This window comes from Gossypium arboreum, chromosome 12, assembly GCF_025698485.1.
Source record: "Gossypium arboreum isolate Shixiya-1 chromosome 12, ASM2569848v2, whole genome shotgun sequence".
Lineage (NCBI taxonomy): Eukaryota > Viridiplantae > Streptophyta > Magnoliopsida > Malvales > Malvaceae > Gossypium > Gossypium arboreum.
The window spans coordinates 1,077,573-1,149,661 of record NC_069081.1 but is presented as its reverse complement, the minus strand read 5'-3'; the positions used below and the strand labels follow the sequence as shown (position 1 = coordinate 1,149,661).

The following is a 72,089-nucleotide window of genomic DNA, read 5'->3' as shown; positions in this document are numbered from 1 at the left end:
GAAGTATAATATGTTGCAAGATCAAGATGATGAAATGTTTTGTTGAATCGAGAAGATTGAGCTAATTGTCTATTGTGATATTGAACATGCCAACATAGATATATCTTAGGAAAGGGGTCATGGTATTTACCTTGTTTATGTATTGAATATTAAAATATTTAAGTTAAGGTTTAAATCGGTGGCAATAGTGCAAGAGAATTCTAATGTGTTTCAGAAGAGTTACCCGAACTACTGTTGATTGAAGAAGTTGAATGTGCTATAGATTTTGTAACTGAAATGATAGTGAAAAAATATATTTAAAATCAGAGGTTTTCTAAAATTAGTCAGTTATTATAGTAAGATGTGGAATTGGAATGATCGATGAGCGTTAGCAAGATTCTGATTAGTTGAAAGCTCAGTTAACTGAAGCACTAGTTCTGGTTCAGTCTGAAATCCAATAAAGAAACTTGTGGTTTACAGGGATAGCAGTGTTTTGATGTAAAAAAGAAAAAAAGAAAAAAAAGAAAGTGAAGTAATGGTTTATGTTACGAAATGTTAGAATCACATGGGAAGAATTATTTGATACCTGATTCGGAAGTGGTAGTTATTGTTCTTGCATTAAAAGATCAAGATATGATAATTAATTATCATCCGAAAAGACAATGAATGTATGTATATTCAAGTTGAAAGCTTTGTTTTGTGTTATGAGCTATGAACATCTGACTGTTATCATTTGAAGATGGTTCAATTTTGGTAGAGATAAAAAAAAAAAATTAAACCGACTTCTTTACAGCAGATCTGCGAAGCTCAGAAATGTGGCAATGAGTTATCGATTAAATGGATATAGTATCTGATTTACGATTAAACATTTGATTGGATATGATGGTTGTTTGCTATTTAGAAATAAAAGTGAACAGAGAGATTCGAACTTATACGGAGAATTTGTATGAAATTATAGTAGTACTATGTCTATGCATTTTGGAAGAATAAGATGTACAAGTGATTTGAGGAAGATGTGTTGAAGATCGGAAAGAAAAGTAGTACTTTGAAATTGTATATAAATGTTTATATCGATCATGATATCTTGAACTATTACACTAGAAAGGATATCGAATGGAAGTGGGATATAATTTCTATGGGTTTGAATTGGAATTATCTCGATCTTTGAAAAAGAAAGAGGGTATTTGAGTAATCGTCGAAGGTATGGTGAAGCTTGTATATTCTATTCTAGTATGAATAAGTTTCTTACTCAATAATTGTTTGAAATCTAGGTTTCTGAGATTATCAGATTACATGGTATGGTGGTTTCTATTATTTCTGATTGAGATACGTGGTTTATACTCTGATTATAGAACAAGTACAAGAAGTTCTGGGTGCGTAATAATAGTTTTCAACACTGTATGAAGTTCTGAACAATGATTGATGTAAAACTGCATGGGATTTGATTAAATACAGTGAGAAAAAGAATATACAGAGTTGTTTAATTCGTGAAATTGAAGAAAAGTGAACGTAATTTTGACAGATAAGAATCATATGTGGACTTGAAACGTTGGGATATTGAGTATTTAATTAGTGATATGATATTTCTTAAAGATCCACCTTGGAAGAAAATTTTAAAGATCAGGTTGAAAAAGAAATTGAGTTCTTGTTCTGTTGGGCTATGTGAAGTTGTAGAAAAGTCAAATTGGTAAAATATTGCTTGGTTTTGCTTCTAAAGTTACAGAAAGTTTATGATAATTTTTCATGATTTGAAGCTCAGAAGATTATAGAGATCAAATCTCTTGCATGTTATACCGACAAAGGATATTGAGATTTGATGTAATCTATAGTATGAAAAAGAGCCGGTTGAGATACTAGCCCGAGCGGTAATGTCATAATATTGAAGAAGCAATATGGGAACCGAGAGGAACAGCGAGATCTTTGTACTTATACCCCCACCTCTCTCAGGTAAATTTCGAGGACGAAATTATAAAAGGGGAGAATTGTAACGACCGAATTTTATCGTTCTTAGAAAAAGTGTATTTTCGGTCTCCGTTTCGAAAAATGGATTCGTAAATATTTATTAAAAATATTTACGAAGTCAATTGAGTGGTTAATTAGAGTTTAATTAAGTAAATTTAGTTTAATTAAGAGTAATTAGGAAAAATGACTAAATTGAATAAAGGATGAAAGTTGAATTGTAGATTAAAAGAAAATGAAGAGGACCAAAATGGCAATTATGCCATTTGTCCTAAGTGAGTGACATAAACATAAAAATCGAGATTTTTATGTGTTAAAATATATATTAAATTATTATTATATTATGGTATATTATATATTATATTATATAAATAAGTAAAGAAACAGAATGAAACAGAATGAAAGCAAACGAAACAGAGAAGAAACATGGGAGAAAGAAAGAAAGAAAAAGAAAAAGGAAAATTTGGGTTTCAAGGCTCAAAGTTTAATTTGGTAAGTCAATTAAGTCATTTATTCTTAAATTTTGATGTTTTAGAAGCTTTGGAACAAGACTTTGATGAAATTAAGTTGATATTTTGAGAGTTTATGGATTTTCAAGTATAGTTCATGTTGAATAAAATAGTGAATTAAGGGTTTAATTCAGTAAATTTCAAGCTAGAATTGATAATAGGATCAAATTGTAAGTAAGTTATAAGTTTTATGTTGTAGGGACTAAATTGATGAAATTTTGAAATTAGGAAAGTATGCTGGAAATTTAATATTTAAATGAGAGTATGGATGAAATTTGAATAAAAATAAAGTATGAATTAAGATAGAAAAGTAAGTGAATTTAGTTAGAATTAAATTGAAATTAAAGTAAATCAACATTTTGTACTAAGACTATTTTGGACAGCAGCAGTAGTCTAAGTTTGAAAAATCACCAAAATTTTAGAAATTGAATTAGAGGATGAATAAAATATGAAATTAAATATTATTGAGTCTAGTTTCTTAAAGAAGAAACGATATAAGCAATTGAATTGTAAATTATGAGATATAATGAATTTTGTGAGATAAGGTCAGAATGAATTCGGGTTCCCCTGTTCTGACTTTGGAAAATCACCAAAAATTGAATAAAAATAATTAGAGGCTTAATTTTATATTTTTAGAATCCTTAATGAGTCTATTTTCATTAGAAATCAACGAGAATGTTATCCGAGTTCTGTACTGTGAGATAATTAATTTTTAGTGAGGAAGGGACGAAACTATCAGACAGCAGAATAGAGGTGAATTTAAAGAATAAACTGTACTTAATGGCTAAACCAAAAATTCTGAAAATTTTATTGTAAGAAGATTTGTGAGTCTAGTTTCAGGAAAAATTAGCGGATCTTAATTTAGAATTCTATAAGTCAAGATATGAATTAGTAATGTATTAATGATTATGAATTGTATTAATTTCGTAGTCAATGTGGTACCGAAATCTCGCTAAGAAAGGACAAGACAAAGTCAACGGAGTTAGCTCGAAAATTACGGTTTGTATTTCTATAATCCGAACCTAATACTTAATTGTTGAATTTATTTCTTAATATGTATATTAAGTGTTTTGAAGTAAAATTATTGTGTTTTGCAAATGAAATGGATTGATATAGTATGTGATGAATTTATTGAATTTATATTGATTGAATTGGCGTATATATATATAGATATATATATTGAATATTGAATATATATTGATTATTTGAATTGAATTGAAATATAAATTGTTTGAAAATTTTAAATATGAGATTTGTGATATTTGGATATTTGTTATTGAAAAGTGAATTGAATTGTATTGAATTATGAATTTATGTGATTAATTAAAATGTGTATTGATTGAAAAAATTGAAAAGTGAATTGAATACCCTATTAACAGTATCGGGCTGAGTCGGATATAGTTGGCATGCCATAGGATTGGAAGTGTTCAGGGATTCTTCGACCTCGAGTCGATGAGACACTGGGTGTCACTATATTTCTTCGGATAGATTCGATGAGGTACTGGGTACCAACTTTACTTGACTAGGCCGATGAGACACTTGGGTGTCAAATATTGCTTGAACTATCCGATGAGGCTTTGGGTGCCATATTGGTGTGTTTGGTTGGATCCGTATCCGCCAAGGTCCGAGTCTTGTTAATAGGGGTAAATAAGTGAAAAGATAAGTCGAGTGAATTTGATTAATTGAGCTATTGGAATGAAATGAGAAATTGAATTGAGAATTGAAATTGAGATATGAGATTGAAAACATGAACCAAAAGGTTCATGAAATGAGTGAAGTTCAAATGGATGATGATTGATGTTAGAATGAATTAAAATGGTATATTGTTAAGAAGTAAAGTGTGAAAACAAGTGAATTGTGAATATATTGTATAGAATTTATACGGTAAGTAAATGAAAAGAATTGAACAAATATGTTATTGTGTTTGTTATATGACTTGTATAGAATTTATATGGTAAGTAATTGAAATTTTATCTATAAAACAAATAAATGAATACTTATAATTGTTATTGTGATTTTAAGTTTAATTGTTGTATACCATACTCATTGACGGTTTGTTTCGTGCATGCAGTTTAGTAAAGATAGAACGTTGAATCAACATCCCGATTCGATCCCGAATTCATTAAGGTAAAGTGTGTTAATTATTGGTAACGGCATGTACCTAGGATGTTTTATGAGAGTCATTTAGGTTGTAGATGTACTCATGAAATGAGTAAATTATGGTTGGCAAGCGGTATGTAGTATGAATTTTGAAATTTACTAAAATTCGTAGTGATTCTAAATTAGTCCCGAATTGAATTTATTGTTTATATTGGACCATGAGGGCCCATTAAAGGACGACATCTTAAAATTAGGATGTGTGTAAATATTTATTTTAATTAATGACCGAAATTGGACTGTACTGACTGGTAATGTCTCGTAACCCTGTTCCGATGACGGTATAGGGTTAGGGGGCGTTACACACACGACTGAGACACACGCTCGTGTCTCTGCCCATGTGCTCAATTCTGACCATTCTGTTTCTCATTTTTAAAATGCAGCGGACACGCAACTAAACCATACGCCCATGTGCCAGGTCGTCTGTCACACACGGTCAAGACACATGCCTGTGTGTCTATCCGTATGGATGAAATAAAGTCATTTCCTAGCTTTATATCTCACCCAAATTTGCCAATAACCTACACCAACACTTACAAATATATACCAACCAATCCAAGCATTATAACCAAATTAATTTTGACATCTAACATGGTATATCATTACATGCATACATATTTATAATTTTATCTTTAATAAGTATATTCTTTTAGCATAACTCAATCAATCCGTAACATATATACTCATGATATTGCCATAGAATGACTTTAATAGATATACCAAAACCTAACCATCACTAGCCATTCCAATGGCTAGGTTACAAACAACATTTATAAGCCAACAATGGCTAAGTTACCTATACATGCCATTATACCAAAATGACTTTACTCTTTATACCAAAACAAGTTAGAGGATAGTGTGATGATTGTTCAACCAATCTCCAACCTTCGCGAGCTTCCGAGCACTATAAAACAGAGAAAATAAAACCTAGTAAGCATTATATGCTTGTAAGTTCGTATAACATGAATTAAACTTATAATCCCATTTATTAAATTAAGCATACAATAATATGTTTTTCCATCAACTTGGCAATTTGGGTAAGACATACACTCAATCATATAAGTTAGTTACATAAGTCTCATGTATATCAAATAAGTATAGATGAGCTCATCATAAAACAATCCATTAGATTACTCAGAATTATTCAAAATATAATTTTACTTATCTCATCGCTTTCTCTTGTCAGGAGTTTTATCCGTTGAATTACTCAAATATCGATGAATACTTAAATAGTACACTCAAGGTGTATCTATAAATTGTCAATTCTTATTCAGAGAGCATACTTCCAAGCCATATGTCAAGATGCTCAAACGAGCCATGTAATCATGTAACAGGACACTTATCCAAACTAATTAGGAAACTCATAAGAGTTTTTACTCAGGAAGCTCATAGAGCCTTTCAGATATCTCCGAAGAGATAATATCAGAGAGCTTCAGATAAGGTAACAGAGAGTTCAAGCGAGCTTAACAGGACGCTCATGAAGAGTTACATTTGTGTCCGCATTATATGCAGGATCACAATCGATCGTATGTCAGGTCACTCACAAAGAGTAGCGGTAGTGCGCAACACATGCTAAATCACTACCGATCAGGATGCTCGCATGAACTATATAACAGAATGCTTGAGAGGCTATATTGGGATTACTCGTCCAAGCTAAATCCCTTTTGCAACATATGCAGAATCATATTCATATACGGGAAATCACATGTATCCATCGATTTTCATTATTCAAACGGAACTTAACATTTTAATAATCTTTTCTATCATGTGATCATTCATGTAATGGCGTAAATTCAATGTTATCAGAACAGTGGTTTCGTAACAACAAATTCGATTTAAAGAGAAATTTGTTTCAATATTTTTGCTTGAAAATTTATATGATAGGAAAATCGTATGAAAATATTGATAGGAAAATTTTATCACTTTAGTGATTAGTTAGAAAAAGAAATTATTGAAGAAATTGGGTAAAATAAGGTATCGGGACCTCTATCTCGTAAAACCGAGTCAAAAATAATTTTATAAATATTTATGAAATGTTATTAATGTGGTATTAAAATTTCATTAGGAAATTTTAATGTTTTGGGTAGTCAATTAAATGAAAAGGACTGAATTGTAATAGGTGTAAAAGTTGCTAGAGTGATTAAATAGCTTATTAGTCTAATGAGAAAGGATATAAAAGGCAATTAGACCCAAAAGTTATTTGGGCTGGACGGCAAGGGTATGAAATCGAAGAAAAATTGATAAATTAAGGGTAAAATTGGAATATTGCAAAATTAACTAAATAAAACTAGGACTAAATAGGAAATATCTAGATTTCTCTTCATTTCTCTTCAATTCCAGCAGCTAAAAACGCCATAGGAGGGTTCTCTAAGCTGGTATTTCATAATTTTGCACCAAATCCGGAAGATTCAAATCTGAAGCTAGATCGAGGAAAGGAAAAAGTTCGGGATTAATAGATTTTCTTGTTTACAAACAAGTATCAAGGTAAGTTCATGTAACTTGAATTATATTCTTAAATGCTTGAAATGCATGTTTTTATATGAATATGATTTGAATGTTCATTATATGGAAATTTATGAAACATTGATATATTTGATAAAATGGGAAGAAATCTGTTTGAATGAAAGAAAAATTCGATGGATCTCGAAAAGGAATTGACGGTAAAAGGATCTAGCAGGACGGGTGATCCTATCTGATATAGCCCTCCGAAGAATATATGTAAAATGGATTTAACCCGGACGGGTAATCCGAATTAGGGTTTGAATTTAGCTTTGATGGTAATTGAGATCCAAACACATTAGAGTAATTGTCGTTGCGAGGATTTAGCCCGGATGGTAATCCCGACAATACTCTATGAGTTTATATTGCGAGGATTTAGCTTTGGATTGGTAATCCCATTGCAAGGTTGAGGTTCATGAGTGTGCTCTCGAAATGGAAATGTGCGTACATGAATATGAATTGACGGACCCGGAATTGTACACTAAAAGTGTACCTCTGAAAATCCATCGAAATTTTGATAAATTTAACGGGATAAATATGGAAAAATAACAAGGAAATGGAAATCATGGTATTGACGAGCTCATCAATCATAGTATATATTATAGGTACATGGAAATTATTGTACTAACTTGAATGTTGAGTTTGTGCATATTAGGGTAATAATGCATTGAATGGATATATGAATGTTTATTATATTGTATTGAAAATATTAGGTAAGTATAATTCTTGTTACATGAGCTTACTAAGCACAAAGTGCTTACCCGCTTCCTTTTTCCTGTTTTGTAGTGTTAAGAGCTCGGAGGTCGGATTTGGTGGGAGACACATCACCTTCGTCAACCTCGGGATTTCGGTATATAAAGAAACTTTATTTTGGAAATCAATGGCATGTATAAGCTAACAAAGTAAATGTTAACGTGAAATGAATGTAAAGTTAGCCATTAGTATGGTTAACAAACCTGGTTATAGATATGTGATGACGTTATCTTATATAAATGCATGAATCTATCATGGAAATATGTTGAATTGAAAAAAAAATTTAATTCGTAAACTCCGGTAATGCCTCGTACCCTATTTCGGCAATGAATACGGGTAGGGGTATTACATTTATTAGTATCAGAGCTACGGTTTAGCTGGTTCTAGGACCGATGTAGCAAATACGGGATTAGCTATACATGCCATTTAAATTATTATTGATAGTGTGATATCTCCTGACCATTTAAAATGTGTTTTCTTATAGTAATGTCATCCAACCGAGCTCAATATGAGGAAGTGGGAGTCATGCTCAAAACAAAGACAAAAGAAGAAACTAGCGAGAGAAGGCACGAGACGGAAGGTCGAGGGAGGAGGCAAAACGACCTTCTTTCAAATAATGAATGAATGGTTTAATCAATACTTAAGAACTAACCCGTAGTGCAGCAAGTTCAAGCTCCCCTCCTACTTCTTCACGGTTCCGAGATCCCACAAGGTATAGTCTTGAATCATCGGAAAGGAAAGCTCCAGTAGATAAAATTGAAAATATGGGGTAGAAGAATTTGAGCGATTGATGATGATTCGAACGAATTTGAATTCGGTTAGAAAATACTACTCGGGTTCGGAAGAATTATCTTGTACACCGAAGAATGTCGAAATGTGCCGTCTCACCGCTAAAAGATACAACTTACCATTGGTGGAATACTAAAGCTTCAGGTTGTTAGAAAGAAGAAATTACATGGGAATTCTTTCGAATCGAGTTCGAAAAAAATATATCGACCAAAGGTTCCTTGACCGAAAAGAAAAGAATTTCTTGAGCTAAAAGCAGGCAATAGATCGATTATCGAATATGAAAAAGAATTTGTTCGATTGAGTAAATATGCTCGAGAATGGGTACAGTCAGAAGTTGAAATGTGCAAACGATTCGAAGAAGGGTTGAATGAAGATATTAAGTTACTGATCAGAATTCTTAAAATTCGAGAGTTTGCTACATTGGCAGAGAAAGCTTATAAAGCAGAAGAATTGAGCAAAGAAAAGAAACAGGCTGAGAGGGAAGCTCGAATTTTTAGTAAAAGACCGATGGAAAAATCACAGTTTTCTGCTTCAAAGAAATTGAAGAAATATCAGGATCGTTCTACTTCAGCCATTGGGTATTCGGGCAAAGAACGAGGTTCTCAACGCACTAATCCAAGGCCTTCTACTCCATCAGTGACCAGTGTTGGCAGTGTTGGCACTCCTAAATTGAGATGCCAGTACTGTAATAAAACTCATTTTGGTGAATGCCGATTTAAGAGTGAGGCTTGTTACCGATGTGGTTCTTTTGACCATTTCCTCAGAGATTGTCCAGAAAGGGTTGAAAAAGAAGTTGAACATATATCGGCCGAGTAATCTAGTTTTGAGGCGGACCACCTCGACCATCCGGTAATGTCGTGGTAGTCGAGGAGCTACAAAAGATACTATAGGTAGGCACGAGGTACGAGCACTGCTAGGACATATGCCATTCGTGCGAGAAGATGCTTCAAAGACCGATGTTATTCTTGGTACATTTTCTTTACTTGATCCGATATTCTGCATTGATTGATCCCGGTTCTACGCATTCATATATATGTGTTAAACTTGCAATTGTTAAAAATTTATCTGTTGAACCTACTGAATTTGTGGTTAAAGTCTCGAACCCCCTGGGTCAGTCTATGTTAGTGGATAAAATTTGTAAAAATTGTCCACTGATGGTAAGAGGTTATTGTTTCCCGGCTGATTTGATGTTACTGCCATTTGATGAATTTGACGTGATATTGGGTATGGATTGGTTAACCCAGCATGATGCGGTAGTAAATTGTAAACAAAAATATATTGTATTAAAATGTCAGAATGGTGAGTTGCTCTGGGTTAAATCTGATCAGACAGAGGGGTTATCTGATATGATTTCAGTAATGGCAGCATAGAGGTATGTCAAAAAGGGGTATGATGCTTACTTGGCTTATGTACTCGATACCAAGGTATTTGAGTCAAAGATACTGAGCGATTCGAGTGGTATGTGAATTTTCGATGTGTTTCGGAAGAATTACCGAGATTGCCACCCGAAGAGAAGTGGAATTTTCTATAGATTTGATTAGGAAACTACTCCGATCTCCATAGCTCCATCTGGGATGGCTCTATAGAATTAAAAGAGTTAAAGACACAATTGCAAGAGCTTGTTGATAGGGGTTTTGTTCGACCGAGTCATTCACCTTGGGGTGCTCCGGTTACTTTGTGAAAAAGAAAGATGGGTCTTTGAGATTGTGTATCGACTAACGCGACTTAATAAAGTAACCATAAAGAATAAGTACCGTTACCGGATTGATGATTTATTTGATCGGTGAAAGGTGCTACTATGTTTTCAAAGATTGATCTTCAATCGATTATTATCACTACTGGTAAAGGAGTCGGATGTGCCAAAAACAGCCTTTAGAACCAGTGCGGGCATTATGAGTTTCTAGTTATGCCGTTTGGGCTAACTAATGCACTGCGATATTCATGGATTTGATGAACCGGATATTTAGACCGTACTTAGACAGATTTGTAGTAGTATTCATTGATGATATTTTAGTTTATTCTCGGGATGAAGAAGAACATGCAGAACATTTGAGAATTGTGTTGCAAATTCTACGAGAGAAGCGGTTGTATGCTAAATTCAGTAAATGTGAATTTTGGCTTCGAGAAGTGAGTTTTCTTGGACACATTGTATCTGCAAGAAGGCATCGAGGTAGATCCAAGTAAAATCTCACTATTGTCAATTGGAGTCCACCAAAGAATGTATCCGAAGTTAGAAGTTTCTTGGGTTTATTTGGTTATTATCGAGATTTGTATAGGATTCTCTATGATAGCTTCTCCAATGACTCGATTATTGCAGAAAGATGTAAAGTTCGAGTGGACTGATGAATGTCAACAAAGTTTCAACCGATTGAAAGACCTATTAACGAAATCACCTGTATTAGTGCAGCCTGAACCGGGTAAGGAATTTGTTATTTACAGTGATGCCTCATTAAATGGTTTAGGTTGTGTTTTGATACAAGAAGGTAAAGTAATAGCCTATGCTTCAAGACAACTTAAACCACATGAAAGAAATTACCCAGTACATGATCTTGAATTAGCTGCTATTGTATTTGCGCTGAAGATATGGCGGCATTACTTGTACGGTGAGAAATGTCATATTTATACTGATCATAAAAGCTTGAAATATTTGATGACACAGAAAGATTTGAATTTGAGACGGTATGGTGGCTTGAATGGCGATAAAGGACTATGATTTGATTATTGATTACCATCCGGTAAGGCTAATGTTGTAGTGATGCTTTGGTAGGAAATCTCTGTTTTGCTTTACGAGCTATGAATACCGGTTATCATTGATGATGATGGTTCAATCCTAGCTGAATTGAGAGCTAAACCGACATTTTACAGCAAATATGTGAAGCTCGGAAGAATGATGAGAAGTTCTGAGTTAAGCGGACGCAGTGTGAGTCGGGTAATGATTCGAATTTGATTGGTTCGATGATTGTTTATTATTCAAAGGTAGGGTATGTGTACCTCGAATTGAGCTCATCTGAAGATTCTACGTGAGGCCCAAAGTAGTATTATGTCCGTACATCCGGGAGTAATAAAATGTATAATGATCTGAAAAAGATGTCTTGGTGGTCGGAATGAAACGTGATATCTCCGAGTTTGTATCAAGGTGTTTAATATGTCAACAAGTTAAAGTGAACATCGGTACCTTGAGGTTACTTGACCAATTACTATCTGGAATGGAAATGGGAAAGAATCACTATGGATTTTGTATCGGGCTACCTTTGTCTCAGGAAAAAGGATGCTATTTGGGTAATTGTAGACCGATTGACACGATCGACTCACTTTATTCAATGCGTATGGATTATTCTTTAGATAAACTAGCTGAACTATACATATCTGAGATTGTCAGGTTACATGGAGTGCCTGTCTCCATTATATCAGATAGAGATCCCCGATTTACGTCTCGTTTCTGGGACAAATTGCAAGAAGCCTTGGGTACTCAGTTGTATTTCAAAGACCTTGCATTTCTTCTTCGACGGATGGTCAATCGGCGTGTAATTCAAGTATTGGAAGATATGCTCCGATGTTGTATACTAGAGTTTGAAGGTAATTGGGAGAGGTATCTACCTTTGATTGAATTTGCTTACAATAACAGTTATCAGTCTAGTATTAAAATGGCTCCGTATGAAGCTTTGTATGGTAGAAAATGTAGAACACCGTTATTTTGGACAGAGCTCAGTGAAAGGAAGATACATGGGGTTGATTTGATCCGGGAAACAGAAGAAAAAGTAAAGGTTATTCGAGATAGTCTAAAAGCAGCTTCCGATCGTCAAAAATCATATGCCGACCTTAAGCGAAAAGAGATTAAATTTCAAGTCGGTGACAAGGTATTTCGAAAGTGTCTCCTTTGAAGAAAGTTCTTGATTCGATCGAAAGGGTAAATTGAGTCCAAGATTTATCGGCCCTATGAAATCATAGAAAGAATTGGACCGTCGCTTATCGATTGGCATTACCACCGAACTTGATAGAATCCATAATGTTTTCATGTATCTATGTTACGACGATATCGATCGGATCCTTCACATGTTATTTCTCCGATGAGTAGAGATTCAACCGGATATGACTTACAGTGAAGAACCGGTCAAGATATTGGCACGGGAGACAAAAGAGCTTAGAAATAAAAAGATAAATTTGGTGAAAGTATTGTGGCAAAAGCACGGGATTGAGGAAGCAACATGGGAACCGGAGGAGGCAATAAGGAAACAATACCCAAACCTCTTTACTGGTAAGATTTTCGAGGACGAAAATCCTTAAAAGGGGGGGAGAGTTGTAATGGCGTAAATTCAATGTTATCGGAACAGTGGTTTCATAACCACAAATCCGATTTAAAGAGAAATTTGTTTCAATATTTTTGCTTGAAAATTTATATGATAGGAAAATCGTATGAAAATATTGATAGGAAAATTTTATCAATTTAGTGATTAGTTAGAAAAAGAAATTATTGAAGAAATTGGGTAAAATAAGGTATCGGGACCTCTATCTCAGTAAAACCGAGTCAAAAATAATTTTATAAATATTTATGAAATGTTATTAATGTGGTATTAAAATTTAGTTAGGAAATTTTAATGTTTGGGTAATCAATTAAATGAAAAGGATTTGAATTGTAATAGGTGTAAAAGTTGCTAGAGTGATTAAATAGCTTATTAGTCTAATGAGAAAGGATATAAAAGGCAATTAGACCCAAAAGTTATTTGGGCTGGACGGCAAGGGTATGAAATCAAAAGAAAAATTGATAAATTAAGGGTAAAATTGGAATATTGCAAAATTAACTAAATAAAACTAGGACTAAATAGGAAATATCTAGATTTCTCTTCATTTCTCTTCAATTCCAGCAGCTAAAAACGCCATAGGAGGGTTCTCTAAGCTGGTATTTCATAATTTTTGCACCAAATCCAGAAGATTCAAATACGAAGCTAGATCGAGGAAAGGAAAAAGTTCGGGATTAATAGATTTTTACTGTTTACAAACAAGTATCAAGGTAAGTTCATGTAACTTGAATTATATTCTTAAATGCTTGAAATGCATGTTTTTGATATGAATATGATTTGAATGTTCATTATATGGAAATTTATGAAACATTGATATATTTGATAAAATGGGAAGAAATCTTGTTTGAATAAAAGAAAAATTCGATGGATCTCTGAAAAGGAATTGACGGTAAAAAGGATCTAGCCCGGACGGGTGATCCTATCCTGATATAGCCCTCCCGAAGAATATGTGTAAAATGGATTTAGCCCGGATGGGTAATCCGAATTAGGGTCTGAATTGCTTTGGATGGTAATTGAGATCCAAACACATTAGAGTAATTGTCGTTGCGAGGATTTAGCTTTGGTGGTAATCCCGACAATACTCTATGAGTTTATATTGCGAGGATTTAGCTGGACTGGTAATCCCATTGCAAGGTTGAGGTTCATGGAGTGTGCTCTCTGAAATGGAAATGTCGCACATGAATATGAATTGACGGACGGAATTGTACACTAAAAGTGTACCTCTGAAAATCCATCGAAATTCGATAAATTTAACAGGATAAATATGGAAAAATAACAAGGAAATGGAAATCATGGTATTGACGAGCTCATCAATCATAGTATATATTATTGGTACATGGAAATTATTGTACTAACTTGAATGTTGAGTTTGTGCATATTAGGGTAATAATGCATTGAATGGATATATGAATGTTTATTATATTGTATTGAAAATATTAGGTAAGTATAATTCTTGTTACATGAGCTTACTAAGCACAAAGTGCTTACCCCGTTTCCTTTTTCCCTGTTTTGTAGTGTTAAGAGCTCGGAGGTCGGATTTAGTCGGAGACACATCACCTTTATCAACCTCGGATTTGGTATATAAAGAAACTTTATTTTGGAAATCAATGGCATGTATAAGCTAACAAAGTAAATGTTAACGTGAAATGAATGTAAAGTTAGCCATTAGTATGGTTAACAAACCTGATTATAGATATGTGATGACGTTATCTTATATAAATGCATGAATCTATCATGAAAATATGTTGAATTGAAAAAAAAAAAATTAATTCGTAAACTCCAGTAATGCCTCGTACCCTATTTCGGCAATGAATACGGGTAGGGGTATTACAATTCATGTATTTTGTAACATTCATTTAGTCACATAAACATTTACTTCATTCAAATTAAATATAACATTCAATTCAAACATGTTAATATACATAAATAAGTTACATGAACTTACCTCGATAATAATTTGAACAAGAAAATCTATTAATCCGAAACTTTCTCTTTTCCTTGATCTAGCTTTGAATTTGTGTTATTCGGATCTATATAAATGAATTCAATCATCAATTTCTCACAATTCATATTCTATTGAACTCAATTTACATCCTAAGAAAAATTACCATTTTACCCCTAAACTTTTTATAAATTTGAATTTCATCCCTAGGCTCGGAAAATGAAATTCATGCAATTTACTCCTTATTCCAAGCCTCACCAAAATTTCAATATAAAATTTACAGCACTTGCATTCTATAAAATTCAGAATTTTTCTTCAATTTTCACAAATTTATAATTTAGTCCCTAAATCACAATTTTATAAAAATTCACTTTATAAAAGTTGTTTATCTATCAACAACCTTTCATCTTCTACCATAAATTTCAAATTTTCAGCATATTCATCCATGAAAAAAATTCTATACTTTGATAAATTTTCAAATTAATCCCCCAAATAGATAGATTAGACTATCATGGTTTCAAAAATATAAAAATTACTAAAAACGAGGCTTGAATACTTACCCAATTATGTGAAGAAAGCTTGTTTTCTCTTTCCTAGGGTTTCCATGGAATATTTGAGGAAGAAGATGATATAAAATGATTTTTATTTCTTATTAATTATTTATCATCCATTAATTTTTCTCTTTTCCAATTTAGTCCTTACCCTTTTTAATTTTTCCATGGATGAATCATCAAAAATATCTACTAACTTTTCTTTAATGGTCTAATTACCATATAAAGACCTCAAGTGTTGAATTCCATTGCTATTTGATCCTTCTAGCTTCTAGAATCCAACTTTTGCATTTTATGCAATTTGATCTTATCCGTAATTAAGCACAAAATCGATAAAATTTTCTTATCAGAATTTTCTTATGAAATTCCTATCAAAAACTAACCATGCAAAAATATAAAAAAAATTATCTTTCCAGCTCGGATTTGTGGTCCCGAAATCACTGTTCCGATTTCACTAAAAATGGGCTGTTACATACTCAGTGCAATCCTATGGCATGCCAATTATATCTAACTCAGCCTGACTAGTTAATAGGGTATCCAATTTTAGTTCCATTTATAATTTAGTACACATCAATTTTTCAATCATATGCACAATAACAATTCAATTCATTAACATAACATGTATATTTCATATCATTCAATAATATTCTCAATCAATTCCATGGCATATCTCATATCTCAAATAATATATGTTATTTTCTATTTTATTCAATTTAGTTCTCTATTTTGAGAATTCGCATTTAAACTCGATCCAACAACTTATATAATTACTATATACTTACCTTAGTACTCTCGTATACATGTAAACATGAAAATGCAAACAATTTATACGACTTAAATTATAAATGCACAAATCAAAATTTTTAATTACTTGTCGATCACTTTTGTTTTTCCTTTCCCTCTAGAAATTTTTGATTCGATGTTAACTATGAATAATCATAAAACACATCCCAATATCAAATTCCAATTGAAACAAAATCAAATACCAATTTTTTTTACAAATTTTGCAAATTATTCAATTTAGCCACTAAAACCAGGACAATTATAATTTTCAATTTAAAGCCTCGGATTAAATTTCGATTCCACCAAAACTCATTAGGGACCCTCTATTTTTTATTCATACCAATAATTCATGATAGTTTTTCATTTTATTCAATTTGGTCCCTAATGTACGAAACTAACAATTAAGCTTTACAATTTAGTCATTTTCATATACTAAGCTTAATTTCTAACGATTTAACACCAAAATCATTCAATTCTCTACCATGAAAACTTTATAAAAATTTAAATTTTTGCAAATTAGTAAGCTCTTGTGATTCAATTTCCATAAAAATCAAAGAAAAATGGTTAGAGACTTACTTGAAATTAGAGCCAAAAGCTTGAAAACCCTTGGCTATGGAGTTTCTCTTCTTTTATTTCTTTTTAACCGGTGGAGAAAAAGTAATTTCCACCAATATACATGTATATATTAGGATTAATTTATAATTTAATTTAATTAATCATATTTTTACTAATTAATCCTTAATCAAACTAAGTTAATAGCTAATTAAGCATGTCGTCCACTAACATATGAGTTAACATGGTATAATTGCTGTTTTGAAACTTCGGTTAATTGTAATTTAAGTCATCAATCCATTTACTAATTTAATATCTATAGTGGTTGGGCTTTACAATTTAGTCCCTGGGACCTAATTAACCATAATCTTGACTAAATTTGACTATCCAAATTTCAATTTATTAATACACTAACTCTATAAATATCTCTATTAAATATTTATGGACTCAGTTCCCAGAAATGGGATCCCAAAATTGCCTTTTCTGACACCACTAGAAATTGGGTCGTTACACAACCACACAACCTCAAAGCACCATTTCATTCCTATAAATACAACTATCGTCCCCCAGCTTATTATCAAACTCCATCTTCTAGCCCTTGATACTGTTAAAGCCTCACTTAAAACTTAATAAAAATTCAACCAATAAATTGTGTAACAACAACCATGCTTCAAAGAGAAAGAGGGAGCTCCAAATTTAGTGAACTTAGACTTGTGAAATCAGGAAGAAAAAATTTAAAATGAAAAAAAAAAAGAAATTAAAAGGAGAAAGAAAGAGAGAAGTCTCATCCTTACGGCTTGGGTGTTATGATTAGTAATATAATTTGTATAAAAAACTTAGTGGTTGTCATGTTTGATTTTGTATAATCTGGCAAAGGCAACCCCTAAAATTTTGATTTTTTTTTGAAATTCTCATTAATCTACAATTTTTTTATTTGACCAATAAATTTGTATTAAAAGAAATTCTCATTAAATTCTTAAATTTGTATTAAAAGAAACTCTCATTAAATTCTTACATGTTTTAAAAATTTTACTAGACTCCCAAAAACTAATAATTTGATTAATGATATATTACCTAAAATGAAAATTGATGACTTTTTTTAAAACCAAATAATTTATTATTATCTCGTTCACTTACATTATGTAAATTATATATTTTTGGTACATTAAAATAAAATATAAAATTATCTAAAGTAGAATGCAAAAAGTTCCTTGCCTATGTTTGAGCAACATTGCTCGTCGTTTCCTTAGGAGATTGAGCAAGCAACCAAGAAAGTCCGAAATAAGTAGACATAAGACTTTATTCCAATGGACCTGTCCATGGAAGAAACAATTTCTGGGAAAGAATTATTTAAAGAGAAAATTATGGCTAATGTTGAGAGCAATGGTGGTGTTGCAGATTTGATTGAGGAAAATGATGATATTGTATTAATAGAAGGTGATTTTAGAGTATCAACAGATGATCCATATCCTGATGTTTTTCTTTTTAACTGTGTGCAGGAAATATTAAAAAAAGCATGGAGCAAACGGTGATGGTGAGACTACTGGGTAAAGCGATCGGTTATAGAGCACTTCTTAATAGAATACAAGCCCTTTGTAAACCTACAGGTTCGTTCCAGGTGATTGACGTCGAGAATAATTACTTTTTGGTAAAATTCTCAATCATCCAAGATTATACTAAAGCATTGACAGAGGGTCCTTGGGTGGTGTACGGTAATTACCTAACGGTTTAACCTTGGAGCCTCGATTTTTTCATGTAAGAACAACATCCCTCTAAAATCGTAGTGTGGATAAGGATGCCAAGTCTTTCGTATAAATTTTATAATAAAAAAACTCCTAAGATATCTAGCAGGGACATTGGGGAAAGTGATCAAAGTGGACTATAACACTGAAAGCTCAGGACAATGGAACTCCTTACTGTGTTGAATATGAGGGGCTGTCATCAATTTGTTACCAATACGGATGCTATGGACATACTCAAGAAAACTACTTGAAGTTGATTAAAAACATGGAGATGAGTCATCCCACAGCGAGTACGACTAAACCCTCACCACCGATGGCAAAAAAAATGGTTGCTGGTCATAGTTGTTTCAATCCATGAATGCAAGCTCAGGGCAAGAAAAGAAGACCGATGTAGCAAAAAATTCTCGTTTTGATATCCTCACTAATTTAAAAGAAATAGGTTTTGAGGAAGATAACCGAGGATATGAAAGCAAAAAATTTGGTTCTCTAATGGAAACAAAAAATGTTAAGAGCACATTGAAAAGGAAAAATAACCAAAAAATGGAAGGCTCATCAACTATAAACAAGGGAAAGAATAAAAAAACATGAGGCAATTGTGCAATTAAGAGAAGAGGACATAGTGGTGGGCCAAGGATTTGATAAGACAAGTAGTGGGCCAAAGAATCAAAATGACATTTTGGAAGATGTAACAGGTGGGCCAAGTGGGACCAAGTCAAATGAAATTATATGCAAAAGCCCGATCATTATTGAAAAACCCATAAGTTTAAAAGTATGTGTCACAAAGTGGTTATAATTAAAAAGGGTACTGACTAAAATATATCTGACCGTAGTGTGTATGGGTCATGCAAAACAAAAAAAGCTACGGTTTTAAACATAAAGCAATAACCATGAAGGAAATCACTAAGAAAGGCATAAGGTACGTAAAAGGGTGGAACACAAAAAACCGTCTACTCAAGGTATGACAGAATTGGTAGAATCAATTTTGAACGAGCTTTATGTGTTGGCTAAGGCTCTCGATTTCGAATTCAAGCACGAAGTTCCTATGGAAGTAGTGCTTAGGGAGTTCGATAGTTTAGGCGAGAATAATATGTTAGAGGATTCAGTTGTGTGAGATCAAACACAATATGGACAGGATGTCGTGCAAAGAATAGATGTAAGTATTGAAGTTGCAGGTTTGCCACATTCACAGCAAGTGTGCCCTTCTCTTTTAGTTCTTCTTTTTTATAGATATAAAAATTTTATGCTGGAACTAGCAAGGGGTATGAAGTCCCAAATTTTATGTTGTTTTAAAGAATATTTTGCAGTTATAGAAACAAAATATAATAGTGTTGATGGAAACAAGATTTAGTGGGGGAAGGGTTGACGATATCATACAGAAAACTTCTTTTGCTTATTCATACATGATTGAATTGAAGGGTTTTTCGGGAGGTATCTAACTTTTCTAGAGGGATAAGATGGTAGTAAAGATTATTAAGATTTTCAATCAATTAATCCATTGTCGGGTTCTTAGTCAAGGTATGAAAAAGAGTTTTTTATTCACTACGATATATACGAGTCCTGATGTAGGAAAACGAAAACTATTATGGAACCAACTTGCATCCTTGACTCCCTAGGATTGCATATTGTGGTTCATTAGGGTTGACTTAAATATTATTGTCTCTAGTGAGGAAAGGAAAGGAAGGGTAGAGAATCATGTGGACATTGACCATTTATTCCGTGATTTCTTGTTTGATAATGGTCTACTCGATATGAGGTTCAAAGGTCCGACTTTCACTTGGAGTCAAGGCTCACTTTTTCAGTGCCTAGACAGGTTCATCTGCAATACTGATTAGATGGAGAGCTTCCCTGATTCCTCTATAGCTCATCTTCAACATATTGGTTTTGATCGATTTGTTTATCTCCAAGTGTGCAGTCCTCATCCATTAAAAGAAGGCCATTTTGCTTTATTTTTAGTTGGTTGAACATGAACAATTTGATTCGGTGTTGAAAGATTCTTAGGCTTTGGATGTTGATATGGTGACTAATATAAACAACTTCAACTCTAAAATCAGGATGGATGGCGGTAAAAATTGACTTGGAAAAAGCTTATAATAGATTTGATTGGGGATTCATCGAAGATATGTTAACTGACATCGCATTCTAAGTGCTATTCAAAATATTATTATGCATTGTGTTAGCTCATTAACCATGCATGTGATTTGGAATGGGAATCTATCTGTGTCATCAATCCGTCTCATGGAATAAGACAATGTGATCCTTTATCACCCTATCTTTTTGTACTTTGTATGGAGCGATTGGCTCATCTTATTAATGTGGAAGTCCAGAAAGGAGTGTAGGGACCTATAAGACTTTCAAAAGACGGGCATAATATTTTTCACCTCCTTTTTGTAGATGATTTAGTTTTATTCAGTGAAGCGACGATTGAACAAATGGTGCTTTTAAAAAGAGTGATTGAAAACTTTTGTGTTAGCTCTAGGCACAAAGTCAATGCATAAAAAACTCAGATATTTTTCTCTAAAAATGTTCTCTAGGAGTTGAAAATGTAGATCAACTTTGGTATTGGTTTCTCTCATGTGGACAACTTGGGGAGGTACGCAGGGATTCTGCTTTTACATCAAAGAGTGAAAAAAGTCATTTTTCAATACCTCATCGATAATATGATGAAAAATTAGTAGGGTAGAAGACTAAACTGCTGTCGCTAGTTGGGAGGATTACGTTGGCTAAAGCTATTTTAGCAGCTATTCCTATTTATGCTATGTAATCGATAGTTATTTTGAAGCGAGTCTTATATGAAATGGAGAAGATCATTTTAATTTTGTATGGGGGAACACTGAGGAGAAAAAAGAGCGTAATCTGGTTAAGTGGGATGATATTTGCAAAGATACAAAACAATGGGGCCTTAATTTCAAGAAGCTCGACTGCCTCAATAACGCTTTCCTCGTGAAGATTGGTTTTAATATTATCAAGAACCCCGAGTAATTTTGGGTTCAAGTGTTTAAATCTAAATACAAATAGAAGGGTGACCTACCTACTGTTTTATCTGCTAGAAATGCGTCACGATTATAGAAAGGGATAGGTTGCGTTTGGAGTCATTTTGAGATGGTATTATATGGAATGTTGGGAATGGATCGTATATGGATTTTTGAAGAGATTATTGGGTTAAAAATTGGGGACCACTTATTAATGTGTGTACTCAATCCAAAAATGTCCCTATAAAGCATGTTCCTGTTAAAAATATTGTTAAGTCGAATGGGGAGTGGAATTGGTCTGCGGTTAGTCTATCCTTACCAACCCAGGTTCTTTTGAGCATTTCTTCTTATTCATTTTTTGATGTGGATGACTTGATTGGGTGGCGGCATGAGAAGAAGTCTACTTTCTTCGTTCGTTACTCCACTAATTGCAGAATGGAAATGGCTAGAAACTGTAGCATTTGGCATCAAATTTGGCATAATCTAGGACCTCAAAAGGTACGTGTTTTTTTTTTTTGCCTGGCTTTTTTTAAAACAAGATCCTCACTAATGAGAACCAAGTGAGAAAACACCTAACTTCGGATGCAAGTTGTAAGATATGTGGAAGCCTATCTGAAAGCGCCGATCACGTGCTACATATGTGTACCCCAACTGTAGCAACTTGACATTTGGTGATTAAGGCTGTAAAGAGATGCAAGTTTTTCTCTATTGGGTTCGCAAAGTGGTTCGAGATTAATCTCTCTGACCCTCGATATTTTGCTTGTGATCCTACTGACTGATAGTCAATTTTTAGCATCATATGCTAGCAGCTTTGGATCAAAGGAACAATTATGTTTTTAATGCAGATTTCGTGGAAAGTGGAAATGTCTTGAAGAAGAGCTATCACATGAGGGAGTATTATCTGGCATCCAATTGTGTGCTTGTAAGTCTGTCGAGGCATACAAGTTGTAAAATTTACAGGTTAATAATATGGATTCCGCCAGATGATGGATGGCTAAAAGTGAACACAAATGTTGTTGTTTGTAATGGAATTAGGCATGTGTCAACAGGTGGACTAATCTATGACAAGCATGGGAAATAGATTGCTGGTTTTTCAAGAAATATCGGTTGTTGTTCGGTCATCACTGCCGAACTTTGGGTTGTATTGGAATATCTCCAATTAGCCTTGAATCTTAGGCTTGAACAAGTAATTCTTAAGATGGATCGTACTGAAGCGATCCAAGTGATTCAAACAACTGAAGCAGATCAATAATATTCTACTTTAAGTTGAACCATCAAGAATCTACTACAACTTCCTTGGATGGTTAGGATTGAACATATCTTCAGAGAGGGTAATAGGGTTGCTGATAGTTTGGCTTCAATGGTGTTCTCAAGATTGTTGGGGAGATATATTTTCATACAACCGTCGGATGAAGTGCTCAAATTACTGTAAGATGACTACTCTGGAATGGCTTGGTCTCATTTGGTGTAGTTATAAATTATTCCTTCCTCTTGTACCAATATATATTTGTATCCAAATACTCAAAATTACATGACTTTAACTCTTCACATTTTGTCAATAAGTTTAAAAGCTTAAATATACTAAATATATGAAGTAGAATGCAATCGATTGATGAGTTGGGAACAAAGTACAAATGTCTGTCGGTTACCTATTTTACTTTTACTAAAGTCGGGTTTTAAACGATTCCGCGGAAATTTTTATCAATTTCCCAGCACGCTTTATTTCGTGGTTAAACACAACAAAAGGAAATCTCATATAATAATCTTTGTTAATTATTTTTATAAAATATATGTTTCTTTTATTAATTTATAATATCAGTAAACAATAAAAAGAAAAGTTCAATTTTATCTCCTATGTTTATTCGATTTTTTTTTAAAATTTGTCTTATTTTTAAATTTAGAAATTTAATCACTTTATTAGTCTGATGTAAAATATTAAAAATCAATTGAATTTTAATATTTAATTAAATATTTGAATTTCAAAAGGTCACCCTCGAACTTTATTAATAATGTTATAACTTGTCTTTAGTTTTGGACTAGATTATTAAAACTAAAATTTGGACTAGATTATTAAAACTAAAAACAAAGAGATTGTATATAAAAGGGTTGATGTGATTTTTTTTATGTAAATCTAGTAATTAGGTCTATTGTGGTTGGTGTAGTTGGTTTCGTATCGGTTCTCGTAGTTCTAAATTCTAATAATAAATTAGTGCAATCAATTTTCTTTTTCGCACTGGTTAAATTTTTTGTCTGTATTGATTGTAATGATCCATTTCACTTAATTTCAATCACTCTGGTCGAAACATTGTGTACTGATTAGTGTATGAATAATATTAAAAAAATATAAAATTTCTATTTTTTTATCTTTATGATAATAAATAATAAAAATTTTTATTGAAGCATTGTGCATCCGTCGATTCATAAATATTTTATTTTTGAAATTTATGTATTGTAATTCATTTAATATTTGTAAATATTTCTATCGCATATAAATTTTTTTAAAAATATCAATAAATTCATAATGATACATCGAAGCAAATTGGTATAGATATGCACCAATTCTTATATAATCATTCATCCGTGTGGTATTGACCAGTGATTACTTTGATTTTGCTACTTGTATTTTTTGGTCAACTTTAGTATTTAAACTTGATAACTTTTTATTTTATTTTATTTTATCTTGAATTTGAATTTCATTAAATTACAATCAAGTGACACTGAGCTTGTAGATGAAACTTAAAAATATATATAATTTTGTTTAGATTTTATATAAGTTTTTAAAAAATCCAAATGATGATAAAATACGATTTTAAAGTGTTATGTCATCACATTTTATAGAACTATAGGTATTAAAATAGATCTAATTGTTAAGTTTAAGTGTCAAAATTGATTAAAAGTAATAATCACTAAAATGAATCAAATTGTCTAAGGGCAAAAAATTACATATGTATGGAAAAGGCATAATGATAAATTTAGCTTTCAATGTCTGTACTTTTTTTTTTATCAATTTGGTTCTTATTTTTTTAGTTAAATTTGGCCTTTCACCTTTCAAAAAAAAAATTATATAGCTTTTTTATTGAAAATTTTGACTAAAATATTATTTTTAACAATGTTGGCATGACAACTTGTTCAGCAGTCTACACGTACTTCATGCTGACACGACACCATTTGTTATATATCAACAAATAATTTAAAAATTATAGAACATTCAAAAAAATAAAAATATATAAATAGTTCATAGTAATTCAAAAAATTAACATGAACACTATAGTAAAACAGGTTTTTAGCGACATTTTTTTGGACCTATAGTGGCGTTTGCTAAAACTTGCGGCGTTTATGGGGTAAAATGCCACAAGAGAGTCGAGCATGTTGTGGCATTTGTAGCTAGAAACGCCACAAAAGATCATGTTCTTTAGCGGTATTTGTAGTAAAAGCGCTGCTAAAGATTATGTTTTATAACGACGTTTGTGGGAAAATGCCACTAACATTAACAGATTTTACCGACCCATTTTATTTCATATAGAACCTGAATTTTCAACATTTTTTCCTATCACGTCAAATCCAACAACAAACTTCAAATCTAAATGATACTATCATGAAATAAATATGTATATGATCTAAATTAATAACTGAAATAACAAAATATATTCAAAAGTTATATTGTTAAGCTATTCTCACAATAAGAAAACAAAAGTCTAAAATGGTAGGTTCTGCGATTGATTCTGCTGGAACATCTTCATCATATTTTGAAGTTGTAGCTAGAGTTCGTCATATTTTCTTATTGCCTCTACTGCCCCTACTGCTGCTTCTACTTCTCTCGCTGCTGCTTCCGCTTTAAGTTGAGCAATGTGCTCAACTGTGCTCACTTGCATCTGAGCCATCTCGTCTCTTAACCTCTGAACTTCAGCTTGAGCCTGATTCATCGAAGGCATGTACTGCTGCAAGTTGGATCCAAAATATTGGGTTGGGCTAATGAAAAATCCTTGAAATCGAACCCGACCATACCTTTCAGGACCCAAAACTTTAGTAATAACTCGGTTATCAATGTCGTCCAGATTAACAGAACTATCACTTGAAGCCGTAGCTTCATACCCCGCCCTTTTATCCTTTAGTTTCTCCTAATAAATCAATTAAGGAGTTAGAAGCGAAATATATAATCAAGCAAATGCAACATAACTTGACATTATTTGCATTACAAATGGCGAATTAAACCATTATAATTAAACATGATAAATATTTAAATTTATTCAAATTTTATTAAGTAAATATACCATAATTTCTGCAACTTCAGTAGTCATAGAAGATTCATCTTTCTTTCTATGTGTAATGTCAAAAAGCTGAAGGCATCCAACTTTTTGACCAGACAACAATTCCTACCATATAGTAGGAAAAATATTATTTAGTAGAAAGTAATTAATATTTGACACAATTAATACATTCAAAATATCTTGTCATCAGCTACACAAGCAAAACTTTTTGACCCAGCTGTGTGCTTGAGTTTTTATTTTTGCCTACTTGTAGTTCCAACTTGCTCACGATCCTACCTTACAAAATTATTATTACATATATAGTAAATACTATAAATTGGAAGTACGTAATACCTCTCATTTCTTTAAATTCCAAAATTTAATTGTACCTTCTCGTTGGTATCTCAGCATTCCCGGCGGGACATTTCGCAATTTCTCTTTGAGGCTTCTATTTTTCTTAAAATATTCCTTTTTTAAAGTACTTTTATGATCTCTCTATTTCTTTGCTAATGCTTTTTTCACATAATTATCTGAGACTTCTAAAGTAAATCTTTCCTGCAAAAAACACAAGTTTAAAAAGTAAATACAAATGAAAATTAAACCAAAGTATTATAAATTACATTCACATTATTACCTTAATATTATCCAGAGCATGATTTTTGTTACTATCAGGCAAATGATGCCATGACTCGTAGTTGATTGGCAACAAATTGACATTTCGTGCTATAATGCCCAAGTATCCTGCTAAAACTCGAGCTTTTGATCCAATAGGCTGACCATGACTGTTTCTAGATGCTTTGACACGTTCTACAGAATTTAGATTGTATAAATCCTTTAATAGCATACGTCCTCGAGTTTTGGGCCTCCCACATTTTCAACTAAAAAAATTGGATATGATAATATAAGAATTTGAAACAAAAATTAACAATAAAAGTCAACATGCATGTAAATTAAAGTTAACATTAATTTGAATTTTTACAGGTTCTTCAACTGTATTCAGAACATTCGAAGATCCAATAGCAGTTTATTAATCACTATTTGTTTCTTCCGAATTTAGAGGAATTGGAATAATATTTAGATCTCGCAATCTTCTTCTAGGCATATTATCTGCAATACATATAAAATAGTTGAAATATCAGTAACTAATAATAATAATAGTAATGAATATATTTAACAAGATCAATATTTAAATTATAATATTACATATAATTAAAAAAAATGTAAAATCTTACTACATCATGATTAGTAAATATCTTCATCCACATCCTGATAAACCCATTGAAATTGTGTACTAGCATTAGAGATAGTGTCATTTAAGTTTTGTTTTGGAAAAGGCAAAGTTTTTGATCTTTCGTCGATGTCATCTCTACTTCCATTGCTCATGTCAAAAAAGTCTCTAGGGGTGTTACGGAGTACAACGTACCAACCTTCATCAGTTGGATCTTTCAAGTAAAAAACTTGTTTGACTTAAGAATAAAATACATACGGCTCGTCTATCAATTGTTGTTCAGTGTGAATTAATTGAGAGAAGTTCACAATTGTAAAACCAAATTGATCTTTTTTAATTTCACGAGTAATATTAACATCAGCCCAATCACATCGAAATAAGACAACCTTCCCTTTGCCATAGTAATCCAACTCAATAATGTCCGTAAGAAGTCCGTAATACTCTACATTTCCCTCAACAGGATTACTGTCCCTAACACTAGCATAACTTGTAATTGAATAATTAACAACTATTTCACAATTTTGAGTCCTCCTCAATCTTTTGCGAGATTTTGTATAAAACCTAAATCCATTAATGAAGAAGGCATTATATCTTTTTACTACTCTATTTGGATCTTGGGAAAACCATTTAATTTCTCCATTGACGTCCTTTTCACTCTAAACCTATTGAACTGAAAGTAAATTGATTAATTATAATGTTATATGAAAATATTATTATTTGTCATCAAAAGCTTCAATTGCATACTGTCTGCCCTAACCATTCATGAAAAGATTCTGTGAATAACTTATGAATCTCTCGATGTTGTTGTAACACCCCAAACCCGGCCCAGACGTTGTGACCGGATCCAACATGCCACATCGAAGCGTTCAAAACATTTTATATTGTTGATCCAGAAAAACTTACTTAGTGTTTTAAAAGATAATTTCATTATAGGTTAAAGTGAATGGAAGTTGTGCACCAGGTAGGAAACCGGAAAAGAGGTGGTGAGTCCATCGGACTGCTTAAGTACCAAGCTCCCTTCGGATCCAATCCTAGACATGCATACCGCCATTGCCACACCTTAACGTCATGGATATTTCTATGAAACCGATTTGATTAAGTCATTTTAGGAAAAGTGATTAATTTTGGAAAATACTTTCATTCGGAAGCTTTGCTTGTTGTCGTGTTATTTTGAAATCAATTGTTGTTTTTGAAAAGCGCCTAAAGCTATCCAATTTCAACGTTAAATATAAATATTACCTATCTTAATAAAACATATAAAACCATCAAAAAAAATAAGCGGCCTTATTACATTTAAAAGCCCAAAACCTCAAACGCAATTAAAAGGATGTCCAGTTCACGGAAGAAAATCAAACTTTCGAGCGGGTGGCCACTCAATTCCCTCACGACTCCAAGCCCATTATGGTTGGGGATTACCTGCGTGGATGAAAATAAAATGGGTGAGTTTGGGGAAACTCAGTGTGTAAAATAACCCAACCATAGTCTAAATTAGCTCAACCTACAAAAACAAAATAAGTTGGCCTTAGCCTAGAACAGAAATTCAGAATAAAGCCCATAGGCCCATAATAGAACAGAACAGATATTACATGTTTATGCAGAAACCCAATCAAGATTCATCCATAACACCCCCGTACCAGCCTTACACCATGTGGGGAGACTACTCGACCCATCCAACCGCTACACACCACAGAAATCGCAGCGAGGCTGCCAGATATTGTGACGAAGTCACCAGATATAGATATTGTGGCAGAGCCACTAGAACAGATATATGTGGCAGAGCCACCAGATCAGATAATCGTGGCATAGCCACCGAAGCAGAATATATGTGGCGAGCCACCGGATCAGATAATTGTGGTATAGCCACCAGGACGCTTCCTCCATAATATAACCCATGTCCCCATGCAACAGATATATAATCATGGCATACATCATACAGAATCAGATCGTCATGCTTTTTAGTTAAAATTAACCTTAGGGGTATAACGGCAATTTTGTACCTAGGGGTATAACAGTAATTTTCCATACATAGGGGTATTATAGTAATTTAGCTGCTTTTAGGGTTTTCATGCATATCCTAACTATTTACGTACTATCAGAACACTTACCACGCATACTTACCGAATTGGGCCCGTTGGCCCATGAACCCGATCTTTGGCCCATTAAGCCCAAATTATCAAAATGTCTGAAATCGCGTCTTTTGCGGTTTATTACTTTAGATTACCAAATATACAAACCCAACTATCTTACAGTATTCGTACACTCGCAAATTCCCAAAATACCGACTTTTCGGCATTTTCGCTTTTAGGCTTTTGCCAATCTAGTCTATGAGAGGTGTCGATTACACACATTTGCGACGATATCTTGACGAGATCCACACACAAAGCGCCTACAATTGGATTACTAACACATTAATCTAACTATTCAAATACGAACTACGTATTAACCCCTTACAATATTGACCAACCACACCTACGGATCATAGTAAGCTTATAAGAAATCAATAAGCAACTCATTAACAAATTTTTGTCAATGTTTACCACATAATCATAATCTCACCGCAAGTTGTCTTCACGAACAACAGTCACTAAATCATTTATAAGCTGAGCTACGAAACTCCAAATCAAGTGCCATTAATTTTACGAAAATAGACTCATATATCTTCTATCCATAAAATTTTCAGAATTTTTGGTTTAGCCAATCAATTCCAGATTTTTCTTAAAGTTTTCCATGTTTCACTGTTTGACTAATCTGACCACTCTTCATTTTAATTCATGACCAAATGCTCACAACACAACCCAAAACCAAAATATGCTTCAAGAGTTAACGTAGAATCAAGAAGAACTCATGAACATCAAGATAGAAGCAAACTACCATGAACTTACCTTCAATTTTCTTCCCCAAGTGACCGAACATTCAAGAGCTTTCTCCTCACCTTTCTCTTCTCTAACTTTAGGCTATGATGAACAAAGATGGACAAAACTTTGTTCTTTTCACCCTTTTCTTTTAATAAAATTTCATATTTCATCCATTTAATTCTTTAATACAAAAGACATGAAATTCCCATCATGGAACATTTACCTAAACCATTATCATGGAACATTTACCTAACCCATTATCATGGAATATTTACCTAATCCATTATCATGGAACATTTACCTAACCCATTATCAATTTGTACCATGAATTATGGATATCAAGTGCTCATATTGTCTACAACAACATGATGGCTGACCACTTCATGTAAAATGGGAGGTTTGTCATGCAAATCCTCCTATTTTGCACTCCTATTTATTTGGCCACTTCAATTTAGCCTATAGCATTTTCAAACATTTTCACATAAGTCATATTTCATAATTTCACCCCCTTTTTCTTATGGAACAAAAAAAAAATTAACTAAAATTACAGGGTTCTATCTTAAGCTTGGGCCTTCTAGAGGCCCACTAACATAATTAAACCTATGCCAACATTCACAAAATTCCCGAAAATTGGGGCGTTACAGTTGTAATCTTCGGGAGCGTGAACAAAATCTCAAGACTTATTTAAACTCACTATGTTAAAAAGTGGATTACTTAGTAGAAAATAAACAAAGAAAAAGATGAATATTTATCAAATTCTAAAACTTACTTGCGTAATGGTTCAATTGAATCGTGGTGAAAAATAACATATTGATGTGCTTGTACCCAAGATCTATCATCTAAGTATGCAATTTCAACTTTACCGATTAGTTGTCCATAACTTTCAATAGATAAGTTTTAGCTAAGTTATGATTAGTGAGCCCAACATTTCTACTTGGTCTATTCAGTCTTGTTTCAACATCTTCTAAATATCTAGAGTAGAAAGTCATACAATCCTCTACTAAGTAACCTTCAATAATTGATTATTCTGGATAATGCTTATTACGACAGTAAGACTTCAATTTGCATAAGAACCTAAACACGATATTTAACATTATCAAAAGTTGTAATTAAAGGTATATTCATGAATGAACAAAAACTTTGCAAAACATCCATCGATAGGAAATTGGTCCACCAAGTTTTGCTTCATGAGGGAGATGGATTAGCAAGTGCACCATAATTGTGAAGAACGAATGTGGAAATATATTCTCTGAGTTGCATAAAGTCAATGCACCTGGATCTTGTACTTTCTCAAGTTTTTCAATAATCAAAACTTGGCCACAAATAACTTTCATTATATTAGATAGTTCAATTATATAAGACATCACCTTTTTTGACATACAACAGCGTAAAGCAACTAATAGTAAATCTTGCATCAATATGTGATAATCATGTGATTTTAGGGAATATAGTCTTCGATATTTAAGACTCACACAACGATATAAAAACGCCACCAATATTTGCTTCCATTCGTGTATACATTTGCGATGTGTAGCATAAAAACACTTGCTAAATATGTACTATTTGTGGCGCTATTTCCATAAAGCATACTATATAACAACTTATTATGGCGTTTTTTAGGTTAAGCGCTACTAATGGAATATATTTGTAGCATTTTCAATACAAACATCATTAAAAGTTCAACCTTTGTGGTGTTTTTGATCCAAGCCACTAAAAATCTTGCTAAAAGCTTAATTTGCTATAGTCAAGTACATGTTTATTACTATGTAGGCTACCATGTTAAATAATTTAACATTTTAGTCTATATTTCCATTAAAAAATAAGAATTAGACTTTTTCTAAAAGGTTGATTAAAAGGATGAGGATGAAATTTAACTAAAACAAAAAAAAGGAGCTAAATTGATAAAGTATGTAACTTTAAGGCTAAATTTATAATTATGCTTATAAAAAAACCAAAATGACTAAATTTTAAAGTTCAAATTGTACAAGGGCTAGGACATAATTAAACCACAAGAAAAGAAACAAAGCTAAAAGAGGCCCCGAACCCAGACGTACGGTACTAGAGAGAGAAAGGGGGAGAGTAGAGAGAGAAAGGGGTAGAGAGAGAAGAAAACAAAAAAAGCTCGAATACAGGGAATACCAAAGAATCTCTATCTCTCTTCTTCTTCCCTTTACTCCCAAAATTTCCACTATCGATCGACCTCTCCCCGATTATTCTAGAACCTTCCATTCTTCTTTTTAGAATCTTCCATTTTTTTTCTTAATTTTTTTCTTCTGTGAACTCGGTAAGGTATTACCAAGTATCAGAAGCCGCCCCCCAACAGGAAAAATAGAACCCGTTTCGATGGAGTTATACGGTCGAAACCCGGGACGGAATGGGTCGCAATCGGTTCACCAACCCGAATGGAGCCCCGCCGGTCCCGGAACCGGCCTGGAAGGTATTTTCCGTTGTGTTTTTTCCTCGGTTTTCTACCCGCATTGTAACGATATCACTTCGGTTAAGCTTATTTTTATTTGGGGCTTTAGGGTTTTTACCATGCGGAGTGCGAATTAGGTGTTTTATTCATCTTTCTTTGGTGCACTTGCAGAATCGATGTGGCAATTGTCGTTGAGGGGGGCCGAATCGTACCCGGAACGGCCCGGGGTACCTGACTGTGTTTACTACATGCGAACCGGTTTGTGCGGATATGGTAGCAGGTGCCGTTACAATCACCCTCGCAACCGTGCTGCGGTATATTCCTTTTATCGTTTGCTTCAATTAATGAGGGTTTTCCTTTTCTTTATTTGATTCCGTTGCTGGTTTTTTGCATTGAACTGATATTGAGTTATGGAAATAGCATGTAGAATGTACATTGCTGTTGTTGAATTTGACTGTTATTGGCGACAGATGGGGTGTAACTAAGTATACTTAATAATTTAATATCCGACTATGAAAGTGCAAAATGCACTAGGAATAATGAACTTGCACGGTAGTAGTGGATAAATGAAGCAACCTTCTCTGGTTATAATCTCTATGTGCTGTAACATTTTCAAACATTTTCACATAAGTCATATTTCATAATTTCACCCCTTTTTCTTATGGAACAAAAAAAATTAACTAAAATTACAGGGTTCTATCTTAAGCTTGGGCCTTCTAGAGGCCCACTAACATAATTAAACCTATGCCAACATTCACAAAATTCCCGAAAATTGGGGCGTTACAGTTGTAATCTTCGGGAGCGTGAACAAAATCTCAAGACTTATTTAAACTCACTATGTTAAAAAGTGGATTACTTAGTAGAAAATAAACAAAGAAAAAGATGAATATTTATCAAATTCTAAAACTTACTTGCGTAATGGTTCAATTGAATCGTGGTGAAAATAACATATTGATGTGCTTGTACCCAAGATCTATCATCTAAGTATGCAATTTCAACTTTACCGATTAGTTGTCCATAACTTTCAATAGATAAGTTTTAGCTAAGTTATGATTAGTGAGCCCAACATTTCTACTTGGTCTATTCAGTCTTGTTTCAACATCTTCTAAATATCTAGAGTAGAAAGTCATACAATCCTCTACTAAGTAACCTTCAATAATTGATTATTCTGGATAATGCTTATTACGACGGTAAGACTTCAATTTGCATAAGAACCTAAACACGATATTTAACATTATCAAAAGTTGTAATTAAAGGTATATTCATGAATGAACAAAACTTTGCAAAACATCCATCGATAGGAAATTGGTCCACCAAGTTTTGCTTCATGAGGAGATGGATTAGCAAGTGCACCATAATTGTGAAGAACGAATGTGGAAATATATTCTCTGAGTTGCATAAAGTCAATGCACCTGGATCTTGTACTTTCTCAAGTTTTTCAATAATCAAAACTTGGCCACAAATAACTTTCATTATATTAGATAGTTCAATTATATAAGACATCACCTTTTTTGACATACAACAGCGTAAAGCAACTAATAGTAAATCTTGCATCAATATGTGATAATCATGTGATTTTAGGGAATATAGTCTTCGATATTTAAGACTCACACAACGATATAGAAAAAACGCCACCAACGCTGCTTCCATTCTGTGTATACATTTGCAGTGTGTAGCATAAAAACACTGCTAAATATGTACTATTTGTGGCGCTATTTCCATAAACGCCACTATATAACAACTTATTGCGGCGTTTTTCGGTTAGCGCTACTAATGGAATATATTTGTAGCATTTTTCAATACAAACATCATTAAAAGTTCAACCTTTGTGGTGTTTTTGATCCAAACGCCACTAAAAATGCTGCTAAAAGCTTAATTTGCTATAGTCGAAGTACATGTTTATTACTATGTAGGCTACCATGTTAAATAATTTAACATTTTAGTCTATATTTCCATTAAAAAATAAGAATTAGACTTTTTCTAAAAGGTTGATTAAAAGGATGAGGATGAAATTTAACTAAAACAAAAAAAGGAGCTAAATTGATAAAGTATGTAACTTTAAGGCTAAATTTATAATTATGCTTATAAAAAACCAAAATGACTAAATTTTAAAGTTCAAATTGTACAAGGGCTAGGACATAATTAAACCACAAGAAAAGAAACAAAGCTAAAAGAGGCCCCGAACCCAGACGTACGGTACTAGAGAGAGAAAGGGGAGAGTAGAGAGAGAAAGGGTAGAGAGAGAAGAAAAAAAAAGCTCGAATACAGGGAATACCAAAGAATCTCTATCTCTCTTCTTCTTCCTTTACTCCCAAAATTTCCACTATCGATCGACCTCTCCCCGATTATTCTAGAACCTTCCATTCTTCTTTTAGAATCTTCCATTTTTTCTTAATTTTTTCTTCTGTGAACTCGGTAAGGTATTACCAAGTATCAGAAGCCGCCCCCAACAGGAAAAATAGAACCCGTTTCGATGGAGTTATACGGTCGAAACCCGGGACGGAATGGGTCGCAATCGGTTCACCAACCCGAATGGAGCCCCGCCGGTCCCGGAACCGGCCTGGAAGGTATTTTCCGTTGTGTTTTTTCCTCGGTTTTCTACCCGCATTGTAACGATATCACTTCGGTTAAGCTTATTTTTATTTGGGGCTTTAGGGTTTTTACCATGCGGAGTGCGAATTAGGTGTTTTATTCATCTTTCTTTGGTGCACTTGCAGAATCGATGTGGCAATTGTCGTTGAGGGGGGCCGAATCGTACCCGGAACGGCCCGGGGTACCTGACTGTGTTTACTACATGCGAACCGGTTTGTGCGGATATGGTAGCAGGTGCCGTTACAATCACCCTCGCAACCGTGCTGCGGTATATTCCTTTATCGTTTGCTTCAATTAATGAGGTTTTCCTTTTCTTTATTTGATTCCGTTGCTGGTTTTTTGCATTGAACTGATATTGAGTTATGGAAATAGCATGTAGAATGTACATTGCTGTTGTTGAATTTGACTGTTATTGGCGACAGATGGGGTGTAACTAAGTATACTTAATAATTTAATATCCGACTATGAAAGTGCAAAATGCACTAGGAATAATGAACTTGCACGGTAGTAGTGGATAAATGAAGCAACCTTCTCTGGTTATAATCTCTATGTGCTGTAACAATGCATTAAAACTCTTATATAGTAGTTATTATCATAAGTGGTTTTTTCCCCATATACTTCCATTCATGTGTATATATTTTTGTTGCTTATAACTCATAGGAATTTGATGGAGATGATATTTCTAATGTGATATTTATAGAAGCTAAGTACTTCGAATTACAAGTTATGATTGACATCCTCTGCTCTAGATTTAAACAAATTGCGTGCAACTTATGTCTGTATTTTTTCATCATCTTCCCTAACACTGGTAATATGAGCAGCCCTTTTCTTACACTGTTTCTTAATGACGTGTCTGCTGTTTAGGCTGATTGATCTTTTGTCTTGCACTCTATTTTAAGGCTTTTGTCGGAGATATTTATTTGGTTGTGATGCCATTTAGGTTGAGGCTGCAGTAAGAGCTACAGGGGAGTACCCTGAACGACCAGGGGAACCTGCATGCCAGGTAAAGGAAAAATTGTTTATGGAAAATGCAAAATCGTTGTTAACGAAAGAACCCCTTTGCTAATTAATGCTGGGAAGATCTTTTCTTTCTTTCTTTCTTCTAACTTATGCTTTTGTGGTTGTTGCAGTTTTATTTAAAAACTGGGACTTGTAAATTTGGTGCATCCTGTAAGTTTCACCATCCAAAACATGGAGGTGGATCCTTTAGCCAAGTTCCACTGAATATATATGGATACCCATTACGACCGGTTTGGATGATCTCTTCTTGTTTTCTTTTCTTTCTCAATTTATATTAATCTTTTTGAGTATTCGTAAAACATCCAGAGCTGGTTTGATATGCGTATATAACAGGGTGAGGAAGAATGCTCCTACTATTTGAAAATGGGGCAGTGCAAATTTGGCGTTACTTGTAAATTCCATCATCCTCAACCTGCTGGTACATCAATGCCAGTATCTGCACCTCAATTTTATCAGCCGGTGCAGTCTCCTTCAGTTCCTATGCCTGAACAGTATGGGGGAGCATCCGCCAGTGTGAGAGTGGCTAGGCCTCCACTATTACCAGGTTCATATGTTCAAGGGGCTTATGGTCCTGTACTCTTTTCCCCTGGAGTGGTTCCTATTCCGGGCTGGAGTCATTACTCGGTAGGATAATCAGCATTGTTGCATTAAGGTACTGCCAAAGTATAGGGATTCCTGAAGCTGTTTTTAACTTAATTGGTGCAGGCACCTGTGAGCCCAGTACTCTCTCCTGGTGCGCAACCTGCTGTTGGAGCAACTTCTCTCTATGGACTAACGCAGCTATCTTCTTCAACACCTTCACTTGCAGGACCATATCCTTCCTTGCCCTCTTCCACTGGCCCTTCAAGCAGTAACCAGAAGGATCAAACATTTCCAGAGAGACCCGGTGAACCTGAATGCCAATACTATTTGAGAACCGGTGACTGTAAATTTGGATCAACTTGTAGGTATCATCATCCCAGAGATAGGGTTGTGCCACGAACAAATTGCATCCTCAGTCCAATGGGACTTCCTTTACGTCCAGTATGTTAACACTCTTAATCTCTTTGTCTTAATTTGCCCTTTGTATTGTGTTTTATGCTGAAGATGACATTTTGTTACGTTCCTGGCACTTGGGGTTGGCTTTTATAGGGATCTTGACCTTCAAAATGTTGCACTAGATTAAATGTTTTGTTAGATTAATATATTTAAATACCTCTGACATTGACTTTGACTGCCCTAGAAGTCCAACATTTTGTTTTTTACTTTATCTGCTATGGAGTTGGAAGTTAAGTTACTTAGGGTAAAGAAAGAAAGTGATGACTTTTGGCCATTGCCTTATAAGGGGACATCATCAAGGTTTTATTAATCTTATTAAATATTTTTAGTATGTTTTGGCTAGGAAAAACTAGCATTCAAAGTAGTAGTTATATACTGTGGTCCTTATTTGCACCCTTCCTAATCCAGTGGTGGCTTTGATAAGTTATGGTCTCAGTCACTCTTGTCAACTTGGCCCAATTGAGAAACATGCATACATGTCTATATGAGGTGTATGCGTTTAATCTTTGTTTTTATCTTTGTTTTTATTGTTTGTATTAATGTGAGTCAAGGTTAGTTAAGGAGAGAATCAAGTAGATTCTTCATAATCAAATTTGCATAGAAATATAGAATGGAGTTGTCGTGATTCATTAACTTATTAGATATTTTATCACTAACATAGATCTTTCTACTTTGCTGGTAATATCTGTTATCTAGTCAATTGAGAATGTTTCCTTTTTGCCGCAAAATATTTTTGTCTCTTCTTGAGTTGTTGTATTTGCCTGATAATATACTTACTGAATGACATGCTTACTTCAAGTTGTAGTGTTTTGATTGAAACAGAGATATAAGAATGCTATGTTGAGTCAACAGTTGCAAGTTCTCACTATAGTTTTCACATCCCCTATTTTCCGATGAACTATGACCTTAGTGATCATATGTATTGTAAACTTTATTATAGCAATTATGTACCATCTTATGCTTTAGTAACTCAACTACATGACACAGGGAATGGGGTTTTTGGAGTGATGTCATTTGATTCTTAAATTGCCTTCATGTTTAATTCAATGCAACTGCTTGATCTTATGTAACTTTTCTTTTTTACTATTATTTCATTCCTTATTCATAACAAGGAAATAGGCATTGTCTAAAAGTTAGTTTGGTAACAATTTCATCATGACTTCACCATGTCGATTCATTTTATATCTCAGTCTGTGTGGGTCAAGAAATGATAATTATCTATCCATGACTACTTATTGTGGGAAATAAATTCAATTCAGGCTTAACTTTGGTATTGCTATCTTGAACTGCTAGTTTATTACCTTTACGATTTCATGTTGTTGACATGCAGTGTCTATGCTAAGACATTAGACTTCAGTTTTTACATGTTGGATTTTATTCTTTCTTGTAAACAGGGGGTGCAGCCTTGTTCATTCTACTTGCAGAATGGACACTGCAAGTTTGGGTCCACGTGCAAATTCGACCACCCAGTAGGAGCAATGAGATATAATCCATCAGCATCATCTTTCATTGACATGCCAGTTGCTCCCTACCAATTTGGGTCTTTACTGGCTACATTGGCGCCTTCCTCCTCTTCTTCTGATTTACGGCCTGAGCTGATTTCGTCTAAGAAGGATTCCTATTTGAGCCGAATCCCTTCTTCTGCTAGCACATCTAGTAGTTCAGTTGGTTTGATTTTTTCGCAGACAGGTTCTGTTCCCCTTTCTGATTTGCAGCTTTCAAGTCAGAGTTCGGTTCCACTAAGCAGTAGCAGAAGCACAAGACAGGGTGGTGAGGTTCGTCGCACAAATTGATGTAAAATGCTAGAGCCATTCTTCATTATCTCTGCAGATGTGGTTTTCACCAACCATGATATGCTTTTCTGTTAATAGATCTGAGTAAATTATAGTCAATTGTGCAAAGTTACATTTCTCAGCAGCAAGGCTTATCAACCAATCTGCTTTACCTCAACAGTAGGACTGATTGTATTTAATGCCTAGCTTGTCTTTTTATTATCATCAAATATTATCTGCAATAAGCGTTTGTAGCAAACAGAGTATGAACTACTATTCCTTTCTTCCAAATAATCACAAGATAAAGCGATCATGTCAGGTTAGCTCTGTGACTTAGCATTTCAGCTTGATGTTTTTTTTTTGAACTCATCATTTTGCAAGAGGTGGATTGCAAGTTGCTTAAATGTTCTCCATGCCCTCCCCCACCCTTTCTTTTAGCTGACTTTCAACTTTCCTATTGGTGTGCTTGTTTTTTAATATCAAAATTGTAAAAAGATGTCGGTATTGCTGCTTTTCTTTATGGGTGTAGCTCTTAAAAAGCTTTGAATGGTTTGATAGAGGCGTTTCATTGCAGACAAAATTTGTACCGTCTTTGAGGGGTCAACTAATTAACAATGCAATAATGGAAAATTTTTCTCTTCTTTGATTCTTTAGGCTTTACAACATGTCTCAAACATTTAGAACCCCATCTTAGGTTCATTAGGTTACAACGTAAATGAAACGCACACTTTTGGATTCTAATTTCAATAGGATCACAAAGCTTTTGGTGATGTTACTGGATTGGATCGGAAATTGGTCAGAGTATCCATTTGATGAGATATAAAATTGATGGACCTGTAAATTGATTAAACTGGCAGTTGAATCGGTTTAATTAATTTATATATATATTTTATTTTTAATAATTTATTTTAAACTGTCCGGATTGATCTAATTGATTAGATTTCAAGATTTCGATTCTAAAAACATTGAAGTAACAAAAGTTTTTTCATCTTTTATTAGGAAACATTTTCAATTAGTCCACTGTTTATCCATTGTAGTAAGGAGGTTGAATTTATCTTTTTTAAACCATCAAAATTAAGCAACGTAAATGAAATAGGTGAAGTTAAAAAAAGGTTAATCATTGGGTTTTCACCAGATTCAATGAACAAAAACAACTTGGATGGGGCACACGCATAAATTCATTTCTTTGAATAACTCTAACCTTATTTCATCAAATCACTTACTGAAGTTGAGCATGCGCAACAATTCACTTTAAAAGTAACGGGTTTTGTTTTCTTCTTGTAAAAAAAAGCTATAAAGAAACACCCGTGTTTTCCTTGTTCACCAATTTAACCATGAAAGTAACTGTACAGTTTCCCTTATAACCATCATTACTGCTGGGTTTTAAAAGGAATAGCTTTTACCAAACTTATACGTGACGAAAATAATTTCCTCAGCAGGCTTGGATATGAAGAAAACTTAACTGAACAAACCCACGTGCAAGAAGACACTTGGAACACTCCATAGTTCAATGATTTGAAAATAACCCATTGATTCTAACATGGCAAAGACCAGTAAGTGCAAAACAGGTTAACAAAATGATTAATAGTAGGATCATAGTTAAGGAAAATATATACACACCCACCCACACGATCAAGTATCATCGACCACCCTTAATTTGACAATAGGGGAGCTAATCAGTAAAGTATATGGCTATTATGGGGAAGGAAGGGAGAAGGGTTTCAAAAGAGTGTGGGCTCACATGTTTTCTGTAACTATAATTGTAGCCACCAACTTTGCTTTGTTCATCACCTTGCTGCACTAATGATTCAAAACTGCTTTCACCTGTAAAAAAAATATATATGAGAAAAGGAAATTCCCTTTTGGCTTTTAGTATCTATGTCTGGCACTGGGCTATACTCCCATTTTCTTGGCTGATACAGATTAAAGGGAAGCAAGATCCTCACCATTCTTTATACTTTTTACTTTGTATATATCTGTTTTTTTTAGTGATCTGCAACTGGGATTTCTGATGTAAAACTGAAGATCAACCACTTATGTATACATATATATGTTTGGTAATATATTTGAAGGATCATATCTATATATATAATGATAACTGTGAGTGGCTACACCAATATATTTGGTATATTAAATTCATGCCACCTTCAATAATCTGTCTGATAATATGTTCTCCTAAAAAATTCAAAACCAAGTTCTTAAGGTGTGGTTGCTCATGGACTCAAAACTTTTTAAAATATAAAAGTTTAGCTAAAAATAAATGGAATAAAATAAAAATAAAAATAAAAACGAAGATGTCTTTGTCACAAGAGACCTATAACATCTTCATGATGTACCTACCTAAGAGATAATATTAACAATTAACTGCAAATTATGTTCATTTACCTTAATTTTTTTGCCTCCAAAGCTTAACCAAGAAAGAAAAATAAAAGCATTTGATCAGCAAACTTTGAGGCTAATTAAATACTGCATACCACTTACTCAAGCCACACACACACAAAAAAAGCATGAATTGATGGGGTCATTATTATCACTTGATCCATGCAATCTTAGGTCATAATTAAGCAAACAGAGTACGTATATACACTCAATTTGCCCAATAAAATTTTGGGTATATTTGTTTGATTCTGTAAAGGGAAGCTTGACACAATAAAACCAACACCATGATATTTTTGTGGTACATTTCGTGTATGGTTCGGTGGTTTCGAGAGTATTTAAAAGTAAAATTCTTTCTCTCGAAGTTCGAATTTATATTTTCACTCTTATGTGACGGATAAGACTACTAACCTATCAACCAAAAGTTTCTTGAGTAAGTTTTGGTATTTAATATCGAAAACAGTGCTATTCAAATGTTTTCCAAAATCAACGGAGCAAAACTATAAATGTTTCACAGAAGTTTCTGTAAAGGGAGAAGGAATGTCATCTGAAGAAACTGTAGCATGTTAAGGCAATGTCATGGTGATTGTGGCAAAGAAAATGCCTATAGTTGAAGGCCTTGGCTTCTAGCTAGGACTTAAAATAGGCTATATATAATACTTATATATATATATCCTGCAGAACTTAAAAAGTAGTTTTTGGGTGATGTAATATGGGCAAAGGAGTGTGGTATTAATTATATCATGTAATCCAACTCATCTTCTTAATACCCTTACTTTACTAAGACTTTACACATAATATAAAGAGTTAATTAAGATTAATCTTTTATATAGGTAGCTTTCAATAGCCATGATTATATCCCCAAAAAGCACTGCAACCCTTCAGGATTCCTGCAATATTTTTTTTTCTTTCTTCTTCATAAACACAAACACCATGTAAAAGAAAAAGGCCACCTTCTCACTGGCTTTCACCGAAAAGTTCATAGTTAAAACTTTAGATTAGGCATATTCTCTACATTAACACTCATTAAAAAAAGTATATTTTAAAAGCCATTACCACCCTTTAATCCTGCATGAATTCATGTGACTTTTACCTCACTCCATAATCCACCCCTTCCTCTTTCATAATACAATCTCTAAACCACCTGTCAGCAGCACAAACCATGAAGTATTGAACTGACAAAAAAGAGATATTTTGCCGAAGATTACAACTTTCTGAAGGCTAAAAATCTGAGCTTTTTCCAGGTTTTTGTGAAGATGGGTGTTGTTACAGTTGGTGAACTTAAAACAAGTATATCTGGGAAGAGATCTTTTCGTCCAAGTTCAACTATAAGGCATGCTGCCACCGAATGGTAACCTTCTTGTTCTTATTTTGTTGCAGAGTGATTTTCACTAGAATTTAAGTTAGTGGGTTGTTTTTGCATTTAATATATTAAACTTTGAAAAAATCTTACTGTTTAATTGAGTTTAGACCATTGAGTTTTACTTGTCAGACAGTTTCAGATTTTTCATTTAATCGTGAAAATGATGTTTTCCAACTTCATTCTTCATATCTGACAAGAACAGATCAACAAAATCTATATCTTGCTTTGTTTTATTTCCTAGGTTCATAATTTTATGCAAAGAGTGCAATCTTTTTCTTTCTATAATAATTTTTTTCCAATAATCTGAAAGAACTAACTGTTATCAGAAAAGTACATGAATTTCAGCTTTTTCTTTTCTTAAAAGTTTGATTTCAGTCAACTATCATGTTCATATAAGGTCCCTCAAGTAAATTAAAATTAGACAGCACTAGTTGTTGATAAGCCCTGGAATACAGGCATGTTTGACTGTGACAGATTAACCCCTTTGAGCTTAAGATCCTGGCCTCAGAATTCTTCCATACCAAGTAATGGTACCACGAGGCTCGATTGTCGGATATGGGGATGTGTTCTTATAAAATTCTCATAAGCTGCCCTATTGAAACATTCTCCCATAAAACAACAAAAAACACACACATCTATCCAACAAAAACTAAGGGTCCCATTTGGTTCCTAGCAATTCATATCCATGAAAGAAAGTGAAATAGTGTACTTGTTTTCCACTTCCACAACTAAAACCAGTTCTTCAATGCTTGTTTTTTTTGAAAATTTTTACCACCACTCATGCTATAATTATTGAGTTGTTAGTTTTCCCACATGGGTCCTCCTTGTCCAACCATGGAACCAAATATAGTTTTTTTTTTTCTATTGATTGAGATGTTCAATGGAATTTACATATTGACTGAAGCAGTGGGGAAATTAATGAGTTAAAGCATGGGATTGCAGGACTATGCTAAACAAAACATCATGATATCTAAATTTTTGGCACTAACAAGCATGTAGAAATTCATTCATCTGTCGTTTAAATTTTTTGTTTTTGTTTTTGTTTCGTTTTATAGCTTTAGTCCCTATGCAACATGCTTTGACCTAGTTTTTTCAATCTTGCAGGCCTATTTCTGATGTTTCTAGTGATGTTACCATTGAAATAGGAGCATCAAGCTTTGCACTTCACAAGGTAATATTTAATCTATCATGGTGTCTATGTTTATGATGTACTTTGAAAGATGTTTACCTTTGTGACCAAGAATTTGTTGCACCATTGTGATTTGTAAATTTTGTTTTCAGTTCCCTCTAGTTTCTCGGAGTGGACGAATTCGTAGACTGTTGATCGAAGAAAAGGATGCAACGATTTCGCGTATGAATCTCTCTTTGATTCCTGGTGGACCGGAAGCATTTGAGCTAGCTGCAAAGTTCTGCTATGGAATAAATATCGAGATTACATTATCGAACGTCGCGATGTTACGATGTGCAGCGCATTTTTTGGAAATGACGGAAGAGTTTGTGCAGAAGAACTTGGAAGCTCGTACAGAAGCGTATCTGAAGGACACGGTACTCCCGAACATATCAAACTCGATATCTGTTCTTCACCGTTGCGAATGCCTCTCGCCTGTATCCGAAGAGATCAACTTGGTTAATAGGCTTATCAATGCAATTGCCAATAATGCATGCAAAGAGCAGCTTGCTTCAGGCTTACTTAAACTTGATCACAACTTTCCAATGAAAACTATGCCAAACATCGAACCGGAAACGCCATCTGACTGGTGGGGAAAGTCACTGTCGGTTCTTAATCTCGAGTGCTTCCAACGAGTTTTAACGGCCGTGAAGTCTAAGGGTCTAAAACAGGATATGATCAGCAAGATTTTGATAAATTACACCCATAATTCTCTTCAAGGCCTGGTCATTAGGGACCCTCACATTGTAAGGGGAAGCCTGTTGGACATGGAACTGCAAAAGAAACAAAGGGTCATTGTTGAAGCCATGGTTAGCTTACTGCCAACTCAATCAAGGAGGAGTTCAGTTCCCATGGCTTTCCTGTCTAGTTTACTGAAAACTGCAATAGCTTCATCAGCATCCACTTCATGCAGATCTGATCTAGAGAGGAGGATAGGCCTGCTACTAGACCAGGCAATCCTTGAAGATATCCTTATACCAGCTAATTCATATGGTAACAATCACGGAACCATGTATGATACGGAGTCGATCTTGAGGATCTTCTCCATATTTTTGAACTTGGATGAGGATGATGATGAAGATAATCGCATGAGAGATGAAAGTGAAATGGCATATGATTTTGACAGTCCTGGATCCCCAAAACAAAGTTCAATCCTCAAGGTATCCAAGTTACTTGACACTTACCTTGCAGAAATTGCACTGGACACAAACTTGTTGCCATCAAAATTCATAGCACTTGCAGAGTTACTTCCTGATCATGCTCGGATCATTAGCGACGGGCTATACCGAGCCGTCGATATCTTCCTCAAGGTGATCGTCTCACAAGAAAGTACTAAATAGTCCACAATTTCCATAGACTAAGTTTAACATTAAGCAATCTGTTTTACAGGTTCATCCGAACATAAAGGACTCGGAACGCTATAGACTATGCAAAACAATAGACTGTCAGAAATTATCACAAGAAGCTTGTAGTCATGCAGCACAGAACGAAAGGTTACCTGTCCAAATGGCGGTCCAGGTGTTATATTTCGAGCAAATCAGGCTCCGGAACGCGATGAACGGAGGTCACAACCAATTCTTTTTTGGCACAATCAACAGCCAGTTCCCTCAAAGATCGAGCAGTGGTGCAGGGAGTGGAGCCATCTCGCCTAGAGATAACTACGCGTCGGTCAGACGAGAAAACCGAGAGCTGAAACTCGAAGTGGCAAGGATGAGGATGAGGCTAACGGATTTAGAAAAAGATCACGTGTCAATGAAACAAGAGCTGGTAAGGTCACACCCTGCTAACAAGATATTCAAATCATTCACTAAGAAATTAAGCAAGCAACTCAACTCGTTATTCAGGATCAATAATTTGAAGCCAATAGGGAGTAAACCAAATGCAGAATCTCGTTTCTTGTTCCAAAGGAGAAGGCGTCACTCAATATCATAAATTTTTTTTTTTAAACTAGGTGTGGATAAGTTGAAAGAGTGTATAGGGTAAATTATATGTGTATGTAGTGTGAAATTTGTGGTCTAATTGCAGGGTTGATGGTAGCTATGTATGTATGTATGTATGTTTGCATGTATGTATGTATTACATTGTTTTTTTTTTTTTTTGGAGTGTTGGATTCTGGGATTGCTTTGTTTGGTAAGATCATTGCCTTGACATTTTGAAAAGAGTCTTGAGAGAAGGGGCATTACTCATTCAAAACTGGTGTATGTTAAAATGCGTTGACTGCTGAGAATCTATGTATGAACCAAAGTAGAACAAAGGAACAGGCTTTTAAGCCATTTTTTTTTTGTTTTTCATATTTTCTTGGCAGCATTGTTGTTTAAATTGGACCAAATTCGTTCGTAAGAATAGTTGAATCAAGAATAGGTAGGGTATTGGTTTGGAGAAACCATTTTAAATTGTGGTTGGATTGCAAATTAAGAATAAAAATGTTTTGGGGCAAAAATTCTTAGCCCAAACAGAGAGAAAAAAGTCCAACTATAAACTCAACCGACCACCCAAATTTAAAAGAAATTAATAAAAAAATAAATGGGTAAATTTATTAGTAGTCACCCAATTATGGTAATTTTTTTATCACCTAACTATGAAAAGTTATAAAATGAACACCTAATTATTAGTAAATTTTATTTTAGTTACTCAACTATGAAAAATTATAAAATAGTCACTCAACTATTTAATTTTGTCTTTTTAATCACCAGCTAACTAACGTATAAAATTAGAAAACACTAAAAATTTAAGATAATTGGGTGATAAAAAAGATAAAATTAAATAATTGAGTAGTTATTTTGTACCTTTTCACAATTAGACAACTAAAAAAACCCTGGGATGAAATTAAGATAGGTATTTTGGATAGGGGAAAGAGAAAGCTGCACAATTTTACGGCTTATTTTTCAAATCAGCATGGGATATTGTTGAGGAGTATTTTCTTGATGCTGCGCAGTTTTTGAGCAAATTTGAAGAAAATGCTAATTTAAAAAAATTAGAGAAATAGGTTACTTTTTTTAAATTTAGGAAAATAAATTGTTAAATTGTTAAATGTTAATGGTCATGTTTCAAAATTTTTATTATTTTTAATTAATATTTTTATTATATTAATTCTTTTAGTTAGATAGTTAAATAATAATGATTTCATTATCGAGTCCTAAGTTCAATTCTTCTTTTAAGCACACTTATATTTTTATTTCATACTGTTTGAGTTTTTTTAATTAATAACTCTTTAATTTATAAAATCAAATAATAAATATGTAATTATATATTAAAATATATATTTTATATATATTATTATGTTAAAATATTTGAAATTAATAACTCCTTTATTTATATAAATAAATTAATAATTATAATAATTATATAATAAAATATATAATTTTGATATTTATCATTATATTAAATATATTTTATTTTTAAAAACATCAACTAATTTATATATATATATATAATATTTATATGTCAAATATTTATGTTTTCCACCTATATTATGGGTACCGTGATTTCTAATATTATAAAATGAAATAAATTATTTCAAATATCATTATTATTTTATATGTAAATATTTCAAATATTATTATTTTTTCATCTACATTGTAGGTATGATTTTTCAAATATTTTTATATATGAATTAATTATTTCAAATATCATTACGTTTATATGTGAAATATTTCAAATAATTATTTCAAATACACATACAAAAATATATAATACTTAAATTTACAACACTCAAGATATGGATTGAAAAATAAATTACACCTACAAAATTATTTTTACTAAAATAATGATATTTGCAATAATTATTTGATTTTATAAATAAAAGAGTTATTAATTACAAAATGAATTAAAATAAAAACTTGAAAAAATATATTTATTAATTAAAACATTAATTAAAAATAAAAATTGAAACAACATGAAATAAAAAATACAAATGTACTTAGAGGAGAGGAATCAAGCTTAGAACTAAGTATGAAATCATTATTATTTAACCATGTAACTAGAGAAAGTGATGTGATAAAAATATTAATTAAAATAAAAAAATCTTGAAACAAAGATGAAATAAAAATACAAATATGAGTAGGAGATGAATCAAAGTCAAGCTTGATAACAAAACCATTAACATTTAACCATTTGACTAAATGAACTGATATGTTAAAAAAATCAGAAAATTTTCATAATGAAAACACACCCTCCATGGCACGCTTTTACTTTCACTTTTCAAAATTTGCTTATTTCTTGAAAAAAGTGACACATTCCCATCATTTTTTTTTAAATTGGCATTTTCTTCAAATTTACCCCAGTTTTTCTTTGTTTCTTCAAAGCTTTTGCCTGCTTTTAATGCTAACATCATTACTCTGATTCCTAAATGTTAGAATCCTAGGCACATCAAGGAATTTAGGCCTATTTCCTGTTGTAGTGTTGTGTATAAATGTATTTTAAAGGTACTTGTTAATTGAATTACTTAGTACTTGCATGCTTTAATCTCTAAAAGCCAGGGTGCTTTCATTAAGGGTAGGAGTATTACTGATAACACTCTTTTGGTTCATGAGTTGTTGAGGGGCTATAATAGAAAGTATACTTCACCTAGGTGTGCTTTGAAGGTGGACTTACAGAAAGCCTTTGACTATTTGAAATGGGGCTTTATTCTTTCAGTCTTGAAGGCTATAGGTATTCCTAAGCTGTTCATCAAGTGGATTGCTACTTGCATCATTACTCCTCGATTTTTCATTTCTTTTAATGGGGGCTTTATCTTTTTTTTTTTTAGAGGGGAAAGAGGAATCAGACATGGAGATCCTCTATTTCTCTATCTCTTTCTGGTTGCAATCAATGCCCTATCTAGGATTTTAGAAGAGGCAGCTCAATGTTGTGTTTTCAAGTATCATCCTAAATGTCTCTGTGTTAAGATTTCTCATCTATCCTTTGCAGATGATTTTCTTATATTTGCCAAGGGTTCTGTTGACTCGGTAGTTGGTATTTGGTGTTTACTGGAGGAGTTTTATAGGTATTCTAGGCTGTAGGTTAATGCTTCAAAAAGTGAGCTATTTGTTGTTGGTATTTCTGAAGAGGAGGTTGAGCTTATAAGAAGTATTACTGGGTTCAAGATTGGTCAACTTCTTGTGAGATATTTTGGAGTGCCTCTTGTATCTAGGAAACTGACTTTTTCAGACTGTAGTGTTTTGATTGGCAAGATATTGAGCAAGGTTAAGGGCTGGTCTACTAGATATTAGAGTTATGCTAGTAGGCTTTAGCTTATTAAAGCTATTATTTCCAATATGCAATCTGTTGATGTTTGGACATGTAAACTAAGGAGAATTGAAGCAAAGAACAAATGCAAAGAGAATTTGAACAAGAAGGTGATTGAAAAATCACTTGTATATTTCATTAAGATGATGAACATATATGTGAGACAAGTCAGCCACCTAATGTGTAACTGCTTCCACTAATACTTGACTAAAACTTAGCTTAAATTACACATAAAAGAAGTTGACATATTAGCTATTACATCATATTGGAAATCATATAAAGTCAGTAGCTAATCCTACTAACTCAAAGTCAAATTACAAAACAACTAAAAGAAGTTACAAACGAACAAAATGTTGCTACTGCACTGGTTTAGCTTCCATGCTGGTCTGATGTTGCATTATAGGCCAAAGTTTTACACTCCTCCTTGGACTGTATGCAACAAACACCAATACTTCTCCCTAAAATATCAAACTTTGTAGCATCGAGAGACTTAGTTAGAATATTAGCAAACTAATTTTCTGAGCTGCAATAAATCAAATTTACCTCATTTGATTGTTCAGCCTTTCTGACAAAATGAAATTTAATCTTGAAATGCTTGGTCTTGCCATGAAATACTAGATTTTTAACTATGGCAACAGCTGACTGATTGTCAACTCTAATTTCAGTAGCTTCTTTGAACTCCAACAAAAGACCCCTGAGCCAAAAAAGAAGAAGTAGCCAGAAGTACTTTTCATGTCATCAATTGATCCAGCCCAATAACTATCTGAATACCCTATCAACTTAAGCTCTTTTGTCTTCTCAAACTTTACTCCATAATTTAAAGTCCCTTTCATATATCTAAGAACTCTTTTGGCTACTTTAAAATGAACAACATCGTAGCAATGCATGAATCTTGACAGAAGGCTAACAACAAACATGATATCAGGCCTTGTAGCTGTCAAGTAGAGCAGACAACCTACAAGGCTTCTATACTCTTGCATATGAAGATAGCTTGGTCTATCTGAATTACTTTCATGCCAAGAAAATATGTCATTTCTCCCAAGTCAGTTATTTCAAAAACATCTTGCATCTGTATTTTGAACTCATTAACTAGCTCCCCTTTGCTTCCAGTTACTAACAAGTCATCCACATAAAGTGACACAATCAACAGAGTTTCATTCTTTGATTTCTTCACATAAAGTGTAGGCTCACTGACACTTTTTTATACGAACTCGTTTCGGTGATGATTCGAGTCGTTTAGATGCCCAATCATGAATTTGAGTAACTTTTCTCAAACCCGAGCCCAGACAGGCATGTATAAACCCTGTTATACCAGGCCATTGGTGCCTGCTTCAGACCATACAATGCCTTTTTTAGCTTGTAGACCTTATTCTCTTCATCAGGAACCTTGAACCCATCTGGTTGTTCAATGAAGATTTCTTCCTTGAGGAAGCCATTCAGAAATGCAGGCTTAACATTCAGTTGATGTACCCTCCATTGCTTCTGAACAACCAAGGCAAGCAGAAGCCTTATTGTATCTAACCTTGCAACAGGAGCAAAGGTTTCAATGAAGTCGATCCCACACTGTTGGCTATATCCCTTCACCATAAGTTTTGCCTTGTGTTTGTTTAGAGTCCCATCAGCATTGTATTTGACCTTAACACCCACTTGACACCAATAACCCTTTTCTGGTCTAGTCTATCAACTAATTCCCAAATGTCATTCTTGTGTATCATCTCTATTTCAGCTTGCATGGCCCTTTTCCAACACTCTTCTCTGACAGCTTTATCAAAATTAGTAAGCTCCAGTATTGTAGCATCACATCCCTGATAGATGTCAGTAATGGTTCTTGTGCCTCTCACAGGTACATCATCAAAATCATCAACAATTTACTATTCTTCATCAGCAGGTTGCAAATCACTGTCCTGTAGACCTTGCTCACTCAAGCTTGCATTTGTGTCATTCCAATTCCAAACATTTTCCTTATCAAATTTTACATCCCTACTAACAATAATTTTCTTTATCAAGGGATCAAAGATCCTATAGCCTTTATTTGTGCTGCTGTAGCCAACAAAAATCCCTAGCACAGATCTTTTTTCAAGTTTGGTTCTCTTCTCAGCTGAGATGAGAGTATAGCAGACACAACCAAACACCTTTAGGTGTGACACTATTGGCTTGAGTTCATACCAAGCTTCAAAATGAGTCTTTTTTTTAACAACATTGGTTGGCAATCTATTAAGCAGGTACACTGAGGTGTTCACAGCTTCAGCCCAAAATTTGCTTGGCAATTTACTTTTAAACAATAGGCATCTAGCCATGCCAAGCATTGTTCGATTCTTTCTTTCACAAACTCTATTCTGTTGAGGAGTATATATGGTTGTCAGCTGATGATGAATTCTAGCTTGCTCACACAGCCTCTGAAACTTATCTGACAAGTAATCAGTGCCATTATCTGATCTCAAGGCCTTAATCTTGCAACCTGATTGATTCTCAGCTAAGGCTTTAAATTTGCTAAATGCCTCAAATACTTCAAACTTTTGCTTCAGAAAATAAGTCCAAAAAAATCTAGTGAAATCATCTATTAACAACATTAAGTATCTGCTGTCATTCAAAGAAGAAGTCTTCATTGGTCCACAAATGTCAGTATGGACCAATTGAAACTTGTCTCGAGCTCTCTATGCCTTGTTAACTAGAAAAGGCAATCTCACTTGTTTTCCAAGCTGACAAATCTTACAAACTTTTTCTTTAACTTCAACCTTGGACATGTCTTTAATCAAATTCAGTTTGTGCAGCAAACCAAGTGATCTATAGTTGACATGGCTTAGCCCCTTGTGCTATAAACTAGCTTTATCAGCAATACTAGTATAGACCTTCATTTCCAACTGATTTATATCCAACACAAAGCATCTCTAGTCATAGCTACTATGGCTAGTTCTTGACCAAGTGGATCCTCAATAATACAGGAGTTGTTCTTGAAAGTAAGTGAGTAGCCCTTTTCTATCAATTGACCAACACTAAGCAGATTTTGGTCTATATCAGGTACAAAAAGAACATCTGAAATTACTTTGTTACTTGAGTGTGTGTTGATTACAACATTGCCCCTACCTCTAGCTTTAATGAGGTTTCCATTTCCAATCCTGAATTTTGAAACAAAGCTTCTATCGAGATCCTTGAACAGCCACTGTCTACTAACCAGTCCCTTCTAACTTTACTTAAAGTTGCAAAGCATGATGTAGTGAAGACATGCTTCTCTTGAGCTTGAATATCCTCAGCAGCTTGAGCTTGATTTTGTTGCTGAGCTTGTGTCATTTTTTTGTTTTTGCAAATCTTCTCAATATGACCAAATTGCTTACAGCTCCTACACTGAATATCAGGCTTGTACCAGCAGCACCTCTCCAAATGTGTGGACCTTTTGCAGTGAATACATAGTGGAAATTTCTTCTTTCCTGCACCCCTCTTTGGTTTCTCCCTTTTGTTAAGCCATGGTTTCTTCCCTTTGTAATTTGAACTTGAGCTTTCTTTGGTTTTTTCTTGGAAAACACCTTCAGAATGCTCCTCTAGCTTATTGGCCCTTCTTTGCTCAAGTGCATATAAAGAATTTATCAACTTAGATAATGAGATGGTTGATAAATCTCTTGAGTCCTCCAATGAGGATATTTTTAACTTAATTTTTTTAGGAAGAGTTGTAATGACCTTCTCAACAACTCTGCTCTCACTGAAATCATCTTCAAAGAGCCTGATGTTGTTGATTATGACCATTATCCTATCAAAGTACTGCTTGAATGTCTCAGACTTTCTCACCTTCAAGTTCTCAAAGTCCCTCCTGAGGTTAATCAACTGCTACTGCATTGTCTTATTTGACCCCAAAAACTCTTTCTTTAGGTTCTCTCAAGCTTGCTTTAGAGTGTCACATGCCATTATTAGGGTAAAGATCACATCAGACATACCATTTTGCAAGCATGCCATTGCTTTGTGCTTCTTAGCACACTCTTTACTATGTTGTCTGATTTGTGCAATAATGGGATTGGCCCTCAACGGAGCTGGTTCTGTGTCATTCTCGACTACATTCCACAAATCATGTGTTTGCAGGTAAGTTTTCATCTTTACTACCTAAATGTGGTAGTTCTCACCAGCAAAGACAGGTGGTTGTGGTGGTGTAAAGCTCATATTACAGTAAAAAAAAAATGATAGCTTCAGTTTCTTTCTCTACAAGGTTTCTCACAAAGGAAGCTACCAACAACAGAGGTCCTCAAAGATGACAGGCTTTGATTACCATTTGTTGGTGTTTGGACATGTAAACTAAGGAGAATTGAAATAAAGAACAAATGCAAAGAGGATTTGAACAAGAAGATGACTGAAAAATCACTTGTATATTTCATTAAGATGATGAACATATATGTGAGACAAGACAACCACCTACTGTGTAACTGCTCCCACTAATACTTGACTAAAACTTAGCTTAAATTACACACAAAAGAAGCTGACAAATCAGCTATTACATCACATTGGAAATCATATAAAGTCAGCAACTAATCTTACTAACTCAAAGTCAAATTACAAAACAACTAAAACAAGTTACAAATGAACAAAATGTTGTTGCTGCACTGTTTTAGCTTCCATGCTGGTCTGATATTACATTGCAGGCCAAAGTTCAACACAGTCTTATTGATACAGGTAATTTCTTCTTCCAAAAGTTGTTCTTAGAAAGATCACTCAAATTTGTGTTTAATTCTTTCGAAAAGGTCAGGATTGTGTTGCACATGGTGCTAGAGTTAGCAGGACTTTTATACATTCTCCTAAATCAGAAGGTGGGCTGAGGCTGAGGGATCTTGAAGTATGGAATTAGGTTTGCATTTTGCAGCATATTCAAAGTATTCTTGCAGAGGAAGGTTCTCCTTGGATTGCTTGGATTAAAGAGTATGTTATGAAAAGGAGGAGCTTTTGGGATGTTGTTCCTAATTTTACAAGTAGCTGGAAGCTGAAGGAGCTTGCTGTTGGTAGTGTACAAAGAATTCCTATTAGCAGTAAGATTGCTTTTTCAAGGTAGTGGGAGGATATTAGAGATAAGGGGAGGAAAGGGTGTTGGGATCGATTATTTTGGTTTCTTTTGCATATATTCCTAAACATTCTATTGCTGCTTGGGTGGCAGTTTTGAATTGGTTGCCTACTAGGGATCATTTAAGTTCCTTTGGTCTCAATGTTGCTTGCTTTGTTGAAACTAGAAACCATATTTTCTTTGAAGGTTTGGGAGAGGGTATTGCAGCTTTGTAATATTAACAATGATGTTAGAACTTGGGATTAGGAGCTGGCTTGGGCTGTTTCTAAGCTCAAAGGCAAGTCCCTTATTGTTGCTGTGCTTAGATTGACATATATTCATTCAATTTTGTGTGAAAGGGATGGGAGGTATTTTGGCAAGCCTCATTCTAATGAGTGTGTAATCTTGGTGCAAATTAAACAAACTATACATATTAGGTTGATGGGAAAGCAAATTAGTAGGGTATATGCTCTTAATATTCATATTTGTTCAATTTGGGGTTTGATATATTGTATAGGTTTCTTCTATGAAATTCAATTCAATTATCCAAAAAAAAATAAATTAATACAAATATGAATGAAACCCAACCTTAAACCCACTAATCAACTGGCCCAAACCCAACTCAAATCCAAAACAAAATTAAAAGTGTTATTATTGTTTAAATTGTTTATAAAAAATTTTTAAAGTATTTTTATGAATTTTCCTGACTTTTCTTTTGCAGAATTTTTTCTATTTTCCTGATTTTTTTAAATTTTTTTAGATTTTAATAGTGAATCGTTCCATCAAGAGTTGATGATTTGATCAGTACGACCGTCAAGTTAGTTTTAAAAACCATGCTTGGTAGTGGGCACCGTTTCATTCATTTTGTTCAAACAAAAATGTTACGTGAAGTCACAATTTTTTTAGCTCAAAATTCAAGTTGATGAACTAATCATGTATGTAATGATAAATGACTTAAGTTGCTTAATTTATTGTTGACATAAATTATCACTTAAGAGTTTGATTAAATTAGTGTTATCTACTTCTAATTCAGTTACAAAATTATCAAAAACCTTTTATTTTTATTTTTTATATTTTTATATAAAATTTAAAAAATATTCGTAATTGAATCCAAAACATCAAAATATTTATTATCTCAACTTTATTATTTCAAATAAAATTACATTTAATTTTCATATATATTTTTATAAATGTAATACCTAAAATGTTTACTTGTATAGTAGGCATGGATTAATCTAGTATATATTAAATTAATTAATGAAAATTTACTCGAGAAAATATTTTATATATCTAAAGTTGAGGGCAATAAAAGATCAATAGGAATATATTCACTTAAATTATTCTTACTTATATTTAGAGCTCTAAAGATTAGGTTATCTGCTTGGGCTCGAAGACTCACTTGAAATATTGGAGGGTTTGATCAAATAGACAAAACTCAAAAATGAAGAAAAAACCTATTTTTTAATCGGATCGAGTTTTGAACTTTTTTAAGCTCGATCAAATTATAAATATATGTATTATTAATATATATTTTATATTTTATAGTTATGAGTTTTAATATACAAAAAATTTACTCGAATAATCAAAGTTAGATCTTAATTAAAATTTTTTAATACGATTCTAAAATTTTCTTTATTTATTCATGTGAGGTTATAACATCTTGGCTATAAAAAGATTTTATTCCACATACATATTTTATCTACTTAAAAGTTAGTTCTTATCAAAATAATTAGATAATCTTCATATTTTAATCCTATTTCGTTTATTATTGATTCAAAGTATGAACAAATATAATTAATTCGAGTTAAATACTGAATTATCATATTTTATATAGAATTATTTTTAAATAAAATATTAAGCTTATATTTCAGATCGGATCGAATCTAAATAGAGGGAAATGCCCGTAAATCTCTTACGTTTGATCTAAATAGAGGGAAATGCCCGTAAATCTCTTACGTTTGAACTAAACTTAAACTATACTTTTTACCATTCATATATTAATAAAATATTAAAAATATTTATAAATATAAACTAAAATATTTTTATTATTTAAATTGAAATCGATGTAAACCGGACAGTGGAGTCACCCGGTCCATTACAGGTCTATTCATACTTCCGGTTCTATAGTATCAATGGTCAGAGTGTCCTTGTGGTTTGCCGGTTCTTTGATTGCGACACGAAGGCTGAGTAATCCACCTTCATTGTCTCCCTCGACCTATCGGCTTTAGCACGGTGCCGACGAGATGCGGGCTTCTCTTTCTCAATTGGGCAATATCTTGCCCATTCCCAAGCTCTTCCGGTACTACAAACTTCACCCTTTGAATTTCCTTGTTTTTAGGGTTTTCCAAATTCCAAAATCTCGAAAAAGATTGAATTTTTTTCTCGAATTTTCTTTTTTCAGGCAATTGGAGCAAGAAATGGAAACTGTTATCAAGGTGTTACAACCTGGACCCTTGGGAATCATCGAGCATAAATTCTCCGCTGAAGAAATCCGCGAAGCAAACGCCACGGTTCGTAAAGCCGTCGAGAATTGGCGGAGGAATGCAATTATAGAGCACAGAAATGGCATTTTGAAAGATTACATTCACAGGTGAACAATTATCATGCTGCTGTGTTCATTTTCAGTTGACGATTGAGGAAGGAATTTTGTAGAGATACGTTAAAAAGTAAAACCTTTTTGGTTAGTGTTTATTTCGGTATGTAGACTTTGCCATCAGTTATGAATAAAGTTATTAAATTTTCCTTTCAGTGTTCTTATTCCTGTATATTGGTCTGCCCTTTCAAATATAGGAGAAAATCCTCTAATACATTGCAAGTTAAGATCTTTGAAACAGAATGAACAAAAACCAATGTGACCCCTTGTTTAATTTTTAACTAGTTAATAAAAATTATCAGTATTTGTGGCAAGATGAATTTCGTTCGGAGTGGTTATCTCGGCAGACGTTAGATGTTCATTTACCTGTTTCATTTTACTGGTTCATGTGTTTCTTAACCGGACTCAGGGTGAATGATTGTCTTAATGACCAAAAACTGGTTTTTAATCCTTGGGAAGAAATGGAACAATGCTAATATCATTATGCAGTTATCTGCTTTGAATTTAATCTCAGCAGGTATCTTTTGTCTGTATCTTAATGCTTCTTAGAATTCTTGGCCTTAAAACTTTGGGATGCTTCCAATGCCATATTTTGGCATATATCTGCAAAGAGTCCGTGGATGATTCTCTGTTGCAAGTTGTTGTTTCAGATAATTGATCCAGTATTGCTATCAGGTTGATTACTCGAATCCATGTTTATGCCATTAAATGTTGCATGTAATTCAAAGCATAGGCCAGGGGTGGTACACGAGGAATCTTGCTTTCCCAAGAAAGTTTACTATGTAAGGAGTCTCTTCAGTCTCTGAAGTATCTAAAATTGTCAATAGGTATCCATTTTCATCATGCCAAAATGGAAAAAGGAAAAGAAAAGAAGAGAGTCACGGTCTTTATATTGTTTTGCAACTCAGTATCAAAGCCTAGTTGAGAAAGTACATGTGTTCCATGTTCATATTTCTCGCTGAAGATCCACATGGAGGACCATATAACCTGATGGAGACTTCCAATGAGATCTTGCCCTATGAATACAACTGCTGTTGTGCCTTATTGATTTGCTTGGTATTCAGAATCTGGTTCAGCTGGTTTGCAGTACAGTATGCCCCCAAGTCAAATTTGAGTCTTTCTATGATATGGCATGTGCAATAACTGCTGCTGCTGAAGATCTCCTTGGGTACACAAAGGAGATAAATTTGGAAACATTTGCTATGAAGTTTGTGAAGGCTAGTGATTGAAAACCAATATGAAGCAGTTCATTAAACTGGGATTAACTTGTTTTTTGTTGATTGAAACTCTAGATGATCTCACCATAATGCAGAAGACAGACCTTTGTTAACACAAGTCTCAATATTATTTTTCCATTGAAAGGTCATCAATGCCTACAAATGAAGAACTCATCCGATACTCCACTGTTCTTCCATTAAAAGATCGACCTTGTTAATTCAAGTTATTAATCTCACTGATTTTCAGTTCATGCTGCTATTACATTGCCTGCTCACCCTTAAGCTTATTGTCCTGTTTCTACTCCTATATTTTTAGGTTCCAAGTGATCCCAGGACATAATGAAACTACACTGTCAAGTCAAGGTTACTAAATGCAGCAAATAATAGCATATATATATATACACCTTTATTTATCATAGACATGGGATGTTACATAAGCAAGTTAAAATATAAGTTCCACTTAATTAAAGATCAGTACAAGGAAAATACTATGACCCTACTCAGCCCCAAAAATGGTGTACAAGGATGGTGATAATAGGGAAACACATAACAAAGCCATTTATAACTTTATTTTTGTTTAGTAGCTTGCATGGTGTTGAATTTTGAGTTAATGAAAGTTTACTTTTATCTTTCAAATCCATATTGCTCCAGCCCTTATGAGCAGTGGGACAAGCTGGTTCCTGAGTTGAAGGGACATGACTTGGTTAGGACCTCCAACCAGCTGTTGCCCTATGAAAACAGCAGGTACACTGGGATTGCACCCCATCTGCTGCAGTGCCCTTTCAACTTGTTGCCCATTCGGAATTTCATCGAGCTCGTAAACCGTCGGGTTCGCCCCAAACCCACTGATGAGAGTCTTGATGGTATGGCTCATGCAACAAGTTGTCCTGCTAAAGATGACCACTGGCCTGTCAGCAACCATCCTTGTAACTACATCCATTGTTATGCAGCAGAGAAAGAGTTTCTTGGGAAATGTTTAAACTGCTTAGACTTGATGAGGAACTAACCACAATGGAGACCTTATTTATACTGTCCATCAACAGTAGATATGCTGAGAAAGAATAAAATAATCCAAAAGATCTTCCTTCATATATTTGCCCCCTTGATGATTAAGTTGATAAGGACATCCATAACATACTCAAAGTGAAACCATGCATGGGCCATGAGATATTTCTCCTTCGACACCTCTCAAAATATGGAAGAACAATTGATTTGAGATAAACTTTGATGCGTTAATAATTTGCATTATATAGATTGACACATTCATGTATTCGTGTTGTAATTATTTTTTTCTCGTATTATGTTAACAAAGTCTATCTGGTATGACTAATTTTCTGCTTTCTATCATCTTTGCAGCATCTCTGCTGAAGTGGAGAAAGAAGTTGGGTTTATCCAATTTTCCCCTCAAATTCCAATAATTAGCATAAGTTACTAGAGAAAGCAAAGGAAAAAAAGAAGAGAAAAATGGAACCTTGATCTTTAATAGCATTTAAGGACTAAAAGGAAAAAAACAAACGTAAGGACCGTACAAAGAAGCAAGAAGAAGATGCCTTGATGACCCACTGCATTATCTAGTACTTCCTCTTTACATTAATTGCGTTCTTTACTTGCAAAAGAATGTGATGAAGCTGAGATATTCCTCCACATGTGGAACCCTATTGTTAGTGCACTCAACTATTGGAAAATGCCTTGAATTAATAGTAATCACCATGATTACAATGGATAGCATATTAAGGTAATGGTAGATTTGCAGTTTTTAATGAAGTTGAAGCAAATTTAGAACTTTCTTAAAAAGTGTTAACCATTGTGTTTGATACCTCCACAATATTTATCACATGAAATAATAATGAATTACTACTGCTGGTTGAGTATTAGTTCAGTTGATTCTGTTACTATTATAACGACAAAAAAGATTTTGGTTTGAACAAACTTAAGCATATATTATATCATGACTTGTTTAAAGGTTCGGGAGAGTTATAGACAATAATAAAAACTGTATATAATAATAATAATAATAATAATAATAATAATAATAATAATAATAATGATGGGTTACTACTTTTGTTAAGTTGCTTGACTTCCCTTTAAAAAATTTACACATTTTTGTCATCATTTATTTAGGAACTGGTAAAATTCGAGTCACTCTACGAATTTTGCATTGATTCATTTCAAATGAGGAATTTTTTTTAAAAAAAAGTGAATGTATGTGATGAAATGGGACAGTTGTAGCTAGTAAATGCTTATTTCGCTCTACTTTGTTCTAATTTGTAAATCACTATTTTACCTTTGTATGTTATATATATACACTAAAATAATAGAAATATGAATATATGATTTATAATTGATATGCTAAAAATGATATATAACTTGAATGAAAAAATTATGTATAATTTAAATTGAAAATTAAGTAATAAATATAGTAAGGTGCTTCATGGAAACGTAAGGCAATCCTCGCCTCGACACCCCTCCATTGCCATCCCTACATCCATCTATCTCAAGTGAGCTAGCTTATATTATAATAATCTCTGCACAGTTTTTTGGTATTAATTTATCAAGTCAGAATATGTGGCCATGTTAGAACAACATTCAATCCACCAATTTGAATCTGCTTTTCTTCTTTGTCTGTTGATAGCATCAACAAATTTACTTTGTTTTACAACATTAAAGGGTCATCGATGCCTACAAATGAAGAGCTTATTTGATACTTGATTATTTTTTCCATTGAAAGATCAACCTAGTTAAAACAAGTAATTAACCTCACTAATTTATTTTCAGCTCATGCTGCATTGCATGCCAAGTCAAGGTTCAAGCCACTAATAGCAGATATACCTTTACTTAGAATAGATAAGGGATATTACATAAGCAAGTTAAATTACAAGTTCTACCTAGTTAAAATTTAGTAAAAGGTAAATGCTATGACCCTGCTCGGCCCCAAAAAATGGTGTACAACTATGCTCTGCAAATATATGTGGACACAGACAACAAAACCATTTCTCACTTTATTTTTGCTTAATAGCATGCATGGTATTGAACTTTTAAGTAAATGAAAGTCTACTTTATGTTTCAAATCCATATAGCACCAGCCCTTTTGAGCAATGGGACAAGCTGGTTCCTGAGTTGGAGGGACATGACTTGGTTAGCACCTCCAACAAGCCGCTGCCCTATGAAAACAGCTGGTACACTGGGATTGCACCCCATCTGCTGCAGTTCCCTTTCAACTTGTTGCCCATTCTGAATTTCATCGAGCTCGTAAACCGTGGGGTTCGCCCCGAACCCATTGATGAGAGTCTTGATGGTATGGCTCATGCAACAGGTAGTCCTGCTAAAAATGACCACTGGTCTGTCAGCAACCATACTTGTGACCACATCCATTGTTATATATGCAGCAGAGAAAAGAGATCCTGGTAATGTGAGAGCTAAATGAAGCTTATTGGGAATATGTTTAAACTGCTTAGGCCTTGATGAGGAACTAGCCACCCCTTGAGACCATATTTATAATGTCCATGAACAGTAGATGCTGAGAATTGGAATAAAATAATCCAAAAGATCTTGATGATTAAACTGAAAAGGACATCCATATCTCCTAGTCCTTGCATTCAGTACTAACAAGTTGCACAGCAGTTACAGTATGATAAATATACAACATATATATATATTTAAAACGGCTACACTATCCTTAACATTTAGAGAAGAGGGAGGGCAAAGTGTTCCATGCATGAGCCATGAGATATTATTTCTCCTTTCGAGTACATCAACTTGGTTGCTTATCAAGATTTTTTTCGAGACATTCTATCTTTGTATAAATTTTGATGCATTTGTGTTCTAATTATCTTTCACATGTAAATGTAAACCGGAAAAAGAAGGTGGGTCTATCCAATATACGAGTTAGCACTTTTGTTATCGTTTTTAGGTTCCTTCATATCCCAATGATTCGCATAAGTTCCAGTTCAGGAAAACCGAAAGGTAACAGTGAAAGCGAAGTTATTGACCGTACAAAGAAGCATGAAGAATATGCCTTGAGGACCCACAACGTTATCTATTACTTGCACGTGGAAAAGAATGTAATGAAGCTGAGATATTCCACCACATTGGAACCGCCATTGTTAGTGCACTCAACTGTTGAGAAATGCCTTGCATTAATAGTAATCGCCGTATGATTTAGGTTGAAATATGCACCCAATGGTTGGTTAATTGGTATAGCATATTACATCAACACCGACTTAGTCTAAAGCATAGTTTTTCATGCGATTTCAAATAATTTTAATAGGTTTGATTTCAAATGCTGCTAATAGTAAACATTAAATTATCAATAGAAAAAGGGGGTTGGCTAATCGCCAGATTGGGATTCTTAACATATCTTTGCCCCTTATCTTCAATTTGACTAAAGCTGATGAGAAAACTTGTCAGAAAAAAATCAAAAAGAAATGAGAAGAGCTAGTCCATTCATTAATTCTGTGTTCAGACCCATTAAAAAAAATGACTTTAATCACAAATTTTTTAAAGCTACTTCATACGAGATTAAACTCTAGTATGATAACTTCTCTCTTGTTTTTCTTTTTCTAGTTCAATTTAGTGGATTGCATGTGAAGCTAATGATCCATTAGCAGGTTTTATAAAGTTTTAAACTGTGGGGGATGCAGTCATTGTGTTGATAACACTCCACAATGGGGGTATTTGGTCCTTTGACTTCCCATTCAAGAATGTGGGTTCGACTTGGAGCTAGCTAATATTAGCATAATCTCTACATATATATATATATTGGTGTTAATTTAATCAGTACTCGGAATATATTCTCATCATGTTACAACAACTGGATCCATATCATGATCTATCGCTTTATCCATCAACTATATCAATCCCACCAAAGTGAATGACAGTTATGGTGCATCTGCTTTTCTTCTTTGTCTTTTGATAACAGCATCAACAAAACTAAGACTTTTGTTTTTCTGAGTGTAAAACGCGTTGTACGTAATCTATATATACAACCTTTGAGTACGTACCAGATATCACCACGTAATATTATCACCAGCCAGCCAGGCATATATATATATATCTGCCCCGTTACCCTGGCTCATGATAAAGCCAAAGGCCAGGGTCACTTTAACCCATTTCACTTAGATTTTTTCTTTAAAAAGAAAACCCCTGGATTCACTGTAATATTTTTAATGGACATATTCAGTTAACAGATAAATGTGTGAATTCATATCAATTTACTTCAGCACCTGCATGAATTGATCTATACGCTACTAATAATATTTATCAAGGAATATAAAAATGTGAAAGATATAGACGTTTTCATTTTTTGTCTTCTGATATCTTTTTTGCAGAACCATTCATTTTAAGCACACTAGAAAAAATTTCCATCACACATATATATACATGTATTTATATATAAAAGATATATTCTTTGATTTGAATGAAAGAGATAATAGAGACAACAAGTACATATGGATATGGTGAAGAAACCGACAGTTCGAAAAATGTCAACTTTGGTGGATTCATCTGAAGTAGTACTTGATTGAACCACAAAAACAAAGCAGTAAGAGAAAGAAGAATACGAAGGCGGCTCCTGGCATCACAGCAACATGGATTTTTATTAACGTTCTTTGAATCAGTAATGCATGTTAGGAAGTTTTGTTTATGAAGATTTCCCATATCAAGGTACAAAAAAAAAAACAAACATGATTTCACTGTTGTTGATGAAAATCTAAAGTGTTATTCTGCAAATATTGATAATCGTCTTGAACTGGAAGCTGAATATCTTTTACAGTGTAACAAAAATTCCCAATGACAACAACAGCTGCATGGGGGTGATGGCATATATATTTATACATATATATGTATGTATCTTTCATGTTTGATGGATCAGTTGTTGTTTTCCTCTTTAGGTTGAACCACTTGCCTCGCTATTCCATGTTTCTTATCTTTCATGCCTCGACGTGAAAGTTGATGGTGACTCCATGGAGATCAACTGGTATCACTTTCTAGACCCATTGGATTGGTTAATTTAATTAAAATAAAGATAAGTATATGAATTTGATCCTATTTTTATCCGGTACTAATTAAAATCAGCTCGACTATAGCTTAAAAAATTAAAATATGAGAATTTATTTTAAAATAAAGAGTTATCACTAGTATTTTTTATTAGGTGTGATTGGATACTTATAAAATCAATTTTAAAAATAAAAATTAAAGATAATTTTAAGTTTATGTTAATTATATACGATAAAATAACATTCTTGTGATGCTCAAAACCAATACATTATTAATTACGTGCTATAAAAAATTAAAATTAAAATATTAATATTTAGTTATAATCTCCTTGTTTATAAATAAATAAATAAATAAATTTATTAAAGGAGTTAATCGATGTGATTAGAGTCAAACTTAAAAATCATTATTTTGTACTATTCAAGTGAATTACTGAGATACGATAAAGATATTTTTTCGTTAATGATGATCAATAAAACCTCTCTCGTATTTTATGGCTAAAGGCTTTACTTTTCATCATAATTTAAAAAATATTCCTTTATTTACTTATATTAAAATGTTTCCTATTTCTGCTTCTTTTGCTTTTTTCAGATTGGGCTTCCTTGTTTACTGGGTTGCCTTGATGGGTCAGACTTTTTTTTTAATTTGTTTCTTTTATTAATCCAGCCCGGTTATTTATCAAAAAAATAATGTTTAAAAGCAATTTTTTTTTTGTATTTTCAAATATGAGTAATGTCAATCCAACCCATATGCAATATTGAATAGTAAATACACATTTTAAAAACTATATCAAAATCGGCAAAATAAGGCTTATACGCGCTTTCTAGCTAACGGTCAGATCCCAACAGAATAAACTCTAATAACGGTAACTTTTTTTTTACCCTATAAATACCCCTCAAATTTTATTTTTTTTATTTACATTCTTCTCTCAATTCTCTCATTTATAATAATTTTTGAAGTTTTTATTTAAAAATATATTTTTTAAATTATCTTGTTTTTATTCTTTTAAATTGATTTTTTACTAATGGCTGCCTCTCTAATCTGCTTCAACGACAAACATATTTCCGCCACCCAATTAGTAATGGTAAGACCAGAGTTTAAATTTTGTTAATTTCAATAATTTTAAATTTAATTTTTATTATAATTATATTTTTTTGTGTGTGTAAATAGACGGATAATCGTGTTCTGGAGGGCTTCATCCATAATATGGGAAAGCCTGCGATTCCTAAAATTCATGGCCACTTGTAAACGACTGGATTCTTACATGCGTCTTGCATGTCCGGGGGCTACAAACTCAACTTGCAACTAATCAGCGCATTGGTGGAAATATGGAGGCCTGAAACATACACTTTCCACTTTCTAGCAACGAGTGTACAATCACACTCGAAGACGTAGTGCTACAACTCAATCTGCCAGTGGATAGGCCAGTTACCTCGGGATTTGGGATTGTTTTGGACAAACTAACCCTTTGTCAATCACCGTTGGGGAAGGTCCTGGAGAAGTTCGAAGTGGTCAAATATTAATGAACTGGTTGAAGGATAATTTCGACGAGCTCGCTGAAGACCTTAAAGACTGAATAGAGGAGGTGATACAAAAATATGCCCGAGCATACATCATGAGGTTAATCGAAGGCATTTTAATGCTTGAAAAATCTCAAAATTTGGTGCACATAAGGTGGCTATTACATCTAGTGGACTTCAATGATTGCAAGAAACTAAGTTGGGGATTTGTTGTATTATCCACGTTATACTGGGAGATGTGTTGGGCCACGCAATTGAGGTCGGCATCGATCGGTGGTTGGTTGGTTTTGTTGCAGTCGTTGGCTTGGTGGTGACTACCGATTCTATGTCTCAAGGTAACTGACCCATATATGTTTCCATTGGTGACAAGGTAAACATCATTTATTAATAAATACGTAATTTGTATAATAATTTTTATTATTATACGATTTGACAAGCATATCACTTGTAGAGGTGGAACCATGGGCCAAGCTACGTAAGACTACCTGAGGTTCTAGAAGATATTAGGCTATTATTAAATCAACAGTCAGGAGCTAAGGTTAGTTACATATTATTTCAAACTTATATTAATTACGTAATGATTCGTAAAAAAATAATAAATAATGGTATTTACAATTTTACTTATCAGTTTGAATGGATGTCATACGCCAACATCAATGTCATATCCTGCATTTTGCTGAAAGTGTTGGAAAATTGATAGATGTGAGACGCGAAAGTGCCGTTGATAATATATGCGATGATGGAAATGCACGAAATAGACAGGGTGTTGAGGCAGTTCGGGTGGAGGCAACGAATTCAGTTGCCACCGTATGACCTGAAGGAACTGCACAAGGTGGACATGTGGGGGAATGACAACATCTACTGGTTGAAAGCAATGTTATTGACGCTGGGGCCCCAATATTTCACTATACAGAGAACAAGTAGGCTCTGAGTTTCTACAATACCCGCATAATTTCTATTGATCATGCCTCTCCCAAATATCTATATTATTCTTTATCTGGGCGAAATTCAATTGACCTTTTTGATGTGACGTAGGTTTTTATTTGGCACCAGCTCGAATGGCACGCTGGACACAGGCGGCCATATATTCTCATTTGGGACGGGTGGGAATTTAGGACTCCACACACTTTGAATGTGTTGTAGTCGATAGACGTCGTTGATGTAAGGTACATACTCAATTTATATGTTCCCACATGTGACAATTGCATATGCGCATAGGAACCGAAATGCTTGGAAGCTCCCACAATCGCAGGTCTCTTCCGTTAGGTTTACATGATAGGATGCATCTGACATTTCCTGGTCAAGCCTAACATGCTTGGTAACTCAAAAATCAAGGTTATGATGTGAGTGACACACTACATACATCATGTTCGTTCTCACTGTACTGCATCGAATCTCTTTTATCACGTCTTAGTAGAATGTACAGTTGTTGGCTATTTGTCCAGCATACACCGACTCCCTTTTAGGGAACAAGACAGCTAATCGAAAGTATGTCTCTTTGACAAGCGATGTTACCAGCAAATGATGCATCTTCTTTAGTAACGAATTGATGTAATTCGCCAAGTTTGGCGTCATGTACCCATATCGTAGACCCCCGTCGTACGACTACGTCTACTGTTCGAACGGTATATTCAAAACATACGTCGCACCGTAGGCATTAATGGTGCTTCTGTTGTCCGTAGGCATTAATGGTGTTTCTGTTGTTCAACTTTTGATGGAAAACATATTGGACAAGCTTGTAACCTGTCGATAAATAGATATTATTTAGTGCAATGAAATAACCACGAAATTGAAAATTCGATTTGCAATGAATACATATTTGGAACTACAAACCATGTTGGTGACTAGATCTCCTCAGTCATCGAAGGATTTTTTTCTATAGTAGTTGAATCTCACATGTATGCAATACCAATGATGAGTGCGATTAAAAAGGGATCCATAACGATCAATCGTCGAAAGTATTTTGGTTTCCCTGTCCAATATGACACATATGTTGGGCTGCAGGCAAACGACGCAGTGCGACTGGCTCATGAAAGAATCTCAGTCATCTGTCGTTTCTCTAGGAGTTATTGCAAATGCTATAGGCAGAATCTTCCAATTACCATTTTGAGCAACGGCAAGCAATAGACGCTCTTGATACCTTCTGTACAGCTAGGTGCCATCAATTTGGACCATAGGTTTACAGTGTAGAAATGCCTTTCTACATTGCTCGAAGGTCTAAAAGAACCGGTGATATACTCTTTTCCTAGAGACTATTTGATTACCTCAGTACCCTGGACGCGTTTCAAGATCAGTTACGGAACCTGGTACGTATCAATCCAATACCTGACAGCATTTCTATAAATAGTTATATGAACCCTCCCACCCGTAATGCAACTTTTCCATAGTCTTCTATTTTGCAACCCATACTTTGTAGTACATTGGAGTGTATTTGTAACACCCCGTACCCGAGACCGTTGCCGGAGTCGGACACGAGGGGTTCACAGACTAAATTCACTGATTGAGCATTTACCGATTAACTTTCACAATCCATTTTAACATTCCCAGACAAGCTGGGTAACTGCGTCACTGTCACCTTAAAAATCATATATCGAGTTCCAGAACTTGAAAACCAGTTCCGTAAATTTTTCCTGAAACTAGACTCATAATTCCATCTACACATTTTTTTCTAGAATTTTTGGTCAAGCCAATTAGTACAGTTTATTAGTTAAAGTCACCCCTGTTTCAGGGTTCGACTACACTGACCTTTGCGCATTACGACTTGGATATCTTCCTTTACAGGGCTCCAACACTTATGCCGTTCATTTTTAAAGAAACTAGACTCACAAGGGAATCTGTACATATAGAGAATAAATTCTAATTCTCTCTGGTTAATTTATAGTGAATTTTCAAAGTCGGAAAAGGGGATCCAGAAACCATTCTGGCCCTGTTTCGCGAGAACTTGAATATATCTAAAAATCCGATTCATATAGCCGTTTCGTTTCTTCTATATGAAAGTAGGTTCATCAATGTTAAATTACATAATTTATTCACTATTTTATTCCATTTCTACTATTATTAGTGAATTTTCACATCCACATCACTGCTGCTGCCAGCATCTATTTTAAGGGTAAACTTTACCTATCCCATGATCCTCCATGGATCAACTAAGGTTTATCATACATATACCAAAAGTGATCATGCATAACCATTCCCATGGCTAACCGTTACCAACATTTCCATGCCTCTCGAAGGGCAACTTACAAAATGATTATAATGCTATGATCAAAGTATACTTAAGCCATTTTCGCATGGCTATCCAAATTTACACAAAACCGAAAGGTACATGACCTACAACAAAAGGGTAGTCCTATACATTAACCAAAATATCCTCTCACTACTAGCCTATTCTATACATGCCATAAGATATTCCAAAACGTAGCAGATACTAAACAGTGGATGGTGATAGTGTGACTAGTTCTTGACGATCCCCGAGCACGTAACCATAATGAGACCTATAAGACGGAGGAAACAGAATAAACGGAGTAAGCATTACAATGCTTAGTAAGTTTTAAGCAGTGTCAACAGATAACAATCAAATTATAACATAGTTGTTCGTAATTTCATTTCACTCTTCCTTCGGGCATACCATCCCTTTACCGAATATGCACATCTAATCATATACAATAGGCAGATAAACTCTCACATAAAAGTGAGCTCATGTGACATAGATATATCGTATGATTTCACATAACCTCTCACACTAATCCGATGTCACATAATCATAGGAATAGTCCCATAGATTGCTCTCGTATGCATCATATATAAACTTGGAGTACATACTGTTTAACCTTTCGCATTGAATATATTTATAAGCAATTCTTATTACGAAGTCTTACCCGGACATAATCTCTACACGTAGTCATCGGGTCTTACCCGGACATAATCTCCACACGTAGTCATCGGGTCTTACCCGGACATAATCTCCACACGTAGTCATCGGGTCTTACCCGGAATATATTTCCAAGTTTCATGTATATTTAATCGCATGTTACAACATTCACATTAGCCATTCGGCTTTACCACATATTCATATCACACATATATTTCACATTAGCCATTTGGCTTTACCACATATACATATCACACATGTATTTCACATTAGCCATTCGGCTTTACCACATAATTACACTTTCACATTCATCACATCGGCCATTAGGCCTTATCACATATATACACTACGAGCTGTTTTTCCTGAGCAATTGTCACTAAATTATTTATAACCGGAGCTACAAGGCTCCGAATCACTTGCCGTTAATTTTCCCTGAATATAGACTCGTATATATTTCATCCATAAATTTTTCAGAATTTTAGGTTTGGCCAATCAATACCAGATTTTTCTTAAAGTTTCCCTGTTTCACTGTTTGACTAATCTGACCACTCTTCACTACTGAATCAAATTTCTCATTGTACAGAATTCAAAATGTGTTCTATTTGATTTCATTTGAAACTAGACTCATTAAGGAGTCTAAGAATATAAATTTTATCTTATAACCATTTTTGTACAAATTATAATGATTTTCTAAAAACAGAACAGAGGATTACAGTATCATTCTGCACTGTCTCACACAACTTCAAATATCTCATTATCGGAAATTCCTTTGCTTACACAGTTTCTTTTATAAGAAACTAGACTCATTAAGCTTTAATTTCATGTTTTATTCAGCCTTTAATTCAAGTCCATCAATTTATGGTGATTTTGTAAATTCATGCTACTGCTGCTGTCCTAAGCAGGTTTATCACAAATTTACTCTTCTGACATATCCTTTTAGCACTTCATAATATCATAACCATTTGGCAACATATCATATCAATAACTTACCTATACTTCATAATAGCCATTAGGCTATATGCATAAAACTTACAATAAAGTTATGATTCTTTTAATATGTGCTTAACATATCATACTCAATCACAATATAGGTTTTAATACTTAAAACTTACCTCGATCGCTAATGTACGTCAATTCGACTATTCGATCAATTTCCCCTTTTTCCACGATCCGACTTTGTTTCCTTGAGTTCTTGAGCTAATGAACCAAATTTAAACTTATCACATCACATTGTGTAAAACCACATTCGATTATATTATAATTCGGTTAGCAAGAAATACACTTATTCCTTATAACATTTAGCTTTAATTTCTACAATAATTAACTAAAGCCGAAATAACATGTAAGGGTTCCAAATATGTGACATTTGTCTTATTTACAAGTATCTATGTCAAAAACCCTTATTAATAACTTACAAACCGTTTTATTAGTATCATTATTCACAATCATGTTCGGTAATACGCATGTAAACATATAAGCATGTCTCCCATCTTTCCTTGAGTAGCCGAATGCCCAAAATCTTTTATAACCACAAACATAATTTTCTTACTTCTCATCATGGCCGAACACTAACCATGCCTTAAGCTCTTTCTCTTTCCAGTTTTTAGTACTTTATAACTCATCTAACAACCATTTCAAAGCTAAAACTCCAACATCCAAAATTTAACACATAAAATCCTCAATTAGTACATGGTTCTATTAATTGTAAGCTCTATTTCAATATATAAGCATAAATTACAAATTTTGGACATCATTTCATAATTCCAAGCAAGTTGCGAATGCAACCTCACTAAATTTTCATGGATTCAAATCATGGATTCAATATACCATTACCATGAAATCAACAACCAGAAATTTATAGACAATTTAGGAAAAATCACATTACAAATCTCAAGTTCAAGCAAAGACCATGGCGAAATGCACATATAGCCACACACACAAAAAAAATTGAACCTTTGGTTGCCTAACTAGCTTAACATCCATCCCAAAAACATCAAATTTCCATCAAATTTTAATCAAGAAACTCACCTCATGAAGAATATCAAAGTGCCGAATGGTTTTAGACTTTTCTCCTTCTCTTCTTCAAGGTTCGGCTACTAAGGGAGAAGATGAAACAACATTTGGTTTTTCTTTTGTTTTTCTCTCCTAGAACTGGCCAAGAAGAAACAAGAACAAGGACTTGTTTCTTTCACCCATTTTCTCACTTATTTCTTCATTCAATAATATTATAAAAATTATAAAACCATTTAGTTGCCTTAAAACTAGTAAATAATACATATATATTGTCATAAACATCAACATGGCGGCCACTATCATGAAAAATGGGGACTTTGACATGCAAGTCCCCATATTTAATCCATGCAACAATTTGGCCCTTTTAAAATTAACCAACACATTTTCAATGTTTCTCACATAAGCCCTTTTGATTAAATTAGCATTCAATTGACAAAATCAAAGCATCAAAATTTCACACACAATTTGTAACATAATATAGACATGAAATTTAACAATCAATTTCTTGTGTGACTCGGTTTTAGGGTCTCGAAACCACTTCCCGACTAGAGTCAAATTAGGGATGTCACAGTATTGGCACTGGCTATGTATGTTTGCAATTAGCACCGATATTTCAATCCGGGGATAGGCCTTCACCATTGGCAGAACAATGCCAACAATCATGTCTGACTCTAACCTCGGATGGTCCTAATTTGCACCCGTAGTAACACATGTATGGGGATCGATATATTTCTTTATCGTCCATGGCCTGATTTTCTTCCGGTAAGACGCAATGATTTTCTACTTACACCTTCTGTCCTTTGTTGCGTACTTTCCTTCGAATTTATCGGAGTGAGATTTCATAACGTAGTAGTTCACATCGTTGTTGATGTTGTAGCGCTTCATTGCAACAAGAAAAACATATTTATTGGGGTATTCCATTCCAACTTCTAGTACTCGTACATCACGAACTGTGCTTGCATGTCCAAGTGTTCTGTGCAGAAGTCGAGAAAACTCTAATCTTTAAATCATTAAGACATTGAATTTTATTATCAATTTGTTTCTTTATTCTTTATTTTTTTTTTGGTCATTCCTAAGGTTGGCATAT

General features: G+C 33.8%; 6 protein-coding genes across 7 annotated transcripts; 4 read left to right on the top strand and 2 right to left on the bottom strand.

The window, feature by feature from the left end:
- The first annotated feature begins 31,850 nt into the window (after positions 1-31,850).
- LOC128285644 (zinc finger CCCH domain-containing protein 32-like) lies at positions 31,851-32,725 on the top strand. The gene is made up of 2 exons (XM_053023496.1): positions 31,851-32,249; positions 32,400-32,725. The coding sequence occupies exons 1-2, from the start codon at positions 32,156-32,158 to the stop codon at positions 32,597-32,599; spliced, it is 294 nt and encodes a 97-aa protein (XP_052879456.1). The 5' UTR covers positions 31,851-32,155; the 3' UTR covers positions 32,600-32,725.
- Positions 32,726-34,640: 1,915 nt separating this feature from the next.
- Positions 34,641-38,973, top strand: LOC108476478 (zinc finger CCCH domain-containing protein 32). The gene is made up of 7 exons (XM_017778679.2): positions 34,641-34,795; positions 34,946-35,088; positions 35,761-35,823; positions 35,951-36,070; positions 36,174-36,464; positions 36,546-36,863; positions 38,273-38,973. The coding sequence occupies exons 1-7, from the start codon at positions 34,702-34,704 to the stop codon at positions 38,669-38,671; spliced, it is 1,428 nt and encodes a 475-aa protein (XP_017634168.1). The 5' UTR covers positions 34,641-34,701; the 3' UTR covers positions 38,672-38,973.
- A 2,759-nt stretch (positions 38,974-41,732) lies between these two features.
- LOC108478763 (BTB/POZ domain-containing protein At1g03010-like) lies at positions 41,733-45,848 on the top strand. 2 transcript variants are annotated; one of them, XM_017781226.2, is made up of 4 exons: positions 41,733-42,377; positions 43,494-43,560; positions 43,671-44,867; positions 44,947-45,848. In XM_017781226.2, the coding sequence occupies exons 1-4, from the start codon at positions 42,283-42,285 to the stop codon at positions 45,487-45,489; spliced, it is 1,902 nt and encodes a 633-aa protein (XP_017636715.1). In that variant the 5' UTR covers positions 41,733-42,282; the 3' UTR covers positions 45,490-45,848. The 2 variants fall into 2 exon arrangements, with proteins under 2 accessions (XP_017636715.1, XP_052878642.1); XM_053022682.1 differs by lacking the exon at positions 41,733-42,377 and adding an exon at positions 43,168-43,384.
- A 10,006-nt stretch (positions 45,849-55,854) lies between these two features.
- LOC108478536 (uncharacterized) lies at positions 55,855-56,545 on the top strand. Its single transcript, XM_017780996.2, has 2 exons — positions 55,855-56,096; positions 56,199-56,545. The coding sequence occupies exons 1-2, from the start codon at positions 56,041-56,043 to the stop codon at positions 56,389-56,391; spliced, it is 249 nt and encodes an 82-aa protein (XP_017636485.1). The 5' UTR covers positions 55,855-56,040; the 3' UTR covers positions 56,392-56,545.
- Positions 56,546-57,998: 1,453 nt separating this feature from the next.
- Positions 57,999-58,600, bottom strand: LOC108479047 (monothiol glutaredoxin-S1-like). The gene has a single exon (XM_017781475.2). It carries the CDS (start codon positions 58,545-58,547, stop codon positions 58,239-58,241), a length of 309 nt encoding a protein of 102 aa, XP_017636964.1. The 5' UTR covers positions 58,548-58,600; the 3' UTR covers positions 57,999-58,238.
- A 1,701-nt stretch (positions 58,601-60,301) lies between these two features.
- On the bottom strand, positions 60,302-61,065 carry LOC108479050 (monothiol glutaredoxin-S1). The gene has a single exon (XM_017781477.2). It carries the CDS (start codon positions 60,977-60,979, stop codon positions 60,671-60,673), a length of 309 nt encoding a protein of 102 aa, XP_017636966.1. The 5' UTR covers positions 60,980-61,065; the 3' UTR covers positions 60,302-60,670.
- Positions 61,066-72,089: the final 11,024 nt, after the last annotated feature.

What these genes read in the sequence shown, in the direction of transcription:
- LOC108478763 (XM_017781226.2), top strand. Translation starts at nt 42,283, where the DNA reads ATGGGTGTTGTTACAGTTGGTGAACTTAAAACAAGTATATCTGGGAAG. An exon ending in CAAGCTTTGCACTTCACAAG is followed by an intron (nt 43,561 to 43,670) that starts GTAATATTTAAT and finishes TTTTGTTTTCAG; the next exon opens with TTCCCTCTAGTTTCTCGGAG. An exon ending in CCGTCGATATCTTCCTCAAG is followed by an intron (nt 44,868 to 44,946) that starts GTGATCGTCTCA and finishes TCTGTTTTACAG; the next exon opens with GTTCATCCGAACATAAAGGA.
- LOC108479050 (XM_017781477.2), bottom strand. Translation starts at nt 60,979, where the DNA reads ATGGATGTGGTCACAAGTATGGTTGCTGACAGACCAGTGGTCATTTTT.
- LOC108479047 (XM_017781475.2), bottom strand. Translation starts at nt 58,547, where the DNA reads ATGGATGTAGTTACAAGGATGGTTGCTGACAGGCCAGTGGTCATCTTT.
- LOC108476478 (XM_017778679.2), top strand. Translation starts at nt 34,702, where the DNA reads ATGGAGTTATACGGTCGAAACCCGGGACGGAATGGGTCGCAATCGGTT. An exon ending in ACCCTCGCAACCGTGCTGCG is followed by an intron (nt 35,089 to 35,760) that starts GTATATTCCTTT and finishes GATGCCATTTAG; the next exon opens with GTTGAGGCTGCAGTAAGAGC. An exon ending in ATGGATACCCATTACGACCG is followed by an intron (nt 36,071 to 36,173) that starts GTTTGGATGATC and finishes CGTATATAACAG; the next exon opens with GGTGAGGAAGAATGCTCCTA.
- LOC128285644 (XM_053023496.1), top strand. Translation starts at nt 32,156, where the DNA reads ATGGAGTTATACGGTCGAAACCCGGGACGGAATGGGTCGCAATCGGTT. An exon ending in TCCCGGAACCGGCCTGGAAG is followed by an intron (nt 32,250 to 32,399) that starts GTATTTTCCGTT and finishes GTGCACTTGCAG; the next exon opens with AATCGATGTGGCAATTGTCG.
- LOC108478536 (XM_017780996.2), top strand. Translation starts at nt 56,041, where the DNA reads ATGCGGGCTTCTCTTTCTCAATTGGGCAATATCTTGCCCATTCCCAAG. An exon ending in CCCATTCCCAAGCTCTTCCG is followed by an intron (nt 56,097 to 56,198) that starts GTACTACAAACT and finishes TTCTTTTTTCAG; the next exon opens with GCAATTGGAGCAAGAAATGG.